Source organism: Lactuca virosa, chromosome 3, assembly GCF_052849685.1.
Source record: "Lactuca virosa cultivar CGN04683 chromosome 3, Lactuca_virosa_CGN04683_v6, whole genome shotgun sequence".
NCBI classification, from domain to species: domain Eukaryota; kingdom Viridiplantae; phylum Streptophyta; class Magnoliopsida; order Asterales; family Asteraceae; genus Lactuca; species Lactuca virosa.
Genome location: NC_136428.1, coordinates 8646029 through 8718117, shown reverse-complemented (window position 1 = coordinate 8718117; position 72089 = coordinate 8646029). Strand labels below are relative to the sequence as shown.

Genomic DNA, 72089 nt, shown 5'->3' with positions numbered 1-72089 from the left:
AGGTTTTTGAGAATGAGAAAAAAGTCATGTTTGGAGCTATTCTGGGTCCATGCGCAAGTTAGGGTCTTATAAGGGACTTAATGGATTTAGGGTTGTATATCTATCTTTGGGATGGAGTCCTAATGGATAAAGTTGGAAACTTTATCCATTAATTCAGTTAAAGGAACTAGATCTGAAGTCATGGGCCTTGATCTGAAGGAATTAAGAATTTAACGAAGATTTTGGCTTTCTGTCAGAAGTCACGATGTAACAAAGGGTTTTTCATGACGTGGTGGTGCTCGAAATCACAATTGTTTTGTCCTTTCTCTCTCATGACGTGGTAGATGTGTTGTCACGACGTGAAGTTGACTTTGGCTAAGTTGACCATTAACTTTGTGGACCGTTGAATGTTGACTTTTGTCCAATTTAACTTTAGGTCAAATTTGGAGGACTTGGATTGTTAATTGAGGATTTATCTCTTTTGGTGGTTAGTCGACTCGCACGATTGAGCAGTGCAAGGAGTTTGAGTGCGGCTGTGTTTCTCCGGTTCTACGATTCAGGTGAGTTTCTCATTATGCCACGTATCTCATTGTATGTCCTTTGCATGCTAGGATAGCAGTTTTGTTAGAACACAAGTATGTTAGTGTCTGAGATAACTCCTTTGTGTGTGTGTATATATATATATATATATATATATATATATATATATGCGGTATAGGACACTTAGTATCATTGTATGTTAGACTAGTAGGGTCTTGCATATTAGGGTAACCGGGGTAGACCAGTTAGCAGGATTATGTTTGACTGACCAATGAATGACTTAATAGAGAAGTGGTCAATAGAAAGGAACGAGGGAAAGCTAGTTGCTAAGAGTATGGACATGCTAGTATTGGCTATGTATTTATGTTAGATGATTATGTGATAGTGATGGATTGGGTTCCATATAGTTTAAGTTGGATAGCCTGAGAATTCTTGGTCTAATACCTGATTGTGATGTTCTTGTCTGATTGTTCGCTCTCAGTTGGGTCATCTGTTCGATTGTCTATCTGATCTCTGGCTACATATGACTTCAACATTTGTATGAAAGACTGTGCTTAGATCACAACACTGATATGAAATATTATGGTTGGATCACAACACTGATATGAAAGACTGTGGTTGGATCACAACATTTATAGTGTTTTAGCCTCTATTCATAATAGAATGTCAAAACACTATCAATTATAGGTACATTTACCTTATTAAAGGCTATTTTTGGAATTTAGTACATGGTTGTGTTCAAAGTTCTTGAGACTATTTACTTGGAATCGACTTAGGAGAGTAAAAATAGCATGGGTTAGTTGGAAAAAAGTTATGTCAAATAAAAAAGGATGATGGCCTTGGAATGGGAAACATTTTTTTCTTTAAATCTCTCCTTGTTCTTTTAAGACAAAAATGGTTTACGAGTGCTAGTTATTAAAGGAAGACATGGAGATCACAATTTTATGGATCAAAAATCGATCGGTGCTATTCATAATGGTCTTTGAAAGAACATCATTTGTGCCTCTAAGAAACTCCAAAGTAATGGGTTAGATCTTATAACTTTTTGCAAAATTATAGTGAGCGTGATGATCTAAGAACTTAGATATGTGATTTTCTTTGATTGGGATACATGATGCTAAATCAATGTTTCTCTAGAGTTTTCTCCTTAGAGGTGAATAAACACTATTTGGGTAGTGATATGATTCGTCTTGAGTCTAAAAGGTTGTTTGATAGTTGTTGCTTGAGTCAATGTCTAACTGGGTCAGACACAACCCTAAATCTAACCGAGTAGAAGACATAACAAGACATAACAAGACATAACAGAAGAGTCATGGTCTAGTCAAAAGCTTCTAAGTGTGATATCAAATAGTTTGAATCTGACTGAGTAAGAGTCAACCGCGTACCATACCTAGTAAGAGGCATATGAAATAACACCTAAGATTTTTTTTTTGTTTTGTTTTTTATTTAGTTTTTTTTTTTTTTTTTTTTTTTTTGGTAGAGAATCCCTATTGAGGTGTGGGGGTGAAGATGAGCTACAACTTATTACAATTTTTTGTTGCCTTTGATCAATGAGATAGACGAATGTGGTCCTTAGATCCCATTGGCGGGTATTCATCGTCTTCTACGAGTGCATTTCTAGATAATGTTACTTTGGTGACATGTAATGTTATATGGAATTTATTTTTTTCATAAAATTACAGGGTTTGGCTTGGTGTTTGCGGTTAAATCAATTTCCTACTATAGTGAATTTAATGGATAAAGGGCATATGTTAATTTTGTGTCTTGTCCTATTTGCGATGCTCGTGTGAGAATCTTCATCATATCTTTCTCACATGTTCGGTGGTTTAGATGATTTAAGTTCAAATTAGTAGGTCATAACTCATAAGACATTGATGTTTTGAGTTATAACACAACTGCGGAAATGATCGCATATGTTGATTCTAGAGATTTAAATATGGTTTAAAGAAAGTGATTCGATTTGGTCATTATTATAGTTTTCTGGGTGTTGTAGACCTTTCATTTCACCACTATGTTTGGAGCGGTCAAGTCTAATAAGGCGGAGTTTTTTCACAAAATTAATTTCCAATAGTAACCTGTGTCGGGATTTGATCTCAAATCTTTGTTTATGGGATTTCATATAAAACTTTAAATTTGAAGTTATGTACGTTTAGTTTTTTAATAAATAAAGGTAAAAAGGTTAGTCGGGATTTGATCTCAAGTCTTTGTTTAAGGGATTTCATACAAAACTTCAAGAAGTTGGTGTACATTTCGTTTGCTAAAGATTACATGTGCAAAATAGATGAGTATGATAGGTAAGATATCTGTCAAACAAATAAATCATGTGAACGACTGAAAGAGGGTTAAGACTTAAGACGCTTATTTTTCTATTTAATTTCTTTTGAATGCATATATAATTTATTATATAAATATTATTTACAAACGATTACATAAGTATAATAATCTTCTTTAAACATGATAACTTCTATGACACTAAAGACAAATATTTGAAAAAAATGAGATTAAATGGGCAAGATATAAAAATATATATATATATTATAATTTAAATGGTCAAAAGACCTAGTTGTATTAAATTTCGGATGGCCCGACCAACAACCATCTCATGAAATTGACTATTTAACTTATTCCATTTATTTATCTTCATAAATCAATTTTCAATTTGTTTGTGCTGCTATGGCTTCATAAAATATTTACCACAAAATCCACACCATCTCAAAAGTTATTATAATTTATAATATTTCGAATTTCTTTCCAATAGTCAATTTATATATTCATTTACTATGTAGACTATTGGGCTATAATTTGGTTCATGGATTTCTTTAAATAATATTTTAGAACATATGTTTTAGATGATTTTTATGTACCTTGTGATTAAATTATTAAGAATCATTGTTCTAAAAGTTATTAAATGGAGCAAGATGGATAACCTTCTAATAGTTATTAAATGAAGTTTGTGTTATTTCAATGATTAAAATACACCTTCATTACATTTGTTTATAATCTTAATTTTTATATTGTTTAAGATCGTGTTTGGTTTAAGAGTGTGTTTATGTGCATAAGCTACATATATTTGAAATTACTGTGATTTATTATTTGCGGAGACTAAAAAATAGATTATATGCTAGTTATTTATATAAACTATTTGAGATATTTTATTAAAACAAATAGTATTCAACTATATGTCAAAGTCTTTTTTTAACGATAAGTTTAATCTACTCCTAAACTACTCTTTAGTTCCACATATGTCCACAACAAGGCTTGAACATCAACATCAACCTCAAAGAGAGAGGGTAACACCTGATATCACTGGGTTATAAGTCATTTGGTGTCAAAGTCGTTTTCAATTAAGGAAACTAACCCATCTTGTATTTATTTAGAGTAATAATTAAGTTGTATTATGTTAATAATATAATAACCATCGATTTGAATGTTGAAGTAAACCCTAATGGAGGGGTGGACCACGGTTAGCATGTGATTGGCACCATGGAATCATGTCCACCCTTTGCGCTGTAACTCCATTTTTTGAGACCTTTATTTCCATCTTAATTATATTTAATTAATATCAATACTTTATACTAAAAATTGCAGAGATTAATATTAAATTAAGTTGGCTAATCAGAATTTATAGACACCCATGTGAAGGATAATGGTGACAAAAACTTTGGTTACCGTAGCCGATTAATCGTCTCTAAAGTAGTAGTCATTATCGATCGTCTTTTAAACTTACAATATGAGTATAGGGTTGCGTATACGATAGACTTCTATATACACATCTTTCTTTCACCATGGATTTCTGTTCTTTTTTTAATATTTATGTATGTATTTTGTGTTGATCGACTGATTTTGACATGAGAAAAAACTAAACTTTGCTACATTTGTCGTTTAGTAACTAATGAACATTGGTTGAAGTTTCTGATGTTGTCTGAACCCTGTGTCATGATAAGATTAAATATAAACATGTTCGAAAATTCTGATTCCAATATTTATGATATAATATTAATATATATCGAAAACAAATGAATTAGTCAGTTATTTGGTTAATATGCGTTAAAGAATATATATATATATATATATATATATATATATATATATATATATATATATATATATATATATATTCAAGTATTTACTTTCACCCAATTAGTTGCTCCATGTTTCCGGGGTTATATAATAGATAACTAATAAATAAGAGAAATTAAATATCTTTCTACTTTTTCTCATAATTATCTTCTTATCCATTTTAAATGATGACAAAGGTCTTAAAATATAATTAGTTTTATCAAGATATGACACATGTCACCATTTCAAATGGGTAGAAAGATAAGTAGGAAGAAATGGTAGGAGGATATTTAATTTCTCAATAAATAATGATAAATAATATATACAGCGATCTGTATTTGGGTTCACACCAGATTGACCAAGAGGAAATGATAATTGATAATCATTGGTGCACAATTATTTAAATGTAGCAGAACTTAATCATTTTTTTCTGATTTGTCGTTCTAATCATTAGTTCGTCTAAAACTCAACCAAATCCACCTCAATTTCATTGGCAAACATGTCTTTAATAATTATTAGCTGTGTAATTAATTATGCTTCTAGCGAAGTAAATAACTAGCAATCGACAAAACGTTTGTAATTAATCTACAAACTCATGATTATTTAGTTTTTTTTAAACGGCAAATAATATATATGTAACGGAACCTCCACCTAGCAAGAAGCTAGACAGCGATCAAAGCAAGACAATACGGAGAGTTTAAAAAATTACATATTGAAAAAAGGGAAGGATAGGCACTCGCTTCAACTACAAATTACACCTTTACCCCATAAATTTTTTATTTGATTTGTTAATAGTTTACTTATGGAAAAACTACAAGGTTTATAGTTTTGCGTTCTTGCACATGAAGCCTGTAACTCTTTGAAGTTCTATGTTGTACGTTTTCTTTTGTTTGTTTATACCTCTTGTGCTATTGCAAGCTTCTGAAAGATCATGTCATACATGGATATATTTTTTTTAAAATATTATTGGGTTATTATGTAACTTGCTTCCTATATAGTCTGTGAAAAGTTTATTGTTTTGATTTAGCTTCGAATAGATGCCTCATGAGTCATGACCCTATAAAAATATGGTTTATAGTTATTTAAAGTCCTACCGCCGGGGGTGGGGGGGGGGGGTGGGGGGGCACCACCTCCGTGCATGCACGATGGCTAACCTGGCATCTGATCGTGCCTCGGTTACACCAGGACCATGCGGTGTTTGGTGTACAATTATTCCTACTCGCATTAGAAGTTATATACTTTTTCTGAAATGGTGTGGTGGTGTTATGTCATCCAAAGTGAAAAGGTGTTATGGAATAAAAGGGTATAGTGTTGTGCTCTATAAACGTGACAAAAGGAATGGACTCAATGGACGAGGATCGTGTTGTTCCAAATGGTATATAACTCACCTAGGCCCAACTTCATCGTGGGCTACTTTCTACTTAAACAACAGGTACCTATAAACAAACTCTACAAATTGGGCTTCTCACATACATTTTATTTTATTTTAGAGTAAATTATAGGTTAGCTTCCTCTGGTTTCCTTCGATCTGCATTTTTTTACCAAACATTTGAAATATTGATATGCATGATCCTATGGTCTCCAAATCATGCATGGATGGGTGTAAAATGTTGATAAACTTTTCAAAAAAAAAAAACCTAAAGGGCTAAAATCTCCAACTTCCATCGATGGTCACGTTTCATTTGTCTTTCCCCTCTTAGCAACAACCCATCGATGCCTTCCTCTCCATCATGGATAACAACTTCAATGTGTGTGCGCACACGTGTATGTATGTATGTTGGGATATGTTTGTTAAACTATTATATAATTGATCATAACATGTTCATGTATGTTTGGATATGTTTGTTTAGAAACCGGTTTGGACTCTATTTGGTTTCAATTTTGTTAACCAAACTGATCAAATCCAAAAGAAAAATAAAAATAAAATAAAAATGGTTGTGAATGTCTTAATAGAAGACATTATAATTTTTAAACCGTGGTATATTGGTTTTTAAGTAAATACATAACTTACCTATTGTTAACAACTCAAACGATAAATTAAATAAAACTAGAAGAACATCTACACTTCGTTGCGGGCACATGAATTTTTGTTATGTAGAAGGACTTCATATATTTTTTTAAAGTTAGATAGTTGTAGTTGTAGTAGATGATACAACAAAGTAGAGTAACATAACATTTATGTATATTTATATAGATATTGGTTTTCAAAATAGCCGTTTAAGAAACGTCTTTACTAACATAATAAACATATTTCTCATTACCTAAGGCTGCTTACTAACACAAACTGCAAAAGATGCTGACTTCCATTAACTTTTACTGATTATTCATCATCCAAAGAATCTGTCAGCATATCCATGGATTCTGGATCTGCTTGAGAGATGAAATTTTTGAAGGCGGAATTCCGTATATGCCAATGCTAAACATCTAGATATCGTATCTGTATGGCCTAAACTCTAAATATTGTATTTGTCATTCTTAATGTTTTTTAATATCATATATACCCATATCTATTTTTTTAGATAATTTTATTGATTTATAATTATTTTTCATAATCTTAAATCATTTTAATAAAAAAACATTGTAAATAGACAATAATGCCCTTGGTTCTAAATCCAAATACATCACACAAGCAAACATGTTCACAGAGATTACGATCGTTGCTTCCTACTTCCTATTCACGTTTACGCACCTGCTACTACTTCCTTCTGATTGCACAACAGAGCATCGTTACTCCCCTATTGTCTCACACTGTTAGGCGTGTCAAACCCAACAAATAAAGGGGTACGATATACTCCAAAAGAACACTACTATATTGCACTAAAAGGTAGTACAAGGCAAGGGTCGATCCACAGAGACACGGGACAATCAGTCTATACCTCTTTGCGCAAAGTACTTTGGTCACCAACAGTAAAGAGTAGGGGGATTTTGAATGCAATGATTAAAACAAATGATTAAAGACACAAGTAATCAACTAAAGGAGTGAATTAAATTCAGAAATTGTAAGGGCTCCAACTCTATGTATGACAACTTAGCAATGCGATTCAAAGATGACTAGATATTTGCTCAATTCTATCTAAGTTGGTACTTGAAAGTGTTAACAAACTCTAACACTTCCCATTCACCACATTAATTAACCAAAACAAGCTCTTTGATTAACTCTAACCTTACTAACCTAATCTAAACAAACTCTTAAAATTAGATTAAAAGATTGCATTAAGCTTTATGTGAATGTTCCCAACAACACCCAATACTCATCACAAGCTCGGGAGTGTAAGAGTGTGTGAAAAAGATTTACACTAAATTCATTCAACGGAAATCAATTTAATGCTTGTTACTTAGTCCAATTCACAAAACAATTACGAATTTTGCAAAATAGATAACTTGAACGACCTAACCCTAATTCAAATGGCCAATAAGAATCACAATAGAATCAAACATTCAATTAAAGAAAAATCAAATTCACTAGATAGAAATTAAAAGCAAACATCAAGTCATATGATTGAAATCACAACCAAGAAGTAAAAACATGAAGTTGGAGAAACTAGGGTTCTAGCCACACATGGCTAAAACAAGATCACAAGTTGCAAAGATGGAAATAATGTGCAATTACAACTTACAAATAAGAGAAATAATGTTTCCAAATGATAAATGATCAAATCCCTGCAAAAACCTTCGAAATCCCCTCACCAATAGTGCTCTGATATGATGTGTGTATGTAAAAATGACCCTCATCCCGTAATATGAAAGATAGGAAAAACTGTCAAAAGACAGTTTTTGGGTCGAACACGACTCGTGTTAAAATAGGCTAAACTGACATGGGTCGTGTTCAACATGGTCAACACGGCCCGTGTTAAAATAGGCTAAACTGACACGGGTCGTGTTCAGCATGGTCAACAGCTTCTTCTTGGTCAAACACGCCCCGTGCCCACTTTTCAGTGTAACTCCAACACGACCCGTGTACTCCTCTGACTCCGAATCCAAACTTGATTTTTCCAACTTTTCCGTTCTTCGCCCGATCATCCCGAAATCTTCACCAATGCTTCCCGACACCTCCCAAAGCGTGTTCTAACCTCCGGTTTACCTGAAAAGAACATGAAAGCGTGCAAATACGGTTGTTCTAGAGATTAGCATGAATTGGATGAAATGCACGAAAAATAAATAACAACTATGCTAAATAGATGCATAAAAGGACTAAAAGGTGTGCAAAAAGGTGCACAAAATGCACCTAACACACACACGAATCACACACGCATCAGGTAATCGATTCAACCTTATTTCAATTTTCGGTCTCTCCAATTCCATTGTTGTTGATCATAAACCATTTCTATCTTGATATTGCAAGATAATGTCTTTATAAAGATAATCTTGAACTAAAACCAATTTTGTTTGTGTTGTAGATTGATTTTTTCACATGAATGTGTTGAAAATTATATGTGAACGTGTTCAAACTTATCAAATGCGCTTGATCTTAAACCCTTGTAATCTTAATGTTTCAAGTTAATGTCTTTACAATGATAATCTTAATCTACAACTATCTAGAATGCTTGAATTTTGTGTTAATGAAGGCCCCACTTCAATGCAATTTATAAATTCCTTTTACTATGGTCATTTACGTATATTGAAGTTGCATATTGAATGTTTATGAAGAAATAGGAAACTGGCCGATCGACAGTATTCCTTATGCTCAAGGTAGATGAACAACCAATTAGGATTTGGAGTGGGGAGAAATACGATCGATGTATCCAGGTAGTCAAAAGGCATTTAGGATTACAGAGCATTATGGTCCATTCACTTTTCATTTTAATTTTAATGATTTAAGAATATAAAAAATGATTATTAAATGTTAAAATTATCAACAAAAATGAGATTTGGTTATATATGATATTAAAAAACATTAAGAATGACAAGTACTATATTTATATGTTTATCAAGGGCATATACGAAATTATGTCAATTTTTTAATGATCTAAATCTAATAAATAAATAAAAAATCATTAATAGTTGACAACTTCTTGCAATTTCAGAAATAAAAGTGCTTTTGGAAGGAATAGAATATGTCATAATTTGTGACACACTTAATTGGAAAGGAATAAATTGTAATTTAACGAAAATAATTATATTTTAATCTTTTAAAGACCTTTTTTTGTTATAATTATATATAATTAAACTTTTTATTTTTATCTATTAACGAAAATAATTATATTTTAATCTTTTAAAGACCTTTTTTGTTATAATTATATATAATTAAACTTTTTATTTTTATCTATTTCAATATATATATATATATATATATATATATATATATATATATATACATACACACACATAAGTAGGTTCATGCGAAAATATAAATAATTTGCAAAAGTGTGAAAACAGATTTTATCTTATAAAAATCAAACAAATGTATTTTAGAAATTAAATTTATTAGAAATAAATTAAAAATAACAAATTTATATGGGATGGTGTTACGGTAATATAGAATAGTTGATTGTTGTTTTTTTTTTCAAAAATGAACTATAAATGCATTGTGATTTACTCTTTATGAATAAAATAGTTGATTATTATTTATTTTTTTCGAAAATATCAATATTAAATATTATAAATATTAGATGCTTATAATATGTGGTGTGATTCAATGGTTTGTTCATGTTTTATTTTTTATTAATACATTAATGGTTTTCTGTTAAAGAAATTAATAGTGTATGACATAATATATTAATTTTTACGATTTTTTTTATAAATCAAATGGTGTAATTTTTTTACTTGAGTTGTATCATGGTCAAACAACCCGCATCATTTTGACATACAATTTTCTTGGTAACATCATATGATACAATATATAAATATATTTCGATATGATGTTTTATTGATTTATAATCGTTATTAGAAATTTGAAAAGAATTTCTTTTTGTCATAACATTTTTAAATCATCATTTTGAAATGATAACATCTAAATAATAGTACTTTGAATCTTAATATCTGAAATCATATCATTTATGTTAGTTAATATTTTCAACTAAATTACCTTTTGAATCATAAGATATTAAGTATATAGTTATTCATAATAATTTTGGATCATAAAAATTAAGAATTATAAACTTTTTGAATCATAACTTTTTTGAATTAAATCTTTTACGAATCAAATAAAGTTTATATATTGAATTTGATTCGTAACAAATCTCGGTTCATAACATTATTATCAATAATTGAAGCTTAATATTACAATTAAATGTTTATGATTCAAAAGTATTGGAGGTTTTTTTTTTATGTTTTTAATATGCCTTTGAAGTTTCTTGTGTTTTTATTATTTTTTTGTTTTTTATTTTTTGATTTATATTTCATTTTTTTTATTTTTTTAAATTAAATATCGGTTCAAGTTTTAGATGTTCAATAATTATAAAAGTTTCGAATTATAAAGATATTAAAGATTATACTATTTTTGGATCATATTATTTTGGATAATAAAATTTTGGATCATATCATTTTGAATAATAGTCTTTTGAATCATATTATTTTGAATCATAATATTTTGAATCATATCATTTTTTTTAATCATATTATTTTGGATCATAAGCTATTGAATTAAATAAAATTTTTGTTTGATACAATATTTAGATAATTATATTTTTTGAGTCATTTAATTTCGATCATAAACATATTGAATCATAAATATTTTGAATCATGACATTTTAGATCATATTATATTCAATATTTTTTTTAAAAAAAACTTGTAGTCTTTTAAAATAAAGTTTGATATATGAACAATCTTATTTTTTGAAAATTTCTTTTCAAAAAGTTCCTAATATATGATATATATTAAACTTTTGGGTAAATGTCATTGTAGCCCTACGAAGTTTCATCTTTTGGTTTAAATGGTCATTTTCATTTGTTTTGCATTTAAGGGGTACGAAGTGTAGTTTTACATATTCTTAAAGCCATTCTATAGAAAGCGAAGGGGTCAGCCGGTTAACCCCATCCCAGTCAGGAGGTATGAAGAGACACATCATTTAAAATATTGCCACGTCGCTATTTTCGTTGCCACATCAACAAATGACCTTTTGACCTACTTAACCCTTTTGTAAATGACATATTAACTCGTCGCTATCTTCTTCCCATTTCTTCTTCTACTGTTTCTCTCCAAATCGCTGCTATGGCGGTGTATATGAAGTTCGATCTTCATTTTTCTGGCATTTTTACTAGGTACCTCGCAATAAGTTACTCAGATGGAGCGGAGCAACACTTTGAAGATGTCGATTTTGCAGGAATGGACTTGAAGGAATTTCTACTGTTTATTAAAAGATTCGCAAATGAGGAATGTGTGAATGTGTACTTTTGCATGCCCGGTATAGATTTTCCTGATGAATTGAGGATAATAGCCATCGAGAAAGACTACCAGGAGTTGATTCAAGTAGGGTACGACAGCGGATGTGTAATCCAAGTTTACATGGATCATCTTGGTGTCAATGTCCATCAATGGATAGTGGATGACCAAGCTGAAGTATGCAGTCCTGAAGACAAGCAGTCGGGTAGGGGGAATAATGAGGAGTTACATAGCATGGGAGCTTTTCAGAACGACATTGATGACTTGCAAGGTAATGTACATGATGAACTTGGACATGTTGATTCCACTTTTATAAATAAGACCATAAATGATGTTTTTTTAGCAAGCTATGCCCCAAGGTGCAATCAATCCCATCAAGTCCTCCTCATGAGGACACATATTTTCGTATGGATGACAATGGCACAATTGTTGAGGAAGTAACAACTTATAATGAAAATGTTAACTGGAAAAAACAAAAACTTGTGTTAGGTATGAGATTTGAAAGTCCAAAACAGTTAAAATATATGTTATGTAATTATGTTGTTGCTAATGGCTATCAGTTGTGCTACAAGAAAAATGATAGTAGGAGACTTTTAGTGAAATGTTGTTCTGCACAGTGTAAGTTTAGACTTTGGGCCTCATGTATGAGTGAAGAACAATCTTTCCAGATTAAGTCACTCATAGATGAGCACAATTGTGCAAGAAATTAAAATTGGGATCAATTGTTAGCTATGCTTGGATTGGAAGCCATTTTACAACCGAGTTCTTAAATAAGAAAAAAAATGAGTGTTAGGATGCTTAAGGAAGAGGTCAAACAAACTTTTGGAATAGATGTGAGTATGGGACAGTGTAGGAGAGCAAAGAAACATGCCATTGAGATAATTGAAGGCACACTTGTTGAGCACTATTCAAATATTTTGGCTTATGGTGAGGAGATAAGAAGATCAAACTCGGGATCAACTGTGAAGATTGGTGTCAATAGTATGCCTGATGGGAAGACTTATTTTAGTAACTTTTACGTATGTTTTGAGGGACTAAAGCAAGGATTGAGAGGTAGTTGCAGAAGAGTAATAAATCTGGATGGGTGTTTCTTGAAAGGCTTATGTACTGGAGAGTTAATATGTGCAGTTGGAAGGGATGCTAATAATCATATATTTCAAATTGCATGGGCAGTTGTTTGTGTGGAAAACAAAGAGAATTGGAAATGGTTTTTGGAGAATTTAAGGGATGATCTAGGAATGGTAAATGGTTTTGGTATTACTTTGATGTCAGATCAACATAAGGTGAGTTAACTACCATATCCTAAAATTTTAATCTAATTGTAGTTGTTTTTTTAATAATTTCCCTTTATGGTGTAGGGTTTGTTGGAGGCTGTGAAAGACATTTTGCCTACTACAGAACATAGGCAGTGTGCTAGGCATATTGTAGCCAACTTTAGGAAAAGATTCGAGGAGTACATAATAAGCGGATGTTTTGGAGGGCATGCAAAGCATCAACTGAGCCTTTTTTTTAATACAGCAATGAAAGAAATCCAACTTCTTAACCCTGCAGCCTTTGAATATCTTATGGAGAAGAACCCTAAATCATGGTGCCGAGCTTTCTTTCAGGAGGGTAGGATGTGTGATGCAGTAGAAAATGGATTATCTGAAAGTTTTAACAATGTCATAAGAGATGCAAGGAAAAAACCAATCATCACAATGTTAGAGGAAATTAGATTGTATGTTATGGAAAGGTAGTTTAATTTGAGCATCAAAGGTAGTTCATGGCCTGATTTTAAACCATGTCCAACAGTTATAACCTTACTTAATCAACTAAAAAAAGCTTAAAGGTAAATACAATTTAATATGTTTACTTTGATTACTATAAACATATACTAGCTTCCAACCAATGTTTTTAGATACTGGCACGTTCTACCAACTGGTTCAAACCAGTTCGAGACAAGAAACTTGGATGAGTCTTACGTGGTGGATTTAGACAAGAAGACTTGCTCGTGTAGAGTGTGATAACAAAATGACTATGGTTGTGTGCATTCAGTTGCAACCATTTCCTTTCTTAATAGGGATGTTGGAAGTTATGTGGATACAATGTACTTTGGAGCAGTTTACAAGAACACTTACAAGTATCCAATACATGGGATGAATGGCAACAATATGTGGCCATGTACTGAATATAGTCCACCACTACCACCATTGACGAGAAAAATGTCAGCCAGACCAAAAGTGAATAGAAGAAAGGACCCAAGTGAAAAGACTACAAGGCACACAGTCTCAAAGGTTGGCAAGCAAATTTTATGCAGTGTGTGTAAAGAAGTTGGACATAACAAGGCTACATGTCCTAAAGTTGACAAGCCCAAAAAACTTAAGGTCAAAAGGAGAAAGAAAGAAAATGAAGGAGGTAATGGAGGTGAAGGAGGTAGTGGAACAAACACAAATGGAGGTGGTAATGGAGGTGAAGGAGGTAGTGGAACATGATGTGTTTTGAGCATTCTAACACTTCCTAAGTGTACATGCAACCCTAATAACCTTGTATCTATGTTTGTCTAATAATCATGCAAAGTTGAATTCCAAGGTTATATTCCTATCTAGCATACATGGGGAACATTTTTAACTTGAATGAAAGATATAATAACTTACCTTGTTGTTGATTATGATCCTTGAAACCTTGTGAGCCTAGCACCCCAAGTGTGATGCCTCAAATGCTTCACACAACACCAAATGCAATTGGAATGACTTTAGAGAGAATACACACTTCTAAAATCGGCCTAGCCCTCTTGTTTCTTATTTTCGCCGATTTTGGTGGAGAACATGTTGCTTATATAGTGTGTCACATCTAGGGTTACACCATGTAAACCCTAATGTGGCACGACTCTTCATTTCCATGACCCATGGGTTTGTAACTCCCATGGAGCCTCCATGGAGCATTCAATGGGTTTAACCCAACTTGATTATCCATGGAGCCTTTTAGCCCACTATACAAGTTATGGATGATTTACATGATCAACCCATATATTTAATTAGTCATCTTTTGATCACTTAATTAATCCTAGATTAATTCTTGATCAATACTAATTAAATAATACTATTAATATATTAGAACTTATAATATATTAATAAACCACAAGTGTTATTTCTCTCATTTAGTCTATCCAAATGCATGATGCCATGCAACCCAAATGGACCATGCCGGGTCGGGTCAAGTACATACCAGAAATAGTTATGGACTTAGACACCTTATCCAACAGTCTCCCACTTGGATAAGTCTAATAACTATAACTGCAAGTATGACTTCAGGAACCGATCAGCAATCGTAGCTCTTTTCAATGTTTCTCGGAACTGAGAAGATGATGATACGCCATTTCAGATAAGTGATCATATAATCCTCTGTTCTAGATATCAGCCAGACAAATACATGGAACAATGTCTTACTTATTGTCCAGCAGTTTGTTTCCCGATTTCCGATTTGTTTGACAAAGAACTTAATTGAACACATCAACTTAGTTCTGACCGGGCCCGGTACATAGGTCAAAACAAAATCATCGAGGGGCCCAGATATTAGCTTCTAATCCAAGAAGGAACAGATAAACTTCGACTCATATGTTTGTTCTACCACTCATTGAATTATACACAAAAGCACGTTTTATAACATCGAGTTACCAATGCGTTAACGTACAATCAATGCATAACCAACTCATAAGTAACAAATCATATCTCTAGGTTTGAAGACTTATATGATATTACCGTCTCACGATCACTCGAGATAAATTCCATGAAGTTATTCCAGTGAGCGTGGGTTGAGTCCAATGCTCAGAACTTATGAGCACTCATGAGTGTTGTAGCCATGTCCAACAACTTAGACCTCTGCAACCAATCATGACAGTCTTGATTCATACCTACTTCCGACATATGACCGACTGTGGAGGTTCGAATAATATGATATACCAAACATAATTATTCTGGAAGTCAAAACATGCAAAAGAAATATAGTAAACGATCGACAAGAGATAGCAACACTTTACTCATAAATAAAACACCTTTTATTCATCATCTAATGTCAATTACACTTTACAAATTTCAAGGTTATCTAACTACTAAATCTAATATCATCCTTCAGCCCTATGCTCCGAGCATGCTGGAGATGCTTAACCCGAGTCAGTCCCTTCGTGAGGGGATCTGCTGGATTCTCATCCGATGATACCCTCTTTTCCACGAGGAGTCCTTCTTCTATTCGATGTCTGATGAAATGGTATTTTCTGTCGATGTGTCTGGATCTCCCGTGATCCCTTGGTTCCTTGGCTAAGGCAACTGCACTTTCACTATCACAGAAAATTTCCATTGGCTCTTCAATAGCTGGTACAACTCCAAGGTCTCCAATGAAGTTCTTCAGCCATATCGCCTCCTTTGCCGCCTCGCTAGCTGCTATATACTCTGATTCGCAAGTTGAATCAGCCACTGTCTCTTGCTTGGAACTCTTCCAAGAAATTGCTCCTCCATTTAAGGTAAAGACCCAGCCTGACTGAGAGCGGAAATTATCCCTATCAGTCTGAAAGCTAGCATCACTATACCCTACAACTCTCAAGTCTTCACTCCCACCGAGGGTAAGGACCCAGTCCTTAGTCCTCCGTAGGTACTTGAGGATATTCTTTACCGTAGTCCAGTGTGCCTTGCCAGGGTTCCCCTGATACCTGCTAACCATGCTCAAAGCAAAGGCTACATCAGGTCGAGTACACGTCATAGCATACATGATCGATCCTACAGCCGAAGCATAAGGTATTCGACTCATTTCTGCTATCTCAGCCTCAGTACTAGGGCTTTGTGTTTTACTCAATCTGGCATTACTCTGGATGGGTAACTCTCCTTTCTTGGAGTCCTGCATGCCGAATCTCTTCAACACCTTATCCAAGTAAGTACTCTGACTAAGTCCAATTAGTCTTTTACCCCGGTCTCTCAAGATCCTTATCCCTAGAATATAGGCAGCTTCTCCTAGGTCCTTCATAGAGAAACACTTCCCAAGCCAGGACTTAACTTCTTGCAGAGTTGGGATGTCATTTCCTATGAGTAGTATGTCATCCACATACAATACCAAAAAGCTAACTATACTCCCACTAGCCTTGACATATACACAAGATTCATCTTCACTCCTAGAAAAGCCAAGTTCCTTGACTTTCTCATCAAAGCAAAGATTCCATCTGCGAGGTGCTTGCTTTAACCCATAAATGGATTTCTCAAGCTTACACACTCTATTAGGGTACTCTGTGTTGACAAAACCCTCTGGCTGGCTCATGTAAACATCCTCAGCCAACTTTCCATTAAGGAAAGCGGTTTTGACATCCATTTTCCATATTTCATAGTCATGAAATGCGGCTATGGCTAACAGAACCCTAATAGACTTAATCTTGGCCACTGGAGAAAAGGTCTCATCATAATCAACTCCCGGAGTTTGTGAGAAACCCTTTGCAACCAGTCGTGCCTTATAAGTGTGTACATTACCATCCATGTCGGTCTTCTTCTTGAAGATCCATTTGCACCCTACAGTCTTACGACCTGGTACATTCTCAACCAAGTTCCAAACTTGATTGTCATACATGGACTGTATCTCGCTGTCCATTGCCTCTTTCCACTTGGCTGACTCAGGGCCTGCCATGGCTTCCGCGTAACTATTAGGTTCATCCATACCTATCAGTGTCTCATCACTGATAAGTGTATCACCTTCCGCAGTAATATGGAATCCATAGTAATGCTCAGGTGCATTCCTAACTCTTGTGGAACGCCTTAGAGGTACAGACTTGTCAATTGGCTCAACAGAAGTTTCCTCCTCAAGTTGAGTGCTAGGGTTTGAAGTTCCTTCATCACTTGACTCTTGAATTTCTTCAAGGTCAACTTGCCTCTCACTGTCTCCTTGGCTTATGAACTCTCTCTCTCGAAAGAAAGCCCTCCTAGCTACAAAGACCACATTCTCACTAGGTCTGTAGAAGAGGTAACCAAAGGATTTCTGTGGGTAGCCGATGAAAATACACCTCTCGCTTCGAGGTTCGAGCTTATCATGAGTCTCGCGTCTCACGAAAGCCTCGCAACCCCAAATCTTAATGTGGTCTAGTTTGGGTACTTTACCAGTCCACATCTCATGAGGAGTTTTGGCAACTTTCTTTGTGGGAACTAGATTAAGGATATGGGCGGCAGTCTCTAAGGCATACCCCCAAAATGAGATTGGTAGCGAAGCTCGACTCATCATGAAACGAACCATATCCAACAAGGTTCGATTACGCCTCTCAGCTACACCATTCAACTGCGGTGTCCTGGGAGGTGTCAATTGTGAGACAATCTCACATTCCCTAAGATAGTCAAGGAACTCTGAACTAAGATACCCACCACCTCGATCGGATCGAAGCATCTTAATGTTCCTGCCCAATTGATTCTCGACTTCCTGTTTAAAATCTTTAAACCTCTCAAAAGTCTCTGACTTATGCTTGATTAAGTAGACATATCCATATCTACTGTAATCATCAGTAAAAGTCAAATAATAACGATTAGCATCCCTTGTGGCATGTTTGAAGGGCCCACACACATCCGTGTGTATAAGATCCAACAAACCTTCACCCCTCTCACAAGAACCTGTGAAGGGTGACTTTGTCATTTTTCCAAGTAAGCATGATTCGCAACTATCATCTAACTTTAGGTCAAATGACTCCAATACTCCATCCTTTTGGAGTTGGCCTATACGTTTCTTGCTTATATGTCCAAGACGACAATGCCATAATGATGCTTTATCCAAGTTATTATCATTAACAGAATCAATACACAATACATTATTTCCTAAGTTATCAACCACAGATACAGTTTCATACACACCATCACAAGGTAATGCTTTAAAATAAAGAACATTATTAAAGAAAGCATTAATCGAACCAACTTCATTATCAAATGAAAAGGTGAAACCTTGTTTATACAATGCATGAAAGGAAATAATATTTCTTGCCATTTCTGGCGAATAACAACATTTATTCAAATCTAAACTAAACCCACTACTTAGCGATAAAGTATAAACTCCAATCTTGGTGACAAGTAAAGCTTTCCTATTCCCCATGATTAAGTTTATTCTTCCATGCTCCACATTCTCACTTCTTCTTAGTCCCTGCAAATCAGAACAGATATGAATACCACAACCGGTATCAAGGACCCAAGAGTTAGAATAGGGTGAGTTATTAGATAAGATAGTGTAAATACATGCATGGTTGGGTTTAACTTTCCCATCCTTCACATCTTGCTGGTACTTTGGGCAGTTCCGCTTCCAATGTGACTTTTCATGGCAATAGAAGCATTCAGCCTCTTTAGGGTCAGAAGAAGGAGTGACAAAACCTTTCTTGGTTCCACTTGAAGAAGAGCCATCAAGGGTCCTAGCCTTGGTACCCTTGGAAGAGCTCTTCCTCTTCTTCCCTCTACCTTTCACGATTGCCAAAACTGGGGCGGAGTTTGGAGTAGGAGTGTTAACAACCGACTTACCCTTAAGACCTGTTTCTGCGGTCTTGAGGAGTCCCTGAAGTTTGCTGAGTGTGACCTCTTCCTTATTCATGTGATATGTCATGCGGAATTGATCATAGCACGATGGTAAGGAGTGCAAAATGATATCTATTGCAAGCTCCTCAGGGAAGTTCATATTAAGCTTCAGCAACCGATCCACATACCTTTGCATTTTCTGCATGTGGCTCGTGACGGATTCCCCGACCTTCATCATGGTTGTTATGATAGAGCATATGATTTCATACCTCTCTTGTCGTGCACTTTGATGGTATCTTTCCATCAGATCTTGGTGCATTTCAAAAGGGTAGAAGTCCTCATAGGACTTTTGGAGTTCCGCTGTCATGGTGGCCAACATGATGCATGCCACTTTTGTAGCATCCCTTTCATGTGCCCGGAAGTCAGCGATCTCCTGGGGAGTTGCAGTGGTCTCATCAATCTCCTTAAGCTCCTTGTCAAGGACATATTCTTTGTCCTCGTAGCAGGTAATCATCCTGATGTTTCTGATCCATTCATTGAAGTTGGATCCATCAAAAGTGACTTTCCCACACAAGTTCATAAGGGTAAAGGAGCCATGAGCAGCATTGTTTGAAGACATCTGAAAGAAGAGAACAAGATTAGTTTAGATATTAAGAGAGTCCTTAATAAAACACCCAAATGTAATATTAAGGCTAGGATCCAATCACAATATATTATAACTTAGAAGAGGTATGCCGTAATCCAAGCTATAACATATTTGAAAGGTAGGTGAATGACGATTCACCAATTTCCACCATGAAAAACGAAATATAAATGTTAGGTTTTTAATTGGTTCTTAGAAATTCCTAGATTCTTTTGAGATTCAATGAACTTTTCAAAGGCATGTTTCAATCTCGAGTGTGCCCTCCAAGTTTTGTGACTGGGATACCGAGGATCACAAAACGAGGTGTGAAGTAACCATGCAAATCACTTGGTACCCTCAAGGTTTATCACTCAATCGATGTGCTGGTAAACCACACACGCTCCACCGATGCTATGGTAAACCTTAAGTCACCCTTTACCTACCTTGTTAAGTCCAAGTTAGTGTGCCGGCTAACCACACACGCTCCACCAACGACTTAAACAAAGTGTAAAGTGTAATTTCATGGATTAGCACCTTATTCACATTTTCCTAAAGTAACTAAGATTGGGAATTTAATAAAAGCATTTAGTTACTTTATAATATTCATCATACTTTTAATGAGAATTTATAAGTCCTTGTCTTACCCGTTCGGCTAACGACCCTCCACCGATCAAGGAAGCGGTGGGTGAGAGTGGACACCCATTAAGTTGCCATTTTATAGGCAACAACCTTATACCCTCCACTAATTACATAATACTATTAATATATTAGAACTTATAATATATTAATAAACCACAAGTGTTATTTCTCTCATTTAGTCTATCCAAATGCATGATGCCATGCAACCCAAATGGACCATGCCGGGTCGGGTCAAGTACATACCAGAAATAGTTATGGACTTAGACACCTTATCCAACAGAACAAACACAAATGCAGGTGGTAATGGAGGTGAAGGAGGTAGTGGAACACAACCAAAAGGAAAAACACTACAAGGAAAAGGAAACATTCTGAAAGGATTATAAAAAAACAATTGGCTAAAAGGGTTGAAGGAAAAAATAGAGAAGGCTGATGGCTTATTTTATTTTCTTATTTTTATTAGTTTATTTTAGTATTTTTAGCTCTTTTTATTAGTTTTGCATTGTATATTCTTTATTTTCTTAATCATGGATCATGTCGGGTACTTTCTATTTTGCATGAGATATTTTGCAGGGTTTTGGAGCTCATTGCGGTTGTGGTTTGACTGGAGTTGGGCTTAGTGGGCTTCTCGATGCATTATTGGGCTTTACGGATCCATCAAAGGAGATTTGGGCTTAAAAAAGTTGAAGATTTGGATGAAGTGGGCTTTTGAAGATGGGTCATGGATTCTTATTTTAGGCATGGACTATCCATATTTAAAGGTTGAAGGTGATTGGCCAATTTCAAATCATGTAAGTCATGGAGGGGGCAAGGAAATCTTGGGTAGTGGAGAAAAATGGACCAATAGCATTCCAGCAACACTTGTGAGGGTGGAGTCTCAGTCACGCAACACTTACGCGGGTACCCGCGCAACTACACACTTTTGGGCATTTTGGTCATTTTGTTTACCATTTACCTTGGGGGTTGGATCTTTCAGATATACTTCGATTTTCCACCATTGGAGACCATTAGAGGCGATTTTTGGAGCTTGATACTCATTCTTCTCATCTTTATAAGTAATTGGTAGATTCGTGATGCAAAAACACTTTTGTGATTGTTATTTTGTTGCCATGAGTGGCTAGTTTCTCTATTTTGGTTAACTTTGGCTAAAATGTAACACCACGTTTATAAAATAAATAAATAAATGTATAGAAGCCCTAAAATGAATAATAATTTAGCGAGACGTTAGTTTCGAGGAGTTAAAAGTCATAATTACAGAAGTCAGGGTGCGTTTGGTAATTAATGGACTTAAATTAAAGATATTTGAAGGCTTAAGGGTTTAATGGTAATATATGGGACTTCTTTTGAAAAGATTTAGAGGGTAAGGGGCTAATTGATAAATTCCGGATTTTATTTGTCAGGAAATTCCGAAGCTAGGGTCTAAAGGGTAAAATTAGGACCCACTTTGAAAGTAAAGGGGAGGGGAGGGGCCAAAGGTGGCATCATGGAAGAAAGATTGAAGGGGGTGACGGGTATATAATATTACCCTCAACCCTAACCTAGCAAGTGATAGCAGCCGCCAACCTTATGTCTCCTCGGCGCCACCATCCTTCATCCGCCATCGCACAGCCGCCATTAAGGCCGGGAACTGCCATAGCCCTTCCTTTCGACATCAACAGGAGAGTGAGGCAGTCGGAAGTCGTTGATGTGAACCGCCAAGGTCCAGCCGCCATGCGTAAAGACAGCCGTAACCCCCCCCCCCTTCGCTCGCTGCTCCGACTAGTCGGGATAGCCCTTTGTCGCCGCTCCTTGCCGTCTAAACGCCACAACAGCGCTGCTATCGGAGGTGTGTGCACAGGATAATCGTCGAGGCCGAGGCTGCTATTGCGTTCGTCCTTCTTCCAAGACATCCTACACCCTCCGTCATCATTCATCTCCTCCCGTTCTTCTCTGATCGCAGCTAACTGGAGTCCGCCGCCGTCGTCGTGCCGCTGTTGATCTTGTTGGACGCCATGTTGTTGTTGCTGCCGGATCGCCGTGAGCCACCAGGTGGGTGGCTGGGTCCATAGTGCAAATTAATGAGAAACGTGTGTGGGGCTATATTTCTTATATTTAGTGTGTGATGTGTGTGTGTTTTGTTTAGCCGAAATTCCCAAGAACAGCCACTGCCACCACCATGAGGTGGTGGCTGCCGCCTTGAACCACCGCCGGCCACCACTTGGTGTGGTTGTGTGTGTGTGTGTATTAGTTAGTGTGTGTATTTTGGATAAAATCCTTGTAATTGTAATTAGCATGAAATAATGAAAATAATAATAGTAACCACCACCGTAAGGTGGTGGCCGCCGCCGTGAGCCGCCATTGACCACCACTACCCGGGGTGGTAGTGGGTGGTGCCCCTCAAGAAAACCCTAATTGGCCTAGCAAAACCCAAATGGGCTTAAGGATTAGTTTTGGGCTTATTGGGCCATGTTTGGGTGAAAGACCCTAATTAGGGTTTAGAAAACCCTAGTTGTGAGTAATTGGGCCTTAGACTTATTGGACCCACTTTTGGGCTATTGAGATTGGATTGTGTATGAAGCCCAATTTCTCCATATCATTGATATAGTAGAGTAAAGGACTTAATTGATTAAGTCCTTAATGGGTTAAGTAAGAAACACTTAACCCTAATCGTCATTTTATGTGAAACCCTAGTTTCACTTGGGCCTTGAGTTAGGCTTTTCGTTGGGTTTTGGTAATTGGTTTATTAATGGGCCATCCAAGAATAATCAAATGGACTAGAGTAGTTAGTTGGGCTTTAGGGTAAGGCCCATATGAAGGATTGGGCCCAATTTGGAAAATTGGGCCATAATTTGGGGCTAGATGGTTGTATGATATTCGGCCCTTAGAATGAGACATGTTGGACTGGACTGAACAATCGGGCCTTAAGGGAAGTCCATGTAGAGGTTTGGGCCCAATTTGGAAAGTTGGGCCAAAGGTTGGGCTTTGAGCCATAGTTGGACTTTGGGCCTTTGGATTGGGCCTTGGGACTGAGTCAAGCTAAGTTAAGGGTAAAGTAGTCTTTTACCCCAAGCATGGAATTATGGATATGTGATAGAACCCAATTATTAATTGGGTGTTATTTTGGTGTTGATAGTTCGGGAATCTGTCATCCAGCAGCTGGGGTTGAGTCTACAGGACTTCAGCAGTGTGGGATTGTGTCTACGGGACTTCAGCAGTGTGAGGTGAGTTTCCTTCCAGTAGGAATGGGTCTACGGCCACAATGTCGGCCCGTTTAGTTAGCAGTAGTTCCGGACTTCGGTTCGATGCAGTAGTGCAGTGTGCTTGATGTCTTTGTGATTCAAGCATGTCTTTGTGTTATGTGTTCCGGACTTCGGTCTGATGCAGTATGCAGTATATGTGTTTATGCTAGTAGTTATGATTATGCTATGCTATGTTCAGTCAGTTCCGGACTTCGGTCCGATGCAGAGGGCAAGGCCCTGGTTAGTTCCGGACTTCGGTCCGATGCAGTTTCTAGACTTCGGTCCGATGCAGAGGGCAAGGCCCTGGTTAGTTCCGGACTTCGGTCCGATGCAGTTTCCGGACTTCGGTCCGATGCAGTGGGAAAGGCCCTAGTTAGTTCCGGACTTCGGTCCGATGTAGAGGGCGAGGCCCTAGTTAGTTCCGGACGTCGGTCCGATGCAGTGGGTAAGGCCCAGAATGTGCTTTATATGTATTAGTATGGTATGTGGTAGTTTGGGGGAGCTCACTAAGCTTCGTGCTTACAGTTTCAGTTTTGGTTTCAGGTACTTCCGCTAGTAAGGGGAAGAGGTCGGGATGATGGCATGGCACACACCACAGCTTCAGTTTATCCTGGGAGTTTTATTCGGATATTTTGATATGTTTTGACACCAGTTGATTTGATAAATTTATTATGACATTTTGAGACGCATGATCCATGGATTTATCTTTTAATAGTTGATTTGATAAAAAATTTGGGTTGTATTTTTGGGATGTTTCATAAAACCCTTAGATATTTGTTGGTTTTGAAGGATTCATGCTTGATTATCAATTATCTTATGTCTATGATTCTAGTTCATATTTCTTATGCTTGTTTAATACTTTGATCATGAGCTTGGTACTTGAATGAGCAATTGTTGGTTTATTTCTTTGGTTTAGCATTGAATCATTGAATTTACTTAGAACAAGGCTTTATGACGGTAGAAATCATCTCTAGCTTATGAATCATGACTCCTTTATGGATGTGTAAGCATTGACATCCTCTAGGAATTGGGGATTCCTTCATTCTTAAGGCTAATCAACTTCTTGAGTTCAATTGCTTCAATTGGATCCTTGATTTTGATTAAAAAGGTGTGTTATGGGCTTCCCCAACCTCCATACTACTTGTAACGTCCAAAAATTTCATGCCAAATTCAAACTTTTTAAATCACAAATAAAAGTCAAATAGTATTGTTTACAAAATGTTTTCAAATCAATATCCATCAGAGTGTCCCAAAATCATAACATAAGGATGAGGAGCGGTACGGTCACGCCTTCGCCTTGCCACGATCTCCTGAAGTACCTGAAACAATAAACTGAAAACTGTAATCCCGAGGGCTTAGTGAGCTACCCCCAAAATACCAATACCACACTGACAATACCATATCAGTAACAATCAATCAATCAATCATGCATACTAGGCCATCGGCCTGACTGGTCCGCCCTACCGGGCCTACAGTCTATCTGAATCTATTCATGCATACTGGGTCATCGGCCTGACTGGACCGCCCTACCGGGCCTACAGTCTATTAGAATCTATCCCGAGCCTTCGGCGTGACTGGTCCGCCTCGTGGGCCTACAGTCTCCCCGGACCGCTCATAGGGTATGTTGGCCTTCAGCACAAAGCAGGACCGCCTCAACCCAACCAATAAGCAAATAACCAAGTTCGCATAACTATCATATACTGGAATATACAAACATCAAACATATCTGTAATACTGATCATCAACCATAGAATCCTCTTGTAACTAGAGTACCGACCTAGTAGGTCACTAACATACCAATCCTTACGGATCATAAAGCATAACATACTGTCTACCCTGATTCCGATCTAGCAGACCAAACCATATGTAGCATACCATAACAATAACAACTAAAAGGGCCGGCCTTGGTGCCGTAGACCCTATCGATATAGTGAGGATAACTCACCTCGCAGATGCCGACTCGAAAGGTAAACTCCAATTCTCGGATCACTTGACACAGGCTCCACCACCTATGACCATAGTACAATATACTCATAAGTCCTTAAATCTATAAGGTACTCCATAACCCACCAGTCAACCCCTGGTCAAGGTCAAAGTCCTCAGTCAAGGTCAACAGTCCATGTTGACCCCAACTCGCCGAGTACCCTTGGCTACTCGCCGAGTACCCTTGGCTACTCGCCGAGTTCCTCGAAGCACATTCCACTCGCCGAGTCATCGGGGTGACTCGTCGAGTTCCTTCGATTCCCGTTCAAACTCTAAGGCCACCCGTCGAGTTTCCTCCTTGCCACTCGACGGGCACACACGCATACATATCCTAGGGAAAACTCATCCGACTCGCCGAGTTGTTCTTCAACTCGTCGAGTCTTATGGTGATCTTCATCATACTCACCGAGTTGTTCATCCAACTCGTCGAGTTCACGACCATCTTCATGTGACTCGCCGAGTCAACCTTGCGACTCGCCGAGTCCATTCAGTCCTTTTTCCATACAGACTTGTTTTGAGCCATGCAGCGGCTCCAAATCACAGATCCAAGCTTCTAGGGCACGCTTTTCACGTAAAGTTGCAAACTTTACATGCATGCATGACTAATAAGGCTCTTAATGCCAAAACTAAGTTCTTAATGGGGCTTTATGCACAAGGAGGGCCTCATTCTCGACCAAAATCAGAGCTTTATGACTCTAGAACCCAAGAAGGTTACAGATCTGAAGTTACAACTTCAGATCTAGCTCATATCCCACATTACCATCTCAACCAAACCATAAAAACCCTATATCTCAACCAAAAGAGGTCTAGAAAGAAAAAGGAGAAAAGATGACGACTTGATACCTCCAAATGATGCTATTTGAGGTAGATTTCTGATCTCCCACACTTCCTTGCTCCTAGCCCTTTTGTTTTCCCCAAGCTCCTTTCCTCACAAGATCTCCTCTCCAAAGCTTTACACACACAAGAATGAAACACCACACGAATTAGGGTTCTCTGAGCTCTCAAAGGACTGCAAAGAGGCCAAAGGAGGCTTATGCTTCCTTAAATAGCGTGCAAAACCCCAGGATTTAGGGTTTCATCTGCCAGCTCCTACTCGTCGAGTCCCAATATGGACTCGTCGAGTAGGTCACTTAACACGCGATCCCACCCCGCTGCTACTCGACGAGTAGGTCAACCAACTCGTCGAGTAGAGCTTCACCCAATAAATCTTATTTAAATAATACCTGAGAATCGGGGCGTTACACTACCTATGAGGAATCTTGGCATATCACGCTTCATGATTGCTATAACCAATTTGGGATGAATGATAAGCTTCATGTTGAATCCTAATGATAAACACACAAATGTTCATTGTGTTGAATTGCCTTGGTTAACCAATTATCTCCAATATTTGAGCATCTCACCATCTTGCTTAATTGCAAGCTTTTTAGTTATTCAAGTCTTTTAGTTTTCAATCAATCACAACACCCCCCCTTTTAGTTTAATTGTAGTTAGTTAGTTTATTTACACTAGTTCTATTGGATTGCATTGGTGATTGAATACAACCATTCCCACAAGGATCGATACCCCTTTTTACCATTATATTACGTTTTATTTGCAAACAAAGGGTGTAATTTGCTTGGTGGACTTGACATCCCAACAAGTGCTAAACTACTAGATATTGAATAAGGATAATGTGTTTATTTTCTATTTAAGTTGTTGGATGTTGTTGGATTTACGTATGGATGTTTGTTGGATGTTGTTGGATTTACATATGGATGTTTGTTGCATGTTTTTTACTACATTTGGTTGTGTCTTGTTATGTTATTTGAGGTACGATGTTTGCAACTTATGATTATGTAATGGACGTGCATGGTTGTGTTAATAACTTCCTTTATTATTGTATATCAATGTGGTCTCTTTTGTAGTCCACTACACTAATTCCCAATTAAAATATGAGCATGCAAAATAGTGATAATGTGGGTGTGTAGTGGTCCACTACACTAATTTCGTACGTAAAATGGCATTTTCATTAATTTCCAAAAGGATTACACAACCACATTGGTAATTTATTACAAATCATCAAAAAAGGAACATTAACAACCCATTACAACTTGTACACTATTATGACAAAGAAAATAACCCAACTAAGAAATAAACAAATTTTCATCTTCCTAACATCGGACTGAAGCTTCTTATTCGACCTAAGAAAAGTTGCAATCAGGATAGCCTCACCACTCGTGCTTGTTGTATCAACTTCATCTACCCAACAAATAAACCCATTTCGGGGATCCTGAGATTAGATATTTGTGAGAAACAAACGAATTGTGAAGAAAACCCTTTTCAAATCTAGGGCTACAGTCAAAGGAAAATTGCAATCACTTTTTACCTTTTTGGGGAAAGCATAAAAGGTTCATCTTGGGTTGCTCCGAGTGGTTGAGGTTCGTATTATAGCATCATACCCACAAGAACATTCCACTGATTTCATGGTTCCTTCCATCTTTATACCTTCAATTTCCAACGACAGAAGGACAAGCAAGAAAAACAAGGTTAAAATGGTAACGGATCTTTCTGAGTGGTATATATTCGAGACTACAATGTGAAAGGACGAAAATACCCCCAAGTTCCTCATTAACTAACGAGACAATACTAGGGTTAGTGTTATTAAAAATGTTTATTTAAATGTTAAACTAATATATAACTTACTTAACAGAGGTCATCATTTCCATTACATTGAACACGGTTACATAGTCATTTATACAAAATGCCTGCTTAGACAGGACTTCATAATCCACTTCAAAACGATTACACCAAAAAACGATTTCAGGTACTAGACAGCAATCCACATAAACCCTAATAGACAACATTGCACATTAACACAAAAAACACAGATAACCTAAGACAAACACATCGAGAACAAACACCACCCGACTCACTATTAGATTAGAGTGTGCATTTTCTCCACGAGAAAACCAAACGTCACCACCACGAGTCCCACCACCACAACAGTCATAGCTTGCATCTTCTTGTCGTTACGGTCTAATCGGCGCTGCACAGCAAGCATTTCGACCCTTGATATCACAGAATCACGCCCCATTTCCTCCTTAATGCGATCCATCTCCACCTGTGTTTCCGACATTCTCTCCCCACAATTGCAGAATATTGTGTGTATGTCACTGAAGTTCATCTGGTCTCGAGAATTTAACGAAATCGAATCTGGTGACGGTGGTGGGTATCCATCTCGTGAATCTCATGAAAGGGATTGTCTCCTTCTTGTCGGTAGATGTTTGGCCGAAAATGGGTATAAAGTTTTAGGGTTTGATTTATTAAACCATTCATTTTATAAACATTGGGTCCACAGTGACCCTTAAGGGCCAAGCAAGTGATTCAACTCAACTCGGTGACGTGTACGGCGAATTGACTCAGGGTTAACTCATTAGATGACTTGGATTATGACTTGGCTTCGAAACCTCTTAAAACAGGTCAATGGACCATTTTAGCCGGTAAAACTACACTTCATACCCCTTAAATGCCAAAAAAAAACAAAATGGACCATTTAAACCAAAAGATGAAACTTCGTAGGGCTACAGTGACATTTACCCTAAACTTTTAAAAGAAGTTTTTATTTGGAGAATAGATATTTTTACGTCTTATTTTTATAAAAAATTAGAATCATTTAAACAAAATGTTCGTATCCTTAATAATAATATTTTGAATCATATCATTATAAAATTTTTATAATTTGAATCATGAATTTTGAATAATAACACTTTTATTCATATTATTTTGAATTGAATGAGCTTAAGCTTTACAATAGGATTTGACTCATATTTTTTTTTTGGTATTATAAAAGTTTGGATCATAACAGAATTAGGTTTATAATATGGCATATCCAAAATTCGAAGTTTATTTTTTATTTAAAATATCATTATTGAGCTTCTTTTGTAGTGATTTTTTTGGTGCTTTTAGAATTTTTAAATAAAAGAAAAATAGAGTTTTTACAAGATTAAATTTGAAGGGAGAAAGAAATAGTATCAACTACCTACATAACACGTGGCTACGATGCGTTAGAATTTGGCTTATCACACATCATTCTAAATTTCAAAGATTAATTTTTATTTAATATATCATCATGGGAAATTGTCAGAAAAGTTCCAATATTTTCCGAAAAGTTTCACTTTATGTAACATTCGAGATCTGGTATGTATCCTTTGTAACCCTAAATGCAAAATTTATATCATTTTAGTCCCTAGCTAGTACGAGGGGGGTACTCTATGAGTACGCTTAGCGTATTAGCCCATTTCTGGATCGCGCATGAACCCAGGTACGCACGGCGTACATGGGAGTATGCACGGCGTACACAAGGTAGAGGCAAACCCTAATTTTTAGGGTTTGCATCCTACTTAAGCAACTTATACACCCTTGTACATTCTATTGATCAGACTCCAACACTCTCTACCCTAAAAATGAAACCCTAAGTATCATTTGTGAGTTTTGAGCTTGAAAGTGAGTTTTAGTGGTGTTTTTGGTGAAGTAGAAGAAGAAGAGCACTTGGAGGTTGCTTAGGAGTAGTTTGAGCCTGTAGATCCAGAGACATCTTCATCTTAGCAAGTCATTTGAGGTAAAAAGCTCCCATCTTGATGATTATTTATGCTAGATCCAACTTAGGGTGTTATTTATGCATTTTTGGGCCTTTTGAGCTAAAGTTGAGTTTATGGTCTACTCCAGAAGTGTGAATACAAGATGATCTGATGCGCAGGGACAAGTTTGAAAACTCAAACCTTGAGTTAATGCTTAAGATCAATGTCTGCAACTAAAGAATGTTCCAGTCAAGTCTGGCAAGACCAGTCAAGTCTGAGTTAATGCATTTAACAAAGTATTCAAGACATAAATGAAGAGTGAAGATAATGATCAAGGTAAAGACAATAAATGAAGAGAAATGTTTGAGTGAATGATTTGAAAGTGAATAGAAAGTGAAGCAAACTAGAATAATGTTATCTTTGGTTGAACAATGCGTCACTTGAATTTGACCTTGAAAGCTCCTATAATAGGAGAGAACAAATTACATCATACTGACCACATACATACATAGGACTGGATAATAGAGTTACTCCTGACACTCTGATTATCTAAGTAAACAAAAGAGACTAAGTCCTATGACATGTTACATCAAGCTAAATGACAAAATAAATCGATACAGACTAATAGACACAAACTCCATTCCGGACACAAACTCCATTCCGGAATGCCTTCACTTCTTTCGGATCCACTGCTCTGATCTTCTACTCCGGACAAGATCATCGCTTCGAACCACATACTGACTCCGGAACAATTACACTTCGGAACTGAAACTGACTTCGGAATTTATTGGATGATTGCTAGAGGTTCGCTTTCAGGTTCCGACAAGAAGCCATGGGGGTTAGATCTTAACTCAAATGAGGTCCATTGTCCATAAAAATGCAACCTTTATGAGTTATTTTGGTCCATGCATGAGTTAGGTTCTTTTTTATGGTTCCATTTGAGTTTTGGGCATTATTAAGTCATTCATGGGTGTAAAGTAACCAAATTTACGAGTTAAGTCACCTTCTAGAATCAGATTGGAGAGTTTGGCTTGTTGGCTTGACCGAATAAGAGCTTAATGAGTTGGGTGGGCTGTCTGCGGAGTACGCCGGGTGTACTCAGCTTGTACACTGAGCGTACCGGCCCCGGAAGGAGTATGCCAAGCGTAAGTCTGAGTACACCCAGCGTACTCAGTGTTTGACTTTTGGGTTGACTTCCTCAGTTTTGGGTCATATTTTAGGCTTTTACGGTTTGGACCTTGTTGGGCTATTGGACTTCTGAATTTGGGCCATGAATAGACTAAGGGCTTTCTTGAGATTAGGTTCATGATAGTTTTGGGCCCAATTAGGAAGTTGGCCCATATTAGGCCTTGGGATGTCATTAAGGAATTCGGCCTTTTGAGTAAATGGGTTGGGCCTTGGTTTTGGGCCAAGTAAGAAAAGGGTAAAATGGTCTTTTACCCTGGATGTTGGACAAGTAATTTAGATTCTTGATTTTAGGTTAAGATCCAATCATTAATTGGATATTATTTGATGATGATAGTGCGATGATTTTTCAGACCAGCAGACCGATATTTTATTTGAGAGATTCAGCAGTTAGAGGTGATTTTCCTCACTGTGTTTAGCGGGTAGAAGGCACCAATGCTGGCCCATGGTTTATTATGTGTAAGATGCTAGTTGTCTGTATGACTCTTGCATGTGTCATGTGTTTATATGTTTACCGGGCGGGGTCTGATGCCGGGTGGGGCCTGATGACTGACAAACCTGTTCCTAACGGGGCTCGATGCCGGGCGGGGCCCATTATATGCTTGATATGTATGGTATGTGGTATTTTGGGGAACCCACTAAGCACTTGTAACATCCATAAAATTCATAAAAATTTAAAACTTTTTCAAGCATCATAAAACCATTACTTATTACAAAATGTTTTCAAAATAGTTTCATATAAAAGTATACCAGAAATCAAAATCATAAAATGTGAGGAGGTGCACGATCAAGCCTTCGACTTCCCGCGATCAACCAAAGTACCTGAAACAAAATCAACAACTGTAAGCCTGAAGCTTAGTGAGTTTCCCCCAAAATACCCACACAACAGATAACACACATATAATAACAACATATTATGGTCCCAATCAACCATCGGGTTGGAATGCCCCAGGCCCTCAACCATCGAGTTGGAATGCCAACATACTATGGGTCCAATCATCCTCGAGATGGTATACCCTCGGCCCACAACCATCGGTTTGGAATGCCCACATACTATGAGTCCAATCATCCTCGGGATGGAATACTCTCGGCCCACAACTATCGGGTTGGAATGCCCCGGTCTGTTGGCTCTCGCACAAAGCAGAAAAGCCTCAACCACCAATCAATCATGTGTACATATATCAGATAATCACATAACAGTCTACTGACAGTCAAACCGATTTAAAGATCACAAAGCATAGCAACGTCCTATCTACTAGGATACCGATCTAACCGATCACAACCACATATAAACATCCTATCTACCAGGATACCGATCTAATAGATCTCACTAATAATAAAGCAGGATAACAATCCAAAGGGCCGGCCTTGGTGCCTTCGACCCTTGAGTATAGTGAGGAAAACTCACCTCACAAGTAGTGTTGTAGTGACAATATCCAACTCCCAATCACAGCTCCGAACTCAACCACCTGTAACCACCATGTGACTAATTCCATCAAAATCCTAAATTACCAAAATACCCCCAGAAGTCAAACTTGGTACACCTTGGTCAAAGTCAAAGTCAACGGTCAAGGTCAACAGTCCATGTTGACCCAACTCGTCGAGTGCAACTTACTGACTCGTCGAGTTCCTTCAGAACTCAGAACCGTGAAAACTCGAGTCAAATCACCGAGTTGCCAAACAGCTCGTCAATTCCATGTTGTGTCCAGAAGATCGGGAAAACCTTAACCAACTCGTCGAGTTCGCTCAGAATCCAGAAAACGGGAAAACCCTTATCTAACTCGTCGAGTTGGCTAAGAATCTCGTCGAGTTCCTTCAGCCCTTTTCTCATTCAGACGCTTTTAAGCGAACCCAAGGCTCCAAACTGTAGATCTAGCCTCCTAGGGTGTAGTTACCACGTAAAGTTGCCAACTTTACGTGCATGAAAGGCCTCAAGAGGCTAAAACACCCATAACTAAGCTTAGGAAGAGGTTTAGGGCATAGAGAAGGGCCAAGACTAGATAAAGTCGACAACTTTATGTCCATGGGGCCTAGAGGAGTTCAGATCTGAGACCATGTCCTCATGACAAGCTCAAACCCGAGAATGACTCCATTTTGCACCAAAAATGACCATATACTTTTATAAGAGGGGATCTAAGAAATGGAAAGCCAAGGTAAAGGCTTTTTACCTCCAAATGATTGCTAACACAGAGTGGATGCCGGATCTACTGCTTCTCCCTTTTCTCCAACCTCTTCAAGCTCCAAGTTCCTTCACAACCATACCAAAATCACACTCCAAGGCTCTCACACACTCTCAAGAAGGTATAAGGCTCTAACTAGGGCTTTTATAGACTGTAAGGTGATAAGGGAGGCCGGTGAGGGGACTTAAGGTCCTTTAAATAGGGTGTGAACCCTAAAAATTAGGGTTTTCATGCACAACCTCAACTCATCGAGTTGGGGTCCTCCAAATCGTCGAGTAGGTTCCATAAACCACGCGGCCTGATCAGTCATTCACTGTTCGATTCCAACCATAAAAATTCTATGGCCCAACACCATCAAACTTGGAGGCGTACAACAAAATGTTGGTGCAACCATACTTAACAATGCAACAACCCATCTACCACTATATCCAGCAAACCCCAAACCAAGACTGCCTCTCACGAAGTGTCTCATCTCTATTCGTGAAAGAACTCCTAGAGTACGAGATCCCCAACACCACAAAGTTGCCTCACCTCAAAACCTACAATGTTACCATAGACCCGGACAACCACATCGACACGTATGAGTGGACCATGACATACCTAAAACTCGACGAACTCTTCTAGTGCACGTATTTCCCCACAACCCTCGATGGCAATGTAGGGACGTGGTTCAAAACACTCCGGTCAGGGAGTATTTACAACTTTGTCCAGCTAAAGTACCTTTTCTTGACCAACGTCATGCAGCTGCGCAAATACAAAGGGGAGTCCCACTCCATCATCGGATGCAAACAAAGAGAAGGATAAGCAGTCAAGAACTACTTTACCCGATTCACTAATGCAACTATAGACATCACAGGACACGATGAAGGACTGATAGCAGGAGCGTTCACATGGGGCCTCCTTCCCGACTCGCTTTCCTAGAAAATCATGGGAAAGAAGCCTCAGACGCGAGCGGAATTGAAAGAAAAGGTGGAACGATACTTACGACAAGAAAAAAGAGAAGCCTCAAAACAAGCATACCTTAACGCCATGGCGACCCCAGCCGCAAAAGACAACCACCCAAATCCCCATCATTACAATCGAGGGGGAAATGGATACCACGGGCGCGACAGGCATTTCAGACTCTTCGCAAGAGATGACAGACAGGGGCGGCCTGCAGAAGTTCGATGCCCGAAGCCTACAGCCAAAGGAACAAAGACACGCTACTGCGAATACCACAAAATCAGAACGCATGATACAATCAACTGTTCAGTCCTAAAGTGAGAGATGGAGGAAAAACTGTTAAATGGAAATATAGTAGAGATTGCCTGAAGCCTACGAACCAAGTTCGATGCAGAAAACCCTAAGGACAACACAAGAGGAGCAAATTACCGCCAAGAGATCCTGATGATACGCCACTTGGGAACCATAAAAATGTAATCTTGGACCTTAGTTTCCTTCCATGCATGAGCTAGGATTTCTTAAAAAGTTAAGAAGTTAGGGGTTTTGATATTGAGCACTTAATGGCCACGCAAGACCATAAAGTTGGAAACTTTATGGTTAAGCACGTCATTTGAGGACTAGATCTGGAATTTGGACGAAAGAGCTTAAGGGATTAAGCTCTTAATATAAGGAAATGATGGTTGCACATACGTTGGTCGTACGCTATGGTACGCAGGGCATACGAGGTCAACACCTCGTTTCTGGTCAAGGCTTGTGTACGCTAAGTGTACAAGTTGAGTATGCTGGGCGTACTCAGCTGAGTTGACTCGGCTGACGTTTTGACTTTTCGACATTGACCTGTCTTTGACCAAGTTTGACCTAGGGGTATTTTGGGTATATTGATTATAAGTAAAGCTTGGTCATGTTCCAATGAATAAGTAACCGGTAGAGCTAATATTCAGAGTAGTGTCCTGTTCAGTGATCTTTCAGATAGAGAGGTGAGTCTCCTCATTGTACCCGTGGGTCGAAGGCACCAATGTCGGCCCACTAGGATCTGTTATATGCTAGTTGTCTTTTGTAACTCTTGCATGGTATGATTGTTGTTATGTGGCTTATAGGTGTTGCATGTTCGGGTTGAAATAAACCCCAGGGCGAGGCCCACTATTGCATGTTCGGGTTGAAATATACACCGGGCGGGGCCCATATTTTTTTATTGGGTTGAAATACACCCCAGGGCAGGGCCCACTATAGTATGATCGGGTTGAAAGATACCCCATGGTGGGGCCCGTATGTGTTGATCGGGTTGAAATACACCCAGGGCGGGGCCCATATATGTGTATGGGGTTGGAATATACCTCAGGGTTGGGCCCAACGTTATGTATGGTATGTGGTATTTTGGGGAACTCACTAAAGGGAATTACTTATTCGGTTTCCAGTCAGTTCTAGTTCAATCGAATCCAACGAGTGTTTTGCTCACTCCTAAGTTGTTATTTTTCGAAACCCAAAAACCGAGAACCAAATCTGTAGATATGTTGGAACCGAGAACCGAACCAAATTAGATATTCAGTTCCGAGTCGGTTTACGGTTCAGTTACCATAGCTATTTTGCTCACCCTATTCTCTTCTTTTGACCATTTTTGTCCCTATCCTTGTAATTATTGGGTACGAGTCTATTTATGCTTTTAAAAGGAAATTTATTATATTATGAGAAATTTTGGATACAATTATTGCAATAGTAACATTTATTTTGCTTTATGTGATTGAAAAACAGTTGGGACTAAAGCGTGGGATCATGAACCATAAAGGTTAGGAGGACAGAGCCAAGAGGTCCACCTGTGCTTGCACTTGCAACCTAAAGATAAATGACAAGACAAAACCACTTGTTTATGTAATCATTTTTAAAGTTTTTACTCCCACGTTATTTGGCCCTTCAAGCTACGTATCATCACAAATTCACAATAATCAATGAAAAAGATCTAAATTCAAAGATTTGATCGTTTATTAACATTATTGACTTTGTTTATGACTATAACAATTAAAATGCATATGAATTGGAAGATGTTTACATGATTTAGTTAATGGGGATCAATTATTCGTGATGAAATTCTAAAATATTTTTTTAATGTGGACATGAAGTTAGGTTTAAAAGATTCTACGAGGAATATAATAAATATGTTTTTTTTGAGAATGTTCATCTTAAAAGAATAACATCGATTTCATTCCCACTTGCTAATTCGGTATCAAATATCATATTACCGTTCCTTGGTTGGGGAAGTGGGTAGTAGAGCATTCACTATGGGTTTTAAAAATGATATCTAATTTATTTCTTTTAAGTGGTCCAATATCTTTTGTTACCATATTAAGTTGAAAATTTATAAATTTACACCCATGACATGAAGGACGTGTTTGGTAAAAGTAGTTGTTAGCTGGAAGCGTGTAGCGGATAGCTGGTAGCGAGAAGCTGTAACTTTTATTGGGTTAATGTCATAAAAATCATCAAGTTTTGAGGGTTTTGTCGGTTTTGCCCAAAGTTGAAATTTATGTCCGTTTTTATCCAAACATTTTCGAAAAAATGTTCGATTTTACCCTTTTACCGGTGATAACAGGTTTTTCAGGTTACCATTATATTAAATTTGCAAAAAAAACCCTTAAGTTTACCATTTTTTTGCGTTTTTTACCCTTAAATTTATAATTTTTTTTACACTTCTACCTTAAGTATATTTTTTTGATAATATACATATTCATACAGAAAAATCGTATTTATATACAAAAAAATATTTAATTAAATATTGTATTTATATATTTTTAATGTTATATATATATATATATATATATATATATATATATATATATATATATATATTTGTTTGTTTGTGTGTGTGTGTGTTTTTGCATGGTTATACCGTTTAAAAAGTTAAATAATATTTTTAGAATTATGAATATGTGTTTTATAGATATAGTTTTTAGAAGTATAAATACATATTTTTACATTTTTATATATTAATATATATCTATACTTCTAAAAATATATTTATACTTTAAAAAAAACATATATCAAAATACATATTTACACTTCTAAAGATATATGTATATACTTAGATAAACATGTTTATGAATGAACAAGTTTTTTTATTGATATGTATATTTTTAAATACATAAAAATACGTATTTGTAGTTCTAAAAACATATTAATTTGTTTTTTTTACATCTTAAATGGTTTATCCAACAAAAAAACTCATACACACATACACACACACACACACACACACACACATATATATATATATATATATATATATAAAGAAATAACATTAAAAAAATGTTAATACAATATTTAATTAAGATTTTTTCGTATATAAATATGATTTTTCTGCTTGAATACGTATAATATGAAAAAAAAAATACATAGGGTAAAAATGTAAAAGAAATTATAAACTTAAGGGTAAAAACGTAAAAAAACTATAAACTTAAGGGTTTTTTTTTGCGAAGTTAATATAATGGTAGCCTGTTATCACCGGTAAAAGGGTAAAACCAAACATTTTTTGGAAAATGTTAGGGTAAAAACGGACATAAAATTCAACTTTGAGCAAAACCGACAAAACCTTGAAAACTTGAGGGTTTTTATGACATTAGCCCACTTTTATTTGTTATATGAGTGTTTGACAAAAGTAGTTGGAAGCTTTTGAAATATATAAAATTACATAAAAATACAATTAATTAAAAATAAATAAATATATAAATATATTTTTAAGGGTAATTATGGAAATTGATTTTAAAAGCTCAGTAGCGTTTTGTTAAACGCTACATGAAGTAGCTTTTATATTTGGAGCGTTTTGTTTAAACTAAAAGCTAAATGCTCGTACTACCAAACAAAACTTTTTGTTTAAACTAGAGCGTTTTGTCAAAAGCTAAAAGCTAGAAGCTCACAAACGCTTCCAAAAGCTTCGTGTCAAACACGCCAAAGAGTCCAAGATATTGGAGCGCTCCAAACATTTGAGATAACGAAACTTTCACATTTACCGTTCATGATATATATATATATATATATATATATATATATATATATATATATATATATATATATATATATATCAAGGTTGCAAAAATCGCTTGACGTTAGCTCGACGGTGGACTAAGGTCAAGCGATTAATCGGATAGGCGGGGATTAATCGGGGGATTAATCGGAGACCATTAATTATTAAGAAAATTATTCAAAAATTAATAAATCTTAATTTAATCATAATAATATAAGTAAATAAGCATAAAAGTTTAATAACAAGTTTAATAAACACAATAAATTATCATCCAAAAGACCAAAACAAACATAAAAAGTTAATAATAAGTTCAACAAACACCCCAAATCATCATCCAACAAGTTCATAATAAGTTTAAATAACACAAAAATAAAACATATTATCTTCTAATCTTCTCCACACACTTCCATTATTTGAACCCTATCCGACTCATATTCGTCTTCTTCTAACACTTGCTCCTCACTCTCGGACTCAAAATCTTCATCGGAAAGTTCCCTCGTTCTTGGACTTTCTCGGGGTGCTTGATTATCATCGGTTCCTAGATCTTCATTAACCGTTTCGGGGTCTACTTCATCTACATCAACAATCCATTCTTGAGTCGAGAGTGAATCATTTGCTAACAACACGTCCATATTTCTATCTTTTCGCTTTTGGTTTTTTTTCCATTAAATTAGCATTGAATTGAACATAGACAAGATTGTTCAATTTGCTTGCCTCCAATCTATTTCGTTTTTTTGTATGTACCTAGAACTGTAAACATAAAATATAAATTTAATAATATACATTTTATAATATACTAACCCCTTCAAACGTGTTTAATGTAACGTCCATGTTTCTAGGCTAGACATAAATGATGATGTAATAGTGTAGGTCAACCTTTGTAATTTGTTTTGAAATAATAAGATGTATTATTTGAGTATTATGTGTTTTATACTTAATTATTATGATTTAATGAATTAAGGATAAAAATAAGCGTCGAAAATAAATGTTAAATAAAGCTGATATCTATGAAGAAAGTTGTAGTGGTTGAAACAAGGATTCTGGAGATTTTGAGAATACCGAAATACGAGTTATAACGAAGAAGTTATGACATGTCGAAGTTTCGCGACAGAACCGGCACGACGCTATATGACGTAAAAAAAGTGAATTTACGATAAAGTGCTTTTTAGCCTTAGCAATCTAAACGAAAGTTGTAGCATTCGTTAAACCAAGAGCGTGCATAAAAAAAACGCCCAAAGCTGACTTCGTATAAGGAAGTTATGATTTTTCTAAGTTTCAGCTTAACAGTATGGAGCCCGAAACTCGAATTTTAGATCGAGTGATTTTTAGCCAAAACAACCTAAACAAGAATCGAAGATCTTGTTGATAGTAGTTCAACGGTAAAAAGACAGACGAAAACGGACGTCGGATGAAGAAGTTATGAAATTTTAACGGACTTTTCCTGTCCCGGCGTGTTAAAAATATAAATTTAAAAATAAAATCAAAATTAGCCGACGGAGTCTAAACGAAAGTTGTAGATCACGGTCTCACCTATGCGTGGATATAAAGAACGTCAAAAACGGAGCTCGTATGCCAAAGTTACGAATTTTTTAAGTTGGAAAATTCGGAGTACGCCCAACGTACTCGTGTAAGTGTTACGGAGTCAGTCACCCTCCCTACTCCTTCGCATGAGAGACACGTGTCATAGCCTTGACGCGTCTGATGCGATCTGTTCGTACGCCCAACGTACTCGATGTACGCCCAGCGTACTCTCAATTTACGCCCAACGTAACTCGAATGTTCATCCCCTATAAATAGTGGACGATGCCATCCGAATTGATGTTACAATTTTCATCCTTTCACCCCTATACTTTCTTCTATATTGCAAATATTACCCCCAAGCCTATTATATCATCCTAGACTCGTAAGCAAGCCCCGGAGAGCCCGAAGATCCCGAGAAAAAGAATTTTCGGAACGAAACTTTGCCCGCGTGAAGCCCGGTTTTTGGGAAAACATCCCGGTTTTATCGAAAAAGTCTGTTTAAAGAAACGAAGTGCTGCCCGATTATCGTTAAATAAGGTGAGTGTGTAGTCACTTTCATCGTACACATAGGTATGAAGTATTTTCTATAAGATACGTGCTATGTGTAATTATATTATTTGTTTATTTGAGATGGGTGTTGAATAGATGTTTTATACAAGTTTTAAACTGTATATGTATTTTTATCTACAAATATGTTGGGTAAAACATGAGTAGATGAAATAGTTGATGTGTGTTAAAATGATGAGAGGTCTCGATATTGTTATTGTTTCAGTCATCTAGCGGAGTATAGATGACGACCACAGACTTTTCTAGACACTCCAGTGGAACGCTAGCAGGCTCGCAACCTGTAGGTGTTTGTGAACTTAGTGTTCAATGGTATACTCCATCTCCCACATGGTTGCCTTATATGACATAAATTGTTGAGGAATCCTTAAAGCAGTGTTGTCACCCCGATGAAAATCCTTAGGCCAGGTCCCTTATGATAGGTGTTTAGGGACGTAAAGTGAGGATAACGGGAACGGGTAATCAGGGTTATTCTTGGTTGATGAAATTAATAAATTTATTGTTGGTTGATGAAATTAATAAATTTATTATTATTTGTGGGTTGAAAACCCTATATGCTCACCAGGCTCCCAAGCCTGACCCACTCAGCTTTCTGTATTACAGGTAGTGAACCTAGAGCATAATTTGGATGATGACGAGGGATTTTTGGATTATAGGCCAGTAGTTGTAAATAACTGTTGTAAGGCTTATAATATACTGTTTATGCTTTTGGTATGTATCGGAACATGACATCCCGAGGTTTTGTTATATAATGAAAATATATTTCTTTAAGAAATGCTTTGATAAATTTTTATTATATTTTATTTTGGGAACAAATTCCGCAACACCTTCTGGAAGATTACTCTGATTTTATTTTAAAAGCACAAACTAAATTGGTCTTTTCTGGCCGAGAAATTTGGGAATGTCACATTTAATATACTAACCCCTTCAAACGTGCTCTAATATACTAACCCCTTCAAACGTGTTGAAATGTGTTGAAATGTGTTTAATATATAAATTTTATAAAATATAAATTTAATAATATACTAACCCCTTCAAACGTGCTCTAATTCCTTTCACAACCCGATGAACTACTAGTCAAAGAAAGAATCCTCATTGCAATCTTTGTCAAATGAGGAGTTGTGCCACCAAATAGCTACAATTTTTTAAACAAAAACACATTATTAATTGATAAATATCAAAATTTTGTAAAATACTAAAATAGATAACTAAAAGTAAAATGAATTACCCGGATCAAACTCGGCATCATTCACCCTACAATTTTTAATTGCAAGATCGCAACCAAATCTATCAACTTTTTTCTTGTACTTTGGCAAGTCAATTGTTACAACTTGTCTTTGCAAAATTGTCACAAAGTTATGTATAAAAAAAAATCAAGAACCGCATTCATTATATCGGGATCATATTGGAGTTGTGGATCCTTATAATGATAATACGGATTTAAAAGATAAGACGTTAAATGTAAACTTGAATCTAGACGACCTTTCATCTTTTTGTTTATGATATCTATAATAGGCTTGTAAGCTTTCTCGTTACCACCCAATGATGTGATAATTTCTTCTTTAGCAACTTTAATCTCCCCGTAAACAAAACCCATTGAGGGCTTCCAATCCGCGTCAACCATTCGAAGGACTTTCACCAAAGGGGAGAACACCTTTAAACATTGTGCCACACCGGACCAAAATTGGACACTTGACACCGTTTTATATGAGGCAATCCCTTTAGGCATACTAGAAAATTTACATTCCTCCCATTCGGTGCTAGAGAACATATGTCTTAGTTGCTCCTTTTTTCGGCCAAACTTTGTAATGTTAGAAAGGCGGAAGCAAATCTCGTGACTCCCGATCGGATAATTTCTCTTTTGTTTGTGTAACTTCTCATCATCGCCAAGGTTTTGTGGTGAGCGTAAATGAAGATGGTTAGCTTCTTTTTTTGATCTAGAATTTTCTTAAACCTTGGAAGTGCATCGATACCTTGAAGAAATAAACACGATTAAATAACAAATTATAGTATAAAATTAAACATTTTAGAACAAAATAAAGTAATAAAGTATTAAATACAATAAATAAACAAAATAATGTAAGTACCTTCAAGCATAAGGTTAATGGTATGTGTCGCACATGATGTCCAAAAAATAGATGGTCTTTTCTCTTTTAGCAACTTTGCCGCCCCATGTTATTCATGGCATTATCGGTCACAACTTGAACAACATGCTCATAACTAACTTATTGAATGCAAGACTCCACATATTCATATATTTTTTGGCTTGTATATGCTTTGTTGGAACATTCTTTTGAAGATAAAAAAACAGTACCCATTGATAGCATATTTTATTTCCTTATTTTATTAGTTTATTTTAGATTTTTAGATCTTTTTATCATTATTGCATTGTATTTTATTTATTTTTCTTTAGTATGGATCGTACCGGGTGCTTTTTATGTTGCATGAGGAATTTTGCAGGTTTTTGGAGCTTATCACGATTGTGGATTAGAGTGAAGACGGACTTGTGGGCTCTCGAGGCGCTATTGGGCTTGGCGGATCCACCAAAGGAGATTTGGGCTTAAAAAGATAAAGGCTTGGATGAAGTGTGCTTGTGAAGATGGATCATGGATAATTAATTTTGGGTTTGGAGCATCCACATTTGAAGCTAAAAGATGATTGGTTGGTTTAAATCACATGGATATGGAGGGGACCAAAGGAATCTTTGGTAGTGGAAGGGTGGAGTGGAGGAATGAAGGACCAATAGCATTACAGCAACATTTGCGCGGGTGGAATTTTCGTCGCGCGGGTACCCGCGCAACTGCCCAGTTTGGGCATTTTGGTCATTTGGCTTGCCATTACCTTGGGGAATCAGATCTAGCAGCCATATTCTCGATTTGACACCATTGGAGACCTGGAGGAGGCGATTTTGAAGCTCAAGACTCATTTCTCTTCATCTTTCCAAGTTATTTGGTAGTTTCTTTATGCAATTAGACTTTAGTGATTGTTGTTATATTGCCATGAGTGGCTAAACTCTCTATTTTGGTAGACCTTGGCTAAAACCTCTGAATATTTGTGGGTTTTTGAAGGATTTATGCTTATTTATCATTTATCTTATGTCTATGATTCTAGTTCATATTTCCTATGCTTGTTTAGTGCTTTGGTCATGAGCTTGGTACTTTAATAAGCAATTGTTGGTTTATTTCTTTGGTTTGGCATTGAATCATTGAATTTACTTAGAACAAGGGCTTTATGATGGTAGAAATCATCTCTAGCTTATGAATCATAACTCCTTTATGGATGTGTAAGCATTGACATCCTCTAGGAATTGGGGATTTCTTCATTCTTAAGGCTAATCAACTTCTTGGGTTCAATTGCTTCAATTGGATCTTTGATTTTGATTAAGAAGGTGTGTTGTGGGCTTCCCCAACCTCCATACTACCTATGAGAAATCTTGGCATATCATGCTTCATGATTGCTATAACCAATTTGGGGTGAATGATAAGCTTCATGTTAAATCCTAATGATAAACACACAAATGTTCATTGTGTTGAATTGCCTTGGTTTACCAATTCTCTCCAATATTTGAGCATCTCACTTTCTTGCTTAATTGCAAGTTTTTAGTTATTCAAGTCTTTTAGTTTTCAAGCAATCATAACACCCCCCTTTTAGTTTAATTGTAGTTATTTAGTTTATTTTCACTAGTTCTATTGGATTGCATTGGTGATTGAATACAACCATTTCCCCGAGGATCGATACCCCTTTTACCATTATATTACGTTTTATTTGCAAAAAAAGGGTGTAATTTGCTTGGTGGACTTGACATCCCACCAAGTTTTGCCCATCTTCGAATTAACACATAAATTCATAATGCTCCTTCTCTTTCGATCAGACCAAGCATCTTTCATAATCGAGCATCCATCCTCTTTCCATTCTTGTTCGTTTTTTTTCAACAAGTTTTTTGTTCTTTCAACCTCATGCTTTAAAAGCGTGTCACTCAAAGCATATCTAGTAGGAGGTGGAAGCCTGATTCCAAATTGGCCAACAACCTCCAACATCATTTTGAAGCTATCCATTTCAAAGGCATGAAAGGGAATTGTGCTTTCATATGCCCACCTACTAATGTATTTATGGACCATGAGTATTCTTTCTTTCTAGACAATATTGTTAAGATCAACATTTTTTCCCTTTCTTGCATTCAATCTTCTTCGGGGTTTATTTTGTTTGCGTACCCATCCATGGGGCCTATAACATTTGGTGCTTTCAACCCCAAAGAAGATTCAACTCCATCCACGCTATCATGAAATTCTTGTCTCACCTCAAATATTAAGGCTTCATCTTGCGAATGTTTAGCTTTATTTTTTAACTTCCCTGCATTAATAGAATTTTGACATTTCAATTGATCATCTTTTGTAGAACTTGGACATGAAGATACATTCCCCTTCACATGAGCAATATGTTATTTCATTCTAATAATCCCTCCGCCAAACACTTTTCCACACAATTTACATTTCAATCTATCCAAGTTGCTTTTATCCGGGATAAAACCATATTCCCAACCAACATCATCCGAGTTTCGTTTATGTGTATCGATGGCGATTGATCCCAGAGACGGTGTAGTTGAAGCATTCGAAGTCATTGATTGTCAACTGTTAAATCATCACATTAAGACATTAAAAAAAATTAACACCTTAAAAAATATAATATAAATGCTTAGACAAAATGATTATCAATCAACCAAACAACTTGGAGATTCATGTTAATGCCTTAATGCTAAAGTGCTAAAAGAAATACTTAAAAGATTCATGATTAACATATTTCAACAAATGCACAACATATTCATATTTAACATATTTCAAAAAAAAAACTACTTGACAGAATTCAATATCTTAACAGATTTCATGTTAAACAGCTTCAACAAATGTTCAATTAACCAATACCAAATTTCTTAACAGATTTCATGTTAAACATCTTTAACAAATGTTCAATTACCCAGACAATATCTGTTAACAGAAGAAGCTGTCACATAGAAGACTTCATACCCCAAGCTGTCATAGAAGAAGCTGTTAACAGATTTCATGTTAAGAAGCTGTCACAGAGACCCCAAGTATTCATCTTTTTGCTCTGTATAGAATATCATTGGAAAGCTATTCTAATCTCAAATCGATTTCACCATTGAGACTTAACCCATGGTCAATAAACATGCTACCGATAAATTGCTTAACCAACTGATAAATTAAGACTTAATTAGTGTTAACCAACTGATAAATTGCTTGCTTTTAACAGATAAATTACTTGCTGTTAACAGAAGAAGTTGTCACAGAGAAGTAAAAACTAACCTGGATAACTCAATTAGTGTCGAAGAGAGGAGCTGAAGTCGGAAGAAGAGTTGATTTTGGAATCGATAAACTTCGTGAACTGCAATCTTTAAACTTCGTGAGCCCAGAAACTTCGTGACGGGAGGAGCCAGATCTAAAAACAACGGCGACGTCGTTACTTGAAGGAGATGACGAACCGGGGCCAGAGCTAAAAACAACGGCATGAGACTTAAAGTCGAAGGTAAACGGAAGAAGAAGATGTGTCGATTTCCCTTTGTTCGTCACTTCGTTCTCGTTCGTTGTTCAGAGAGGCAGAGGGAATGTCGATTTTTTTTACTGCATCGAATGAGAAAACGAATGCAACCCTAGAGGCATTTGTTACATTTTGACAATTTTGCCTTAAAATTTTTTTAAATTACGTTGACTTTCGTTGACCAATTTGGGCGCCTAGACCCGTCTTTGACCACGTCCGATTATATAGCCCGATTAGCTATAAACATCGACAGTAGAGGACCGCCAAGCGCCTAGGCACCGATTAATCGGCCGCCTAGGCCGATATTTGCAACACTGATATATATATATATATATATATATATATATATATATATATATATATATATATATATATATATATATATATATATATATATATATATATGATGGATCATTTTAGAATTCATAGTTTCCCGAGAACCCGAAAACGAAAAATGGAGAGTTGGATCAATTGTTTGGATGACTTAGATGATCGGTGGCATAATTTGTAAATATTACAAATTTAAGTGACATAGTAGGTTTTTTAAAAATAATCACAGGAGTATATTTGGTAGAAAAAGTGTTATATGTTAAAAAAACATGAGGCAAACAATAGATCCCTCAAACCCTTCGTCATTTTCACCGACCCTCTTCTCTCACGCCTTTTCTCGTGTTCTTCACTGTAGCTCTCCATTTTTCTTCCATCGCTTCCTTCTCGTTGATCAAATTCAACTCAATCATTGGTCTCAATCATTCCATAAAAATAAGTGTTCTTCATCAATCGATCGATGTTAGTCGGAGGTAAAAAGTCTTCTTTGTCTCTGAAATAAGGGTTCTTCACAACTGACCCTTTACGAAAATCATTTCTTCATCAGATCTTCATCAAAATACTCTTATTTGTCTCTGTAAGTCATCAATCTACACTTTTAGTTACAAATCTTATTGCAATTAAATTCATATAAGCAATTCAATTCATGTTATATGTTAACATTTTCATCTGTAATGATTGCTTCTCCAATATCGACCGGATCACGAATTAGGGTTTTACAAATCCGATGGTTTTTTTTGGATGTTATGATTTAGGACATATAAATTAAGGTTTGACTGTGGATTTGTGTTTTCAGTAAAATTGAGTGACTAGTTTATTGAGTAATTTCTTCATGTGCGAAAACAATGGATTCTTCTATGCGGTTTGCTCCTTTCGATTCGATTAATTTGCATTTTGGTAGTAATCTAGAAATATTTATGATTACTAGGAAATGTTTGGGTTGTAATGTTGGTTTTCAATTTGAAGTAGATTGTGATTGAGGAGTGTTTTATTGAAGAAAGGTAGAGATGAGCGAAGTATTTGAAGGATACGAGCGACAGTACTGTGAGTTTTCGGCAAATTTATCCAAAAAAAAATGTAACGCAACTAATTCTATTATTGATTGAGGTATTTCTTTTTAGCTTTCACTGCATTTAGTTTCTCAGTTCAATTTTTTGGGTTGTTATTGTGTTCTATTATGATTATATCAACAACTGGTTTGATTTTTTACTTGTGATATCATGATATGAAGAGCAAAAAAGCAAAGAGATCTTTGAACGACTATTTGGATTAGATGAAGAAGATGTTCTGGTAAACAACTAGCCTTTTACCTTTTTTCCTGTAATTTTGATTTGTAACTTACGCATGAAAAAGTGTACCAGATAAGAAAAATAGATTTTACAACAAGTACTCAAATGAAATGATATTGGTAAATCTAATCAAACATCTCAGATGAACTTTGTTTTTGGAAAGTGCTTTTTTATGTTGATGTGAATTTGATGATTTTTTGCCCGAAAATAGCTAATCATTTGCTTACTGGTTATGAACTTATTTAGGTTTGGCTCTTGTAACAAGGAATGAAACACTCATTTAGACGGATGGAAGATACTTTTTGTACGCATAACAACAACGAAGGAACCAATGGATGAAGATCCAATTATGGATTCATGGATATCCACAGTAAGTTCACCTAATTGCCAAACTTTTGTCTTCTAAGAGAGATGAAGAACTCTTCAGATACTTGTTAGGTGGTATTTGACTATAAGTGTGTAGTGATTCACATGTAAATCACAAGTGAATCAGATATGATTTACATGTGATTCACATGTAAATCACATATGAATCACATGAAATTCACATATGAATCACATGTAAATCACACGTGAATCACATATGAATTACATGTGATTCACACATAAATCACAAGTGAATCACTTTGACATCCCCATTTTCACGGCCAGAAAAGACCGAATTTGTTTATGCTTTGTTTAAAAATCAGAGTAACATTTTAAATAAAAGTGTTGCGGAATTTGTTCCCAAAATAAAATATGATAAATATTTATCAAAGCATTTCCGTAGAAATGTATTTCATTAAAAACCTCGGGATGTCATGTTCGATATAGATCAAAAGCATAAACAGTACAATATAAGCCTTACTACATTTATTCATATCTACAGGCCTATATCCGTAATCTCTCATCCCAAACATCATATCTATGCTCGTGCGCCACTACCTGTAATACAAGAAACTTAGTGGGTCAGGCTTGGGAGCCTAGTGAGCACATAGGGTTTTCAACCCACAATAAATAAATTTATTAATTTTATCAAACCAAACAAACCCGATTACCCGTTCCCGCTATCCTCACTTTACGTCCCTAAAACATCTAACACAAGGGACCTAGTCTAAGGACTTTCATCGGGGTGACAACTCTGCTTCAGGGATTCCTCAACAATTTATGTCAAATAAGGCATGGGGGATGGAATACTGCTGGCGAACACTAAGTTCAAACAAACACCTATAGGTTGCGAGCCTGCTAGCGTTCCACTAGACTGTCTAGAATAGTCTGTGGTTGTCATCTATACTCTGCTAGATGATTGGATCATCTTAAAACATCGACGCCTCTCATCATTTTATCACACATTGTCTATTACATCTACCCATGTTTTACCCAACACATTTTGTAGATATAAAATACATATACAGTTTAAATTATTTAAAACATGTATAAAAATAGTTCATCCAGCATAGATAGCAAGTACACAGACAATATGCACACATAGCACGTAATTTATATAAAATACTTCATATCTATGTGTAAGATGAAAGTAACTATGCATTCACCTGTTAAGGTGGTGATTCTGAACTCAGACAGCGCTTCGCTTCTATTGATTTATTTTTTTTCGACGAAACCTAGTATCATTACCACTAGATTTTAGTCTAATATTCATTGCGACTAATTATTAGTCTAGATTCATCATTAACTCAGAGTCTACTTCATGATCTATCAAGTAAGGATCAGCCAGGCAGGACAGTTGGGAGGCATGACCATTTCGGCATATAGCTTTTCTGAAATCCAACAACCAAACCCAACGTGACCATTCTAGACACCTCTCCCGTAAGTAGTTCAATCAATATAACAACTTTGAATCACCGATAAATCTTATGTATAGGTTCATAATAACGATACTATATTTAAATAAAAAGCTATATTTAAAATATTGTAGGCGTAGCTCACTTACAGTGGGTTTTAATAAAAAACCGGGCTTCGCTGGAGCAGCGTTTCCGAACCGAAAAGCTCTTTTTCTCGAGGCTTCGGGAGCCTCGGGGCTTCCTTCGGGTGTTAGGGGGGTTCCCTAGGGTTTGGGGGGTTAGGATAGGCTAGAGAGAGAAAGTAGTGAGAGAGAGTATGAATTTTGGTGTGAAAATCCGGGAAATCTCGCACTCAATTTATAGGTCGGAGGTCCTTGGACTACGCAGCGCGTAACCTCGGACGCGACGCGTTCGTACATTGAGGTGTCCGAGCCAGCTTGGTGCGACGTGGAGCTTCTGAGACCAAGCGATTCAGAACGCGGGGAGTTCCTTCTACGCGGCGCGTATGCGAGGCCAGGTGTCTCCATACGAAGCGAGGCTGTGGGCCGCAAGCGACGGTTGTGATTGTGCCACGTCACCGGTTCTCGCAACAGCTTTGCAAATTTGCTTCGCGACTTCTAAAATTCATAACTTTCGCATACGAGCTCCGTTTTTGACGTTCTTTATATCCACGCGTAGGTGGAATCGTACTCTACAACTTTCGTTTAAACTCCGTCGGCTAATTTTGAATTTATTTTTAAAGTTATATTTTTAACAGGCCGGGACAAGATTGGTCTGTTAAAAATTCATAACTTCTTCATCCGACGTCCGTTTTCGTCTGTCTTTTTATCGTTATGCTACTATTAACGAGATCTTCGATTCTCGTTTAGGTTGTGTCGGCTAAAAACCGCTCGATCTAATATTCGAACTTCGGGTTGTACATTGCTAAGCCGAAACTTCGAAAAATCATAACTTCCTCATACGAAGTCAGATTTGGGCGTTCTTTTTATGGACGCTCTTGGTTTAACATATTCTACGACTTTCGTTTAGATTGCTAAGGCTAAAAGTCGCTCTATCGTAAATTTACTATTTACGTCTCCCGGTGCCGTGCTGGTTCTGTCGCGAAACTTCGACAGGTTATAACTCCTTCGTTATAACTCGGATTTCGGCGTTCTTTATATGTCCGAAATCCTTGTCACGACCACTATCACTTCATGTATCGATATCGGGTTTATTCAAAACTTAAAATTTAACGCTTATTTTTATCCTTTATTAATTATAACTTTATAAATAAGTAATAAACATATAAATTCACATAATACTCAAATAATTCATCTTTATTACTTCAAAAAGAGTTACAATAGTTGACCTAGACTATTACATCATCTAATACTGCTTAGCCTAGAAACACGGGCGTTACAATTATCTCCCCCTTAGGATGATTCCGTCCCAGAATCATGCATAAGCAAACAGATGCGGATAGCGACTCATCATGTCACTCTCTGTTTCCCAAGTGAGATTCGGCTCATTCGAATGTTTCCAACGGACTAGCACTAAGTCGACCATCTTGCGTCGTAACTTCTTAGTCTTACGGTCAACAATTGCCTCGGGCTCTTCGATTAGCCTCTTATTCTCATCCATCCTTAACTCTGAGATTGGAATTATGTCGGGAACTTCTCCTATGAACTTTCTCAGATAACACACATGGAAGGTGTTATGAATATCATCTAGTTCTTCGGGTAATTCGATCTTGTAAGCTTGGTTCCTAATTCTTTGAAGAACTTTGAACGGTCCACTAAACCGTGGACTCAACTTTCCTCGTTTCCTAAATCTTCTAAGTCCCTTCCACGGTGAGAGTTTAAGCAAAACTGAATCTCCAACTTCAAAAGTCATCGGTCGTCTTTTCTTGTCAGCATAACTCTTCTGACGATCCTGAGCTGCTAACATCCTCTCCCTGATTACTTTCAACTTTTCAGCAGTCTCATGGACTATCTCGGGGCCCATAAACTGCTTTTCCCCAGTCTCAAGCCAACAATATGGCGTACGACACTTCTCTCCGTACAACGCTTGATAGGGTGCCATCTTGATGCTCGAGTTGAAACTATTGTTGTAGGAAAACTCTACCAGAGGTAAGTGCTCGTCCCAGTTCCCTTGGAACTCCAGGGTACATGCTCTCAGCATATCTTCCAGTGTTTGAATCGTTCTTTCGCTCTGGCCATCAGTTTGCGGATGGTAAGTTGTACTTAAACAAAATTTCGTACCTAATTCCTCTTGTAGACTTCTCCAAAACCTTGACGTGAAATGACTATCACGATCTGATACAATCGTCAGAGGAACACTGTGAAGTCTTACCACTTCCTTCACGTAAGCATTTGCAAGCTTATCCATAGACCACCTCATTGGCTGCTATGAAGTGTGCACTCTTGGTGAAACGATCCACGACTACCCAAATCATGTCGTGACTGTTCTTTGTCCTGGGTAGTTTAGTCACAAAATCCATGATGATGTCTTCCCATTTACCCATGGGTACATGTAAAGGTTCTAAACTCCCATACGGTCTCTAATGTTGTGCCTTAACTCTAGCAAAAGTTACGCACTCGGCCACATACTTTGCAACATCGAGCTTCATCGTCGGCCACCAGTAGTAAGGTTTTAGGTCCCCATACATTTTTGTGATGTCGGGATGAATTAAGTACATGGTCTTGTGAGCTTCTTCCATCAAAAGATCTCTTACTCCTCCTGTCTTAGGTACCCAAATCCGATCTTGGAATACCTTCAGTCCTTGATTGTTTGTACCGAACACTGACATTTTACCCAAACGTTCTTCCTTTCGGTCATTCTTCTCTGAAGCTTCTTCTTGAGCTTTCCTGATACTTTCCACAATCGTCGAAACAACTTCTATCCTCAACTCTCTTGGCCTTTTTCTTTCAAGATTGACTTTTCGAATTAGAGCATCGGCGACGATATTCACTTCACCGGGGTGGTAAAGTATCTCGCAGTCGTAGTCCTTGAGTAATTCCAACCAGCGTCGTTGCCTCATATTCAATTCCTTCTGATTAAAGAGATACTGGAGACTCTTATGATCAGTGAAAATTTTGCACTTCGTGCCATAGAGGTAATGCCTCCATATATTCAAAACGAAAACTACCGCTGCCAACTCCAGATCATGAGTGGGGTACTTCTTTTCATGCTCCTTCAATTGTCGAGATGCGTATGCTATCACCTTTTCTCTTTGGGTCAGAACACAACCCAACCCGACTCCAGATGCGTCATTATAGACCGCGAAGTCTTCAACTCCATCGGGTAGAGAAAGAATCGGTGCTTCACATAATTTCTTCTTTAGCTTCTCGAATGCTTCTTCGTGCTTCTCACTCCATGTATAAGTAGTTCATTTGTGGGTCAAAGCTGTCAATGGAGCAGCTATCGAAGAAAAGCCTTGGATAAACCTTCGATAATATCCAGCTAATCCCAGAAAGCTTCGAATCTCCGTGGGACTCTTCGGTCGTTCCCACTTTATCACAGCTTCGATCTTTGCTGGGTCAACCATTATCCCTTCTTGGTTAACCACATGACCCAAGAATTGGACTTCTCGGATCCAAAAATCACATTTGGAGAACTTTCCATACAACTTCTCCTTCTTCAACACTTCCAACACTTATTGTAGATGCTTTTCATGCTCCTCCTGGCTTTTCGAGTAGATGAGAATGTCATCTATGAACACTATCACGGATTTATCGAGGAATGGTTTACAAACCCTGTTAAGGCTTTTCGAGTAGATGAGAATGTCATAACTTCCTCATACGAAGTCAGATTTGGGCGTTCTTTTTATGGACACTCTTGGTTTAACGTATTCTACGACTTTCGTTTAGATCGCTAAGGCTAAAAGTCGCTCTATCGTAAATTCACTATTTACGTCTCCCGGTGTCGTGTCGGTTCTGTCGCGAAACTTCGACATGTTATAACTCATTCGTTATAACTCGAATTTCGGAGTTCTTTATATGTCCGGAATCCTTGTCACGACCACTATCACTTCATGTATCGATATCGGGTTTATTCAAAACTTAACTTTTGACGCTTATTTTTATCATTTATTAATTATAAATTTATAAATAAGTAATAAGCATATAAATTCACATAATTCACATAATACTCAAATAATTAATCGTTATTACTTCAAAAAGAGTTACAATAGTTGACCTAGACTATTACATCATCTACTACTGCTTAGCCCAGAAACACGGGCGTTACAATCACATACGAATTACATGTGATTCACATGTAACTTACATGTAATTCACATATAAAGCACATGTGATTCACATATGAATCACATGTGATTCACATGCAAATTACAAGTGAATCACATATGATCATATGATCAATTACATGTGATTCGCAAGTAAATCACATATGAATTACGTCTATATGTACACATGCATTTTGTATGAGTGTTCTTCATTATTTTTTTATTTTTCTTGTGAATTTCACATTTGAATCTTAAAAGATACAATCACATGTGAATATCACATTATATAATCACATGTAAATCTTACATGATATACTCACATGTAAATCTTACATGATATATACATATGCATTTTTGTGAATTTTCTTGCATTAATCAATTTTTTTATCATCTTGTAGATTTGGAAGAATTTACGGAAAATATTGAAGAGGTGAAAAGTGATAAGTTGAAGAAAATATTAAAATCTTGACACGAAGACATTAAAACGCTTTGAAATTTTGTAGCATTTTTTGTTTTTTATATTTTATTTTATTAAAAAAAATTTATGATTACTTACGGATATTAGTATAAGAAAAATGCATATATGCACTTGAAAAAAATATGTATATGCACTTAAAACGTCGATTTTTTGGTTATAAAAATTATAGTTTTTTTTAATATTCCAATTTTTTTAATTTACTGATTTTTTTTAAACATTATTATTTCTTAAAATATTGCAGTTTAAAAAAAACATGTTTTTTTCATTTTTTTTAATAAAAATTCATGTTTTCTAAAAAAATTAAAAAATCTGCAATTTTTTTTAAAAATCAAAAATTATTATTTTTTAAAAAAGAAATCTGAAATTTTGATTTATTATGAAAATTTTTAAACATCTTTATTAATATTTCCAAAAACACAAAAAACTAAACATTAAATGAGATTGATAAGATGACGATCATGTCCTCAATAAGTTAATTTTGATCTAACGGTACACCTTTAGTTCTCGGGTTCTCGAAAAACTATGAGTTCTCAACGGATCTCACCCAATATATATATATATATATATATATATATATATATATATATATATATATATATATATATATATATATATATATATATATATATATATATATATATATATATATATATATATAGGGATGAGTCATATGGAAAACAAAAAAACTCTAGAAAAACCCTAAAAATCATAAAAACGCATAAAAAATACTTAAAGATCACAAAATGTTTTTTTGACTTTAAATATGAAAAAATCGCAGCTTTTTCTTCAAATTCTCTGAAAAAAAAAATCGATTTTTTTTATGGTTTTTTTTCAATTTTTTTTCAGAGAATTTGAAGAAAAAGCTACGATTTTTTCATTTATAAAGTCAAGAAAAAAGTTTTGTGATCTCTAAATATTTTTTTTATTCATTTTTATGATTTTTAGGGTTTTTTGTTTTCCATAGAATATATATATATATATATATATATATATATATATATATATATATATATATATATATATATATATATATATAGGGGAGCGTTCAATCGAAAAATTTCTTATTGCAAGAACATTTGTAAACAAGTTTGGACCACACCATTTTTTAAATTAAAATTATAAAATAATATTCATATAAATCAAAAAATAGTTACGAACAATTAAAAAACTCACTAAACAACACCACTCACCACCCAACCAACACCAACCACCACTACTACCTACCACCCATCACCACCTCCACCACCCGCCTTCACCACTACCCCTATCCATCACCCACCAAAACCACCACCCGTCACCACCTACCACCACCCAACCAACATCACAACCTACCATCACCACCACCTCCATCACCCATCACCACCACCCCCACTCACCTCCATCACCCATTACCACCATCCGCCACCATCACCACTCACCACCATCTGTCACCACCATCTCCTCCCACCACCTACCACCACCATCACCACCCACCACCCACTACCACCACTCGCCACCACCACCCATACCCACCACCCGCCACCGCCACCAACCATCACCCCTACCCCCACCCACCACCACCCACCACCCACCAAAACCCCCACACACCACCATCAATACCACCCGTCACCACCACCCCCACCACTAACTACCACTACGCCCACCACCCACCAAAACCACCACCCTCTACCATCACCACCACCTGCAACCACCACCCACCCACACCATTACTACCTACCACCATCACCACCACCACCACCACTTACCACCACCACCAAACATCACCATACGTCGCAACCACCTGCCACTACCACCTACTCACTAACACGCACCACCATTCACCATCACCACCTACCACCAACCACAACCACCCGCCACCATCACCCCTACCAAACATCCACTAAAACCACCATTACCACCACGCATACTGCCAACCACCACTCACCACCACCACCACCACCGACCACCTCCACCATCACCACCCGTCACTTACCACCACAAACCACCACCACCATACATAACAACCACCACAACCAAACATCACCACACGCCACCACCATCTATCACCACCATGCATCACTACTCACCCATCAACACCACTACAACCCACCACGCACCAACCATCACCACCCACCACCCTTTACCGCCCACCACCACCACCCATTACAACCTACCACACACCACCACCACACCTCATCACCACCTATTGCATCACGCTCTCACGACCCACCATCCATATTAATAATATATGATTACATACATATAATCACATATGATTAAATGTATTTAATCACATATGGTTAATGTTGACAAAGAAGAATTAGTGGATCGAGAACGCGATAATGAATCTTGACCATATAAATCATATGTTATTTGATACATATAATAACATGTTATTGTATGTATTTAATCAGATATGATTTATGTAGACAATATTTATTTTTTCAGTTTTGATTCCGTAATTGGTCTTGTGTATTTAGTCACATGTGCTTATATGTATTTAATCGCATATGATTTATCTGGATAAGATTTGTTTTCTCGTCTTTAATTCAATAGATGTTCTCGTGTATATAATCACATGTGGTTATATATCTAATCACATATGATTTATATAGACAAGATACATTTTTTCCAAATAAAATCATATGTGATTCGAAACATATAATCACATGTATAATCACATATGATTAAAGTGGAAAAAGAACAATTATTGAATCGAGAACACGAAAATGAATATTTTCCACATAAATCATATGTGATTGGATACATATAATCACATATGAATATATGTATTTAATCACATGTGATTCAATATGTTCATATTAATCACATGTGTTTAAATACATATTGAATCGAAAATGCGAAAACGATTCTTGTCCTTATAAATCATATGCGATTGGATACATATAATCACATGTGATTATATGTATCTGATAACATATGATTTGTATGGATAAAATTCATTTTCACTTTCATGATTCAATAGTTGTTTTCGTGTATTTAATCACATGTAATTATGTGTATCTAATCACATATGATTTATATGTACAAGATTCATTTTTGAATTCTCGATTCAATAATTTTCGCATGTGTTTAATCACATATGATTATAAGTATTTCATCACATATGATTAATGTGGACAAGATTTTTTTTCGCATTGTCGATTAAATAGTTGTTCTTGTGTATTTAATCACATGTTATTATATGTATATAATCACACATGATTTATATAAACAATATTCGTTTTCGATTCAATAATCATTCTCGTGTATTTAATCAAATGTGATTATATCTATTAATCACAAATGATTAAATGTATTTAAAATAAATAGTCATTATATTTATATGATATCTCTTTTATAGATACAAAATGTTGTAGAAAAGTTTTTTTCTATTTATAAAATACATTCTTATGAACTAATATCCTTTTAATCTATATAATTTAGTCTTATTTATATTTTTAAAAATAAATAAGTTATTAATTAGATGGATCCAATATGCAAAAGAATTAGATGTTTCGTTTAAAATACTAAACCGATTAGATAGCCCAAAACTTAGCTCTAACTTAAGCCCAACTAATATTTGACCTAACTATTCACTTGAAAATACATCTGACCTCCTTATCAAACGCCGAAACAATTCCTTTACAGAAAAACGCATCAATCGCAAATAATCTTCTGACGACATCTTCATCTTCGGCCGATGTTACCTCTCTGACGATCTTTCTTCTCCGATGAAGCTGGACACTGAAATCCATGTCGCAGCAGCACCACCATATTGGGAAGCAGGAAATAAAGAAACGTGAGACTCGAACGCTCCACGAACTTCTTGAGTTCGTCATTCTCGTGTGGCTTGATGTCTCCTCCGCACCTACGACGTACCAATTGTCGATGAAAAACCTAGGTCACACTTACTTTCGATCTCGTCGCCACCACTCATCTAGGAAACAGGAGTTAATCGACTGATATGCTCATCGATCGAGTCACACAACCCTAGTAAGATCGATTGAATAGTCAAACACTTGTTTTCAACTCTTGGAATAAAAATGAGGCGGTCAGATTTCCCCAATATTTTGTCCAAGGCGATTTTATCTGATTCTGGTGGAGATTTCTACCTCTGAGCCATGTAGAAATTCACAGATCGGATCCTCTTCTACTTGACTTCTTTCGGAGGAACCACATGCGGATTCTGGTCGACATTGAGTTTGGGAAGCTGGTCAAGGTGGCCAAAGGTCAAGGAAGTTGTTGGAGCTGATTGTCATAGAGAACGAAGGTGGTAACGGTGGCCAGTGAAACGACTTGGTGGTGCTCCTTTCTTCTACTCGTCCCTCAAACAGAGGGAGGCGAGGGAGATGATGGTAAGTGAAGAGGTAAAGGAGGTGGTTGTTGAAGGACGAAGATGGTAATAAGCAGAGCTGGAGATCGGGAAATGATATCAGGAAACCAAACAGATCCAGAGAGAGTGAAGAAGTAACTCCATGACTCCGACGAAATTAGGGTGGTTCCAACGTCATTATGATGATTCCGGTGACGTTAGGTGGTTCCGACGTCATTATGGTGGTTCCGGTGGAGATCCGTTGATAGTAACGGTCGTTCAGAGATATGTAGAGAGAGAAAGATGAGAGACATGCAGAGAGAAAAAGAAGAGACCATTCTGATTTGAACATACAACTATATATATATATATATATATATATATATATATATATATATATATATATATATATATATATATATATATATATATATATATATATATATAGGTAGAGGTTCATTTGAGACCATTCTAATTTTATAAGATATGAGGACGCGATCCTAGCCACTCATCTTGGAGATCAAAAAAATAAAAAATAAAATTATAAATTGCAAAACAAAAGGAAAAATCCAAAAAATTCTTTTTTTAAATATTATTTTCGTCAAAAAAATTTAGAAATAATAAAAAAAATCACCGTTTTTTTCGAAATATGGGTGAAATATTCTTATACAATATTACACTGTAATTAATCAAATCGAATTTTTTGAATGTTAGATTATTCTAATATTCTACCAAAATTGATATATATATATATATATATATATATATATATATATATATATATATATATATATGTTAAAATATTCTAATATTGTACTTGAATTGTTAGATTTGTTAAAATATTCTAATATCATATTAGAATTTTTTGAATATTTATAGTTTAATATTCTAGTAGAATATTCTAACATTCTAAAAATTCGATTTGAATGTTTACAGTATAATATTTTATTAGAATTTTTCACATATATTTTGAAAAAAATAGTAATTTTATTATTATTATTATTATTATTATTATTATTATTATTATTATTATTATTATTATTATTATTATTATTATTTTGGATAAAATAAATGACGAAAATAATATTAGAATATTTTTTTTGAAAATTTTCTTTTATTTTGCATTTTAAAAATATTTTTTTATCTCCAAAATGAATGGCTAGGATTGCGTCATGTAACGCCCACGTTTCTAGGCTAAGCGTTATTATAACGATGTAATAGTTAGGGTCAACAATTGTAACCTATTTTGAAGTAATGAAGAATAATTATTTGAGTATTATGTGAATTATGTGATTTTATGTGCATTATACTTGCTATTAACGATGTAATAAAATAATAATAAAAATAAGCGTAAAAAATAAAATAATCGATAGGCCCAATATCTATGAAGAAAGTTGAAGTAGTCCTAACAAGGATTTCGGGGATATAAGGAACACTGAAATCTGACTTATAATGAAGAAGTTATAACCTGTCGAAGTTTTGCTGCAAAACCGACACGACACTGAGAATCGTAAAAAGTGAGTTTGCGATAAAATACTTTTTAGTCTTAGCGATCTAAACGATAGTCGTAGTATACGTTAAACCAAGAACGTACATCAAAAGAACACCCAAATCTGACTTCGTATGAGGAAGTTATGATTTTTCTAAGATTTAGCATAACAGTACACAGCCCGGAAATCGAATTTTAGATCGATTGATTTTTAGCCCACACAACCTAAATGAGAATTAAAGATCTCATTAATATTAACTCAACGATATAAAGACAGACGAAAACGGATGTCGGATGACAAAGTTATGAATTTTTAACGGACTTTATCTGTCTAAGTCTGTTAAAATATAACTTTAAAAATAAATTCAAAATTAGCCGACAGAATCTAAACAAAAGTTGTAGATCACGTCGCTACCTACGCGTGGATATAAAGAACATCAAAAACGGATCTCATATGCGAAAGTTATGGAATTTAGAAGTTGTGTATAAGCTAATGCGAGGAGTGACACGTGGCTGAATCTGGACCATCGCTTGCTCTCCACGGCTTCGCTTCGGATCGCGACACTTGGCCCTCTTACGTGTAGCGTACCTCTTCGGACGCGCAACGTACTCCAAAGTTACGCCCAGCGTAACCGAAGATATCATCCTATAAATTGGTGCGAGGAGCACCCCATTTCCTCACACCAAAACCCTTCTTTCTCTCTCAATACTCCCAAACTCTCCCTCCCCTTCCCTAGTACTTCCTAAGTCCTAGAGGCGAGTCCCGGAGCGCCAGAAAGCTCCAAGAAGAAGAGCTTTCGGCTCAAAAGTTATGCCCACGCAGAGCCCGATTCCTAGTTAAACCTCATTGTAAGTGAGTTATCTTACCCTACTTTAAGTATAGCTTATGTTTAAGTTCATTATCATTATTATGAACCTATAAAAAATATATGTGCTAAGTATTATAAAATATAAATTTTTATTATAATACCTTTTAAATGTTCGCGGTACAGGGAATCTGGTTTGAAGGGCCGCATAGGGTTGTTGAATTTCAGAACAACTTTAATGCGAAAATGGTCCTGCCCTCCGGTGTTTCATATCTGACCCCTCTTTATACATAGTAGTTGAAAAGTATTGTTGAACACTTATAAAACAATATCGCTCGTAAATCTAGACTAATAATTAGTCGCAATAAATATTAGACTAAAATCTAGTGGTAATAATACTAGGTTTCGTCGAAGGAAAATAAAATTGTTAGAAGCGAAGCGCTGCCCGAGTTTGGAATCATCACTTTAACAAGTGAGTGCATAGTTACTTTCATATTACACATAGATATGAAGTATTTAATATAAATTACGTGCTATGTGTGCATATTATATGTGTACTTGATATTTATGTTGGATGAACAAAATATAGATGTTTTACTGGATTTAAACTGTATATGTATTTTATACCTATAATTATGATGGGTAAAGATGGGTAGATGAAACAGATGATGAAATAAATGATGAGAGGCCTCGATGTTTACGATGATCCAGTCATCTAGCGAAGTATAAATGACGACCACAGACTATTCTAGACAATCCAGTGAAACGCTAGCAAGCTCGCAACTTGTAGGTGTTTATTTGAACTACGTGTTCACCAGGTGTACTCCATCCCCCTCATGGTTGCCTTATTTGACATATATTGTTGAGGAATCCCCTAAGCAGTGTTGTCATCCTGATGAAAATCCTTAGGCTAGGTCCCTTAATTTAGATGCTTTAGGGACAGAAAGTGAGGATAATAGGAATGGGTAATTGGGTTGATTGATTTGATGAAATTAATAAACTTAATTATTATGGGTTGAAAACCCTATGTGCTCACCATGCTCCCAAGCCCGGCGCACTCAGTTTCTTATATTACAGGTAGTGGTACAAGAGCATAGATGTGATGATCTGATGAGAGATTATGGATTATAGGCCAGTAGAAATAAATAGAATGTTGTAAGGCCTATAATGTTTCTGTTTATGCTTTTGATATGTATTGACAATGACATCCCGAGGTTTTAATATAATGAAAACATATTTCTTTGGAAATGCTTTAATAAATTCTTTATCATATTTTTGGGAACAAATTCCGCAACATTTTCTTCAAAAAGGTACTCTGATTTTTAAATCAAGCATAAACAAATCGGTCTTTTCTGGTCGTGAAATTGGGGATGTCACACGTCCCCATTCTCACAAAATATGATGGTCTCACATGAACCTAACCCTATATATATATATATATATATATATATATATATATATATATGTTCATGCAAAAACATAAATATTTTGCGAAAAATGCGAAAACATATTTTATCTTATAAAAATCAAACACATGTACTTTAGAAATTAAATTTATTAGAAATAAATTAAAGATAATAAATTTACATTGGAGGGTGTTATAGTAATATAGATTTAAAGGTGGTTTTAACAACCGTTTCTCTTTTTTTCACGTCCTTAACCACTTTTAAATTCAAATTTTCACAATATAAATGTCAAAAAACATGTTTTGCTAATATGAAACAATTTCTCATGTATCATCGATTATCATCACGTAGTTCAAAGTTTGGATGGATTCTTGTCCAAAATATAGGGATGAGATCCGTTGAGAACTCATAGTTTTCCGAGTATCCAAGAACTAAGGGTGAAGCGTTAGATCAAAATTAACTCATTAAGGACATGATCGTCGTCTTACTAATTTCACTTGATGTTTAATTTCTTGTGTTATTGGAAATATTAATAAATAGATCTAAAAATTAACATAATAAATCAAACTTTCAGATTAAAAAAAATATAATTTTCGATTTTTAAATTTAAATCTAAATTGTCTACTTGGAAAGCGGATTCTCTTTCTTTTGGAGGACGTCTTACACTAATTAAGTATGTTCTGTGTAGTCTTCCCATTTATTACTTCTCGTTATACAAAGCTCCTATCAAAGTTATTGATTGTTTAGAAGGCATTAGGAGAAGATTCCTTTGGGGTGGAAATGACAACAAAAGGAAAATAAATTGGATTTCTTGGAGTATTGTGGTCTGTCCTAAGTATAAAGGGGGTCTTGCTATTGGGTGTTTGAAGTCTTTAAACTTAACTCTCTTGGCTAAATGGTGGTGGCGATTAAAAAATGAAGATAATAATTTGTGGTCCTCTTGTATCATTGTTATTCATAACATATCAAAGGTTGATAACAATCCTATTGCTAAATGTGGTATTATTGGTACTTCGATTGAGATTTTTAAAAGTACTGGTACTTGGCTTGAGATCTTTATATTCTATATATAGAAAAAGAAAATGATTCTTTTCGTTAGATAGTTGGAAATTCCTATCACATAATAAATTAAGGGCTTTTGCCAAAAGAGGAAAACATTTTTTTCAATATTATTGATTTCAAATATGCATTATCAATCATGTGAAACATAGAATAAAATAAATAGAGAACAGCCGACTATCGGAATCGAAGCGATGACCATCACATTACAAATGCGATGCTCTAACCTCTGAGCTAAGCATGCTCACATAACATAAACTCAACATGTATAAGAATTCAATAAACTCTTAGGTGATGGTGAAAAGACTTATTTTTGGAAAGACAAATGGATCGGGGATTTAACTCTTAAAAATGCATTTCTGGAGCTTTATAATATCGAGGCTAATAAGAATTGCAAGGTGGCAGACAGAATTCAAGGTCACAGGGGTGCAGTTGCTCAGTGGGTCTGGAAACGTCAACTTCGTAGGGGTAGAAGACTTTACTTCATTGGTTTCTTTAAATGGTATTGTTGCTTCTGTTATGCTTTCTTCAGACCCAGACAAGTGGAGGTGGAAAGTTGATAACTCAGGATTGTTTTCGGTGAAGTCTATGCGAAGGATAATTACTAATTCGTTATATGGTGATGATGTCATGAAATTCAATTGGGTTCATTGGGTTCCGATTATAACAAATTGTTTTGTTTGGCGTTTGTTTCTAAATAGAATTCAAGTGGCTTGTAACCTAATTAATAGAGAGGTATATTTGTCTTCTATTTTATGCCCCTTATGTATGAAAGTTGATGAAGATGTTAATCATCTATTTTTTGGGTGTCATTTTTCTAGAGAAGTTTGGTGTTGGTTTCACTCGTGGAGTGGGCTCCTATTGGCTCCTCCTTTAAACAAGTTGATCTTATTTCGAGATGGGATTTGAAGGTGTCAGGAAACAAAAGGTATAAATTGATGTTGAGTTTAATTTATTCGGTTATATGGATGATTTGGAAAGCCCGTAATTTAGGTATCTTAAAGAAGTTAAAATGCAACCCAATGAAGACGGAGGATGAAATTCAACTTATTTCGTTCAGATGGATTAAACATAGAGCTAGTTTAAGTTCTTTGAGCTGGAATACTTGGTGTTATTCTCCTTTTAATACTTGTACTTTGTTTTAATCTTATGTTAGCTACTTGCTAGTCGGTTTATTTTAATATATTTTTCCACCGTTCAAAAAAAAACAAACAAACAAACAAAAAACAATCTCCCTCCTTGGATGATCACAAATATCAACATCCCAATAAATAGTAAACATCATTGTACAAATGACTTGCGATCCTTATCCCCCGTTTGATAATGTGTGGGAAAAAAACTCTCCCTTGTAATAAGTTCCTCTCAAACTAAGCACCTCAAGGATAAAACGAATATAAGCTTAGAGGGTTAAAAAAAACAAAAAAAAACGGTCCACCTAAAAAGAAAGGGTTAATATCATTATAGTCCAATAAACTTTTTGGTTTTATTTTATTTGGTCATTGAAGTATTTTTCTGACATTTTAAGTCACTAAACTTGCATGTTACCAGTTAAAAAAGGGAATCACGATATTTGTTTCCAGTTTCCCGGTTACAATTATTTTACGTGGCTTGTTTTATATATCTCCTCTAATTAAAATTTAAAATTATAACATATGTGGCTTTTTTTATTCAATTTTTTTGGGGAATATCATTGACCCATTGACAGAGAAAACACAAAAGGGGGACTTTACACCAACACCTCCACATTCTCCCCTATAGCCACCATCAGCACCACCACCTCCACAACTATGGTAATACACAGAAGGTGTCAACTTCTCTCTCATTTATCTTCCTCATGTCTATATTTGCATGCTCTTCATGGAACATCTTGCTAGAATTCCTTCAACCTCTCATGGTATGAGTGAGTGTGTGATCTGAAACACAGATCAAACGATCCTCCTTTTCATGACTTGTATGATGATGTTGCTTTACTTTCTCTTGCTTGGGTATCGAGACTCAATTACACTTCACTATCATATCTAAAAATTATATTTAATTTGCTTGTAAAAAAGTGGGTATATGTACGATTTAAGGAAACAATTAGGGATAATATAGCATTGGGTACACATTGTTTTACATCGGGGTGGGAAGGTTCCAACGAGAAAACAAGTATCCTTTCTTTATCTCTATGATCTAAGGAAATGACCATCTGGCTTGTAATAACATGTTATTAGATTTGAATGCTTTTTTATTAAAGGAAACAACACTCTTCATTTGTTCGATTTAAGGGTTTGAAGGATTTGATGTAGATTGATGAAGTCTAAAATCATGAATGATTTCCAATGCTTTCTGATTTGAGAAAGATAGATAGATAGATAGATAGATAGATAGATAGATAGATAGATAGAGCATGTAATTTGAACCAGTATCGCCTCTTAAAAAAATTACTACTTCTTGATGTCTGATGCATACATACGCAAAACATATACAGACTAATTATTTTCATTAATGTTATATGAGGAATGCAAAATTTTCCACTAATACCTCCCAATTTAAATTCTTTACTTTCTAGTTCCTACTTTGATTTTGGTTATAACTTAGTATCATTGAATTAGAGCTTGTTTCAGAGCCTGTAATTGATTATTTTAAATCATGCCACACATTTTAAGAAGAAAATACCGATATGTATTGTATTAATCGAATGAATCTTCACTTGGTTTTTGTTTCTTGTGGCTACCCAAACTGTATGATGCTTGGGTTTCAATGCAAATGGTATCGATCAACCATTTAGAGAAGTGGGTTCCATGTGACGGTAGGTTCTATTATAGATAGATAAAGAGAGAATATTTTAAATTAAAAAATAATTTTGATTTGAAATATCCACGTGGATGCCATGTCAGTGCCACATGGACCGGTTTAGTTGACTAATATGGCAAGTGGATGCCAACTCACCTATATGACCGAGTGACCCCTTCATCTTAGTAATATTCCCCTTTTTAACATGTAATTTGAAAGTTTAGTGATTTAGAATGCACGGAAAAAACTTCAATGACTAAATAAAACCAAACTGAAAAGTTGGTTGGGTTAGAATGATATTAACCCAAAAAGAAATTATAATTTGATCAATTCATTTGCAATCACATTCAAACACACAAACTGCTACCGTATGAGCCATAATCCAAACCGACTATTATAAGTTGGAATCAGTAAAATTGACTTTACAAAAAACCTTTTATTAGAAAGTGACGGTCCTAATAACTATATATTATCGTCAAATCTAACATCATAATAATGAGACTAACGTAGAGAATATCTAGAAGGATAATGAATTGCCACCGTTTATAAGCATGCCATTTTTGTTTGTTTCCCTAGTGTTTTTCAGAACCTCAAATATAAGTAAGGTTCTTCACTTTTGTTAGAAATATGGGTTTAATGACACTTGAAAATCTGAGAATCTTGATTATCACTTTCAAATCGAAGTATTTGGATGGTACTCCCAAATCCTCAATTGGATAAGACTCGGATAAAATCAGAGAAAAAGAAAGAGAATGAGAGGGTATGTTTTTTGTGAGTACCAGATTATGACCAAAAAATTGGTTTTTGATCTATGTCTGAAAACTGTCATAAGAGTAAAAGTTTCAAACTATCACAAGCCAGGGGCTCTCCCCCTTGGACACCGCTCCCAGGGGCGCTGCCCCCGGACCCCCTTTCGTTCAGGGGCTTCGCCCCTAAATAACAGTGTACTTTGAATCTTGAATAAACTTAAACAAGCGTGCACTCTGCACCTTCCTTACTTGTTTAATATTCATCAAAATTGATTTTGGTCAATAAGTCAACCCATTACACTTAAATACAATTAGTGAAACAATTCACCAACATACCTCCCCCATTTAAGTGTAATCTTGATTAACTTAAAATAAAACATAACAACAACAAACTGATGCATAAATGAAATGTCGTGACGATTGAATTTCATATTAGTATATTATTCATTCCAAATATTTGAATATCAAGGTGTCATTAAGGATTGAACCCTTTCTATCCATAGTGAATACATGAAGATAATACACACAATAGTTTACATTCTCATAAGTTCTAACTTGACACTATATTTTACTAGCTTGTGTCCCATCCTTCAATAAGCATATCAAAGTCAAGTCTCCACTTCTTGAAGCAGCTAAACTTCATGCTTATATAGGTGTAACATCTCGTTTATTAAATAAATAAATAAATAAAATTAATAAATGAATAGTAGCCCTCAAATCCATAATATTTAGCGGGCTATTGGTTTCGGGGAGCAAATGATATAATTTGGGTTTTCAGGGATTAAAGTGTAATTTCAGGACTTATTTTGAAAAGGATTTTAGAAGGCAGGGTATGATTGGTAACTTTTGGACTTAATATGAAAGGATTTATGGAAGCAGTGGCTAAAGGGTAAATTTTGGACATAAGTTGAAAAGGTTTTGTAGAGGATGGGCCATTTGGTTAGATTTGGATTTAATTTGAAAGAAAAAGGAGAATGGGGGACTGAAAGTGTCAGTACGCACCAATGTTTGAATTGAACGGGACTTATAACATGTCACCATGTGTCCCTAACCCTAAATCTAATCTCTACCTCCAGCCGCCAACTTCTTTCTCCATCGTCCAGCCGTCACCTCCCTTTCTCATCTTGTTGCTCCGATCAACCAAGGTCGCCGGCGGACCATTGCTGCCGACGAAGCTAGCCTCACACGTCCTTATTGTCGGTGATAGAATAGACTGTCGGGAAAAGATGTTGTGAGTGTTGTTGCCGCCACCTCCACTTCTACGATTTCCGGCACCGCCTTCTTGAGGTCACAAACCAACCACCGCGACCATCTTACTGCCGGAGAAGCGAACCCGTGGTGGAGCCGCCACTATTCTCGGTTGAAGACGCACCACCATCCCACTGTTGCATTACTTTCGCCATCTCCATTTCTTGCGGCCGCCTTTCCTTCCGGCGAGATCGAGTGGCCACCGTGAGCACATCCGTTGCCACCATCTTTTCTTCTCTTCTTTCGTTTCTACCGCTGTTGCCGCAAGTGTTGCTGTTGTCGTCGTCGTATGCCACCAGGTGGGTGGTTGTGACCATCTTTCAGTCAAGGCGTGTGTGTGCTGGTGTGTTGTGTGATTGTGAATCAAAAGAGAGGCCACCACCACCACCGTGAGGTGGTGGCTGTCACCTTGTACCACCATCGGCCGCCACAAGGGTGGATGAGCGTGTGTGTGTATGTGTGTATGTGTTATATTATGTGTGTGTCTCTTTTGGATTTATGTTGTATAAAGTAATTCTTGGCCGTATTATTCAGGGAAAAACCCACCACCACCACCGTGAGGTGGTGGCTGCCGCCACTAGCCGCCATGTTGGGTGGTGGTGTGCATTGTGTGATTAGATTGCTAGTTAGATGCTTGAACATGTTTTGGTTTAGAATCATAACCACCACCGCGAGGTGGTGCCCGCCGCCGTGATCTGCCATTGACCACCACTACCCGAGGTGGTGGTGGGTAGTGCCCGACTTAATTAACAATTAATTAACATAAAATCTTAACAAATGGACTAATTGGATTGCGATTGGGGGGGAACCCCTAATTAGGGTTTAGAAAACCCTAATTTTTGGATATGTTAATTTGGAATTGTCAGGACCCGCATGTTTGGACCATTGGATTGGGATTATGAATTAATCCCGACCATATTGTATGTTTGACCTAGTAGAGTGATGGACTTAATGGATTTAGTCTTTAATGGGTTAAGTAAGAACACTTAACGCTAATCGTCATTTTATGTGAAAACCCTAATTTGGCTTGGGCCTTGAGTTAGGCCTTTCTATTAGGCTTTGGCGATTAGGCTATTAATGGGCCAGCTAAGAACAAGTATATGGACTAGAATATTTGGATGGGCTTTAGGATAAGGCCCATTGGAAAGGCTTGAGCCCAATTTAGAAAATTGGGGCATAGATGGGCCATAATTGGGCCTTGAGGTTTATGAGATGTTGGACCATTGGAATGCCAAATGTTTGGACTAGAGTAAATGGTTGGGCCTTAGGGTAAGACCATGTAGAGGTTTGGGCCCAATTTGGAAAAATTGGGCCATATGTTGGGCTTTGGTTCATTGTTTGACTTTTGGGCCTTTGGTTTGGGCATTGGGCTTGAATCAAGCTAAGTTGGGGGTGAAGTAGTATTTTACCCCAAGCATGGACTTATGGTTATGTGTTGTAACCTAATTATTAATTGGGTGTTATTTTGATGTTGACAGTTCGGGAATCTGTCATCCAACAGCTAGAGTTTTGTCCGCAGGACTTCAGAAATGTGAGGTGAGTTACCTTCCTATAGGAGTGGGTCTAAGGCACCAATGTCGGCCCACTAGTAGGAGTATAGAGTAGAGATGATTGTCTTTGTGATAATTGTCTGGTATGCTAGTATCTGATGTGATTTATATGTTATATGCCATGTTATATGTGATAGTGGTAGGACGGGTGGTTAGACCCCATAACCGGTTGTGATAAACCGGAGGGTAGGCCGGGCACCCAGATATGCTTGGCAGTATTTTTATGATATGTTATTATGTGGTAGTGGTAGGGGTGAAATTGTCCCCAGAACCGGTTAAGATAAACCGGAGTGTAGGTCGGGCACCCAGATATGCCTGACAGGGGTAGGTCGGACACCCTGGTATGTCTGACAGGGGTAGGTTGGGCACCCCGGTATGCCTAACATGGGTAGGTTGAGCACCTAGGTATGCTCAGCAGGGTAGGTCGGACACCCAGATATGCCTGTCAGGGTAGGTCGGGCACCCAGATATGCCTGACAGTATGTGATTATGTGGTATGATGGGGTAACTCACTAAGCTTCGTGCTTACGGTTTTCAGTTTTGGTTTCAGATACTTCTTCTTCAAAAGGAAAGGAGTCGGCACGATCACAGCGCATCACACTATGATTTTCCGCACATGAGATCTTTGGGAGTTGTACTCTGATAATACTTTTCTATGACATGTTTTAGTTGTTTGAAATACTGGTTTTTGATTATGAAATGTGTTAACACTATGGATGTTTCAGACTACTGGTTTTATACTTACCTAATTAAAAATGAAATTTTTGGTATTGAATTTTGGGATGTTACAAGTTGGTATCAGAGCCTTGGTTTGAGGGATTCGGACACACCTTCGGGGGTGTCTAGACTCAAATCGAGGGTTTGAAAGATTTTTACAAGAAAATAATTTTTCTAAAAATTAAAATAAAGAGTTTTTGATAAAGAACAAGGTGTGTGATGCGTGCAATCATCCAAGCTCAAGTAAGTTTCGCCCAAGATACACATACATGTGACAGTATTAAATGAATTGTGAATATGTGAACTGCATGCTAGATTAGGGCTAAGGATCTAGGAAGGATGCCTTGTATTCCTACTGTATGAGCTTGTAGACCTGCATGCTAATAGTGATCAGTCAGTGATTGGATGGCCTGTTTAGGTTATGCCTGATTGTTTGAGCTTTTGGAATTGTTTGTTGGTACGGTTCAGATAGTTGAATAGAATGGCTTGATTGGAGTATGTTGGTTAGTTTTTTCGTTATCCGAATGCTGCTTGTTTTGTGCTTTGTGGGAGTCTTAGCAATGTAAGTTATCTATTAAGTGAATATGCTAAGTCATATGTGGCACAGGCTGGATAATCTCAAAGTAATGGACTTGGCCCTATTGCGAAGCTCTCGTCTGAGTCCAACCGTTCTAGGATTGAGTCTTTTACTCGAAGTATTATCTGATCTCTGTTGCATGTGACTATATTCATGAGGTAGCTAGTTGACATTACTAGGAATCTTTCAGCAGTTGAGGACTGGGTGGGTTCAGGAACCTAGGAAAGCCTAGGATATGCTTCAGTGGGTTAGTAGTGAGGTTTAGTGAGACATGGGTGCATCAGTTTGAGGAAGTGACTTGGAGGATTTGGGAGCATTGTTGAGGAAATTATGGATAGGTGTGGAAGGTAGTATTGGGCCCATACTACTGAAAGCACAAGATCCATACTCGAATCGGTGAGAGTCTTGGAGAATCTGAGAAGCTTCGGGGAGGAGAATCCTTGGACGTGTTTTAATCAGCTGTTTGTGGTTTTTTAGTCTGGAGATGAGCACGCAGGGAGGTGGTTCTGATTCAGGTTCTGGTTCTGGTTCAGGGGTGAGTGTTGAGCCAATTAGCGAGCAGTTACGGGAGTTCATCTCGTCGGAGATTACCCGCGGTATTGTGGAGCAGATCCCTGTGATCTTTGGTTTAGTCAAGGAGGGGATTTTGGAGCTATTGAATAGTCGCCTCGGGGCCTTTTGGGCCGAGATCGCTACGGGGCAATTAGGGGCTCATCTGGAGCCCAATGCTTATGGATCCCTGAGATCCTTCAAGAATGAGGACCCTATTGTTAACTCTTGTCATTTGCGACCGGAGGTGAGTTATGCACCTTGTCTTCAGGAGAGTCTACCACATGATTGGATCCATGTGGAGGTCTCGCAAGCCCTACGAGAGGAGTTACCCGACATCGTTGGGCGTGTCACTGATAGAGTGGTTGCCAGACTCGAGGGGAAGGCCTCAGTTATACAGGCGGTTGAC

At 36.4% G+C, this 72089-nt stretch overlaps 1 protein-coding gene and 1 long non-coding RNA gene across 2 annotated transcripts; one reads left to right on the top strand and one right to left on the bottom strand.

Moving 5' to 3' along the window:
* The first annotated feature begins 12681 nt into the window (after positions 1 to 12681).
* LOC145163285 (uncharacterized) lies at positions 12682 to 14370 on the top strand. Its single transcript, XM_079082122.1, has 4 exons — positions 12682 to 13182; positions 13258 to 13631; positions 13797 to 13891; positions 13934 to 14370. Exons 1-4 carry the CDS (start codon positions 12682 to 12684, stop codon positions 14368 to 14370), a joined length of 1407 nt encoding a protein of 468 aa, XP_078938248.1.
* Positions 14371 to 39068: 24698 nt separating this feature from the next.
* LOC145162197 (uncharacterized) lies at positions 39069 to 42144 on the bottom strand. Its single transcript, XR_013738953.1, has 3 exons — positions 42040 to 42144; positions 41842 to 41946; positions 39069 to 39470 (listed from the first exon to the last, which is right to left on the bottom strand). It is a non-coding gene; the product is annotated as an uncharacterized LOC145162197 (long non-coding RNA).
* Positions 42145 to 72089: the final 29945 nt, after the last annotated feature.

What these genes read in the sequence shown, in the direction of transcription:
- LOC145163285 (XM_079082122.1), top strand. Translation starts at nt 12,682, where the DNA reads ATGAGTGTTAGGATGCTTAAGGAAGAGGTCAAACAAACTTTTGGAATA. An exon ending in TGATGTCAGATCAACATAAG is followed by an intron (nt 13,183 to 13,257) that starts GTGAGTTAACTA and finishes TTTATGGTGTAG; the next exon opens with GGTTTGTTGGAGGCTGTGAA. An exon ending in AGACAAGAAGACTTGCTCGT is followed by an intron (nt 13,892 to 13,933) that starts GTAGAGTGTGAT and finishes GTGTGCATTCAG; the next exon opens with TTGCAACCATTTCCTTTCTT.